Raw genomic sequence first — 72,089 nt, 5'->3', positions numbered from 1 at the left:
GTGTAGTACATAGTATATGAGTGAGTTGCACTGAAAAACTTAGAATATAAGAAACGCACAGTGTAGTACATAGTATATGAGTGAGTTGCACTGAAAAACTTAGAATATAAGAAACGCACAGTGTAGTACATAGTATATGAGTGAGTTGCACTGAAAAACTTAGAATATAAGCAACGCACAGTGTAGTACATAGTATATGAGTGAGTTGCACTGAAAAACTTAGAATATAAGAAACGCAAAGTGTAGTACATAGTATATGAGTGAGTTGCACTGAAAAACTTAGAATATAAGAAACGCACAGTGTAGTACATAGTATATGAGTGAGTTGCACTGAAAAACTTAGAATATAAGAAACGCACAGTGTAGTACATAGTATATGAGTGAGTTGCACTGAAAAACTTAGAATATAAGAAACGCACAGTGTAGTACATAGTATATGAGTGAGTTGCACTGAAAAACTTAGAATATAAGAAACGCACAGTGTAGTACATAGTATATGAGTGAGTTGCACTGAAAAACTTAGAATATAAGAAACGCACAGTGTAGTACATAGTATATGAGTGAGTTGCACTGAAAAACTTAGAATTTACTGAAAAACCCGCATTACACGAAATGCACAGTGTAGTACATAGTATATGAGTGAGTTGCACTGAAAAACTTAGAATATAAGAAACGCACAGTGTAGTACATAGTATATGAGTGAGTTGCACTGAAAAACTTAGAATATAAGAAACGCACAGTGTAGTACATAGTATATGAGTGAGTTGCACTGAAAAACTTAGAATATAAGAAACGCACAGTGTAGTACATAGTATATGAGTGAGTTGCACTGAAAAACTTAGAATATAAGAAACGCACAGTGTAGTACATAGTATATGAGTGAGTTGCACTGAAAAACTTAGAATATAAGAAACGCACAGTGTAGTACATAGTATATGAGTGAGTTGCACTGAAAAACTTAGAATATAAGAAACGCACACTGTAGTACATAGTATATGAGTGAGTTGCACTGAAAAACTTAGAATTTAAGAAACGCACAGTGTAGTACATAGTATATGAGTGAGTTGCACTGAAAAACTTAGAATATAAGAAACGCACAGTGTAGTACATAGTATATGAGTGAATTGCACTGAAAAACTTAGAATTTACTGAAAAACCCGCATTAGACGAAATGCACAGTGTAGTACATTGTATATGAGTGAGTTGCACTGAAAAACTTAGAATTTACTGAAAACCCGCATTAGACGAAATGCACAGTGTAGTACATTGTATATGAGTGAGTTGCCCTGAAAAACTTAGAATTTACTGAAAAACCCGCATTAGACGAAATGCACAGTGTAGTACATTGTATATGAGTGAGTTGCACTGAAAAACTTAGAATTTACTGAAAAACCCGCATTAGACGAAATGCACAGTGTAGTACATAGTATATGAGTTAGTTGCATGAAAAACTTAGAATTTAAGAAACGCACAGTGTAGTACATAGTATATGAGTGAGTTGCACTGAAAAACTTAGAATATAAGAAACGCACAGTGTAGTACATAGTATATGAGTGAGTTGCACTGAAAAACTTAGAATATAAGAAACGAACAGTGTAGTACATAGTATATGAGTGAGTTGCACTCAAAAACTTAGAATATAAGAAACGCACAGTGTAGTACATAGTATATGAGTGAGTTGCACTGAAAAAATTAGAATTTAAGAAAGGCACAGTGTAGTACATAGTATATGAGTGAGTTGCACTGAAAAACTTAGAATATAAGAAACGCACAGTGTAGTACATAGTATATGAGTGAGTTGCACTGAAAAACTTAGAATATAAGAAACGCACAGTGTAGTACATAGTATATGAGTGAGTTGCACTGAAAAACTTAGAATATAAGAAACGCACATATAGTACATAGTATATGAATGAGTTGCACTGAAAAACTTAGAATTTACTGAAAAACCCGCATTACACGAAATGCACAGTGTAGTACATAGTATATGAGTGAGTTGCACTGAAAAACTTAGAATAATAGAAACGCACAGTGTAGTACATAGTATATGAGTGAGTTGCACTGAAAAACTTAGAATTTAAGAAACGCACAGTGTAGTACATAGTATATGAGTGATTTGCACTGAAAAACTTAGAATATAAGAAACGCACAGTGTAGTACATAGTATATGAGCGAGTTGCACTGAAAAACTTAGAATATAAGAAACGCACAGTGTAGTACATAGTATATGAGTGAGTTGCACTGAAAAACTTAGATTATAAGCTACGCACAGTGTAGTACATAGTATATGAGTGAGTTGCACTGAAAAACTTATAATATAAGAAACGCACAGTGTAGTACATAGTATGTGAGTGAGTTGCACTGAAAAACTTAGAATATAAGAAACGCACAGTGTAGTACATAGTATGTGAGTGAGTTGCACTGAAAAACTTAGAATATAAGAAACGCACAGTGTAGTACATAGTATATGAGTGAGTTGCACTGAAAAACTTAGAATATAAGAAACGCACAGTGTAGTACATAGTATATGAGTGAGTTGCACTGAAAAACTTAGAATATAAGAAACGCACAGTGTAGTACATAGTATATGAGTGAGTTGCACTGAAAAACTTAGAATATAAGAAACGCACAGTGTAGTACATAGTATATGAGTGAGTTGCACTGAAAAACTTAGAATTTACTGAAAACCCGCATTACACGAAATGCACAGTGTAGTACATAGTATATGAGTGAGTTGCACTGAAAAACTTAGAATATAAGAAACGCACAGTGTAGTACATAGTATATGAGTGAGTTGCACTGAAAAACTTAGAATATAAGAAACGCACAGTGTAGTACATAGTATATGAGTGAGTTGCACTGAAAAACTTAGAATATAAGAAACGCACAGTGTAGTACATAGTATATGAGTGAGTTGCACTGAAAAACTTAGAATATAAGAAACGCACACTGTAGTACATAGTATATGAGTGAGTTGCACTGAAAAACTTAGAATTTAAGAAACGCACAGTGTAGTACATAGTATATGAGTGAGTTGCACTGAAAATCTTAGAATATAAGAAACGCACAGTGTAGTACATAGTATATGAGTGAATTGCACTGAAAAACTTAGAATTTACTGAAAAACCCGCATTAGACGAAATGCACAGTGTAGTACATTGTATATGAGTGAGTTGCACTGAAAAACTTAGAATTTACTGAAAAACCCGCATTAGACGAAATGCACAGTGTAGTACATTGTATATGAGTGAGTTGCCCTGAAAAACTTAGAATTTACTGAAAAACCCGCATTAGATGAAATGCACAGTGTAGTACATTGTATATGAGTGAGTTGCACTGAAAAACTTAGAATTTACTGAAAAACCCGCATTACACGAAATGCACAGTGTAGTACATAGTATATGAGTGAGTTGCATGAAAAACTTAGAATTTAAGAAACGCACAGTGTAGTACATAGTATATGAGTGAGTTGCACTGAAAAACTTAGAATATAAGAAACGCACAGTGTAGTACATAGTATATGAGTGAGTTGCACTGAAAAACTTAGAATATAAGAAACGCACAGTGTAGTACATAGTATATGAGTGAGTTGCACTGAAAAACTTAGAATATAAGAAACGCACAGTGTAGTACATAGTATATGAGTGAGTTGCACTGAAAAACTTAGAATTTACTGAAAAACCCGCATTACACGAAATGCACAGTGTAGTACATCGTATATGAGTGAGTTGCACTGAAAAACTTAGAATATAAGAAACGCACAGTGTAGTACATAGTATATGAGTGAGTTGCACTGAAAAACTTAGAATATAAGAAACGCACAGTGTAGTACATAGTATATGAGTGAGTTGCACTGAAAAACTTAGAATATAAGAAACGCACAGTGTAGTACATAGTATATGAGTGAGTTGCACTGAAAAACTTAGAATATAAGAAACGCACAGTGTAGTACATAGTATATGAGTGAGTTGCACTGAAAAACTTAGAATATAAGCAACGCACAGTGTAGTACATAGTATATGAGTGAGTTGCACTGAAAAACTTAGAATATAAGAAACGCAAAGTGTAGTACATAGTATATGAGTGAGTTGCACTGAAAAACTTAGAATATAAGAAACGCACAGTGTAGTACATAGTATATGAGTGAGTTGCACTGAAAAACTTAGAATATAAGAAACGCACAGTGTAGTACATAGTATATGAGTGAGTTGCACTGAAAAACTTAGAATATAAGAAACGCACAGTGTAGTACATAGTATATGAGTGAGTTGCACTGAAAAACTTAGAATATAAGAAACGCACAGTGTAGTACATAGTATATGAGTGAGTTGCACTGAAAAACTTAGAATATAAGAAACGCACAGTGTAGTACATAGTATATGAGTGAGTTGCACTGAAAAACTTAGAATTTACTGAAAAACCCGCATTACACGAAATGCACAGTGTAGTACATAGTATATGAGTGAGTTGCACTGAAAAACTTAGAATATAAGAAACGCACAGTGTAGTACATAGTATATGAGTGAGTTGCACTGAAAAACTTAGAATATAAGAAACGCACAGTGTAGTACATAGTATATGAGTGAGTTGCACTGAAAAACTTAGAATATAAGAAACGCACAGTGTAGTACATAGTATATGAGTGAGTTGCACTGAAAAACTTAGAATATAAGAAACGCACAGTGTAGTACATAGTATATGAGTGAGTTGCACTGAAAAACTTAGAATATAAGAAACGCACAGTGTAGTACATAGTATATGAGTGAGTTGCACTGAAAAACTTAGAATATAAGAAACGCACACTGTAGTACATAGTATATGAGTGAGTTGCACTGAAAAACTTAGAATTTAAGAAACGCACAGTGTAGTACATAGTATATGAGTGAGTTGCACTGAAAAACTTAGAATATAAGAAACGCACAGTGTAGTACATAGTATATGAGTGAATTGCACTGAAAAACTTAGAATTTACTGAAAAACCCGCATTAGACGAAATGCACAGTGTAGTACATTGTATATGAGTGAGTTGCACTGAAAAACTTAGAATTTACTGAAAAACCCGCATTAGACGAAATGCACAGTGTAGTACATAGTATATGAGTGAGTTGCATGAAAAACTTAGAATTTAAGAAACGCACAGTGTAGTACATAGTATATGAGTGAGTTGCACTGAAAAACTTAGAATATAAGAAACGCACAGTGTAGTACATAGTATATGAGTGAGTTGCACTGAAAAACTTAGAATATAAGAAACGCACAGTGTAGTACATAGTATATGAGTGAGTTGCACTCAAAAACTTAGAATATAAGAAACGCACAGTGTAGTACATAGTATATGAGTGAGTTGCACTGAAAAAATTAGAATTTAAGAAAGGCACAGTGTAGTACATAGTATATGAGTGAGTTGCACTGAAAAACTTAGAATATAAGAAACGCACAGTGTAGTACATAGTATATGAGTGAGTTGCACTGAAAAACTTAGAATATAAGAAACGCACAGTGTAGTACATAGTATATGAGTGAGTTGCACTGAAAAACTTAGAATATAAGAAACGCACATATAGTACATAGTATATGAATGAGTTGCACTGAAAAACTTAGAATTTACTGAAAAACCCGCATTACACGAAATGCACAGTGTAGTACATAGTATATGAGTGAGTTGCACTGAAAAACTTAGAATAATAGAAACGCACAGTGTAGTACATAGTATATGAGTGAGTTGCACTGAAAAACTTAGAATTTAAGAAACGCACAGTGTAGTACATAGTATATGAGTGATTTGCACTGAAAAACTTAGAATATAAGAAACGCACAGTGTAGTACATAGTATATGAGCGAGTTGCACTGAAAAACTTAGAATATAAGAAACGCACAGTGTAGTACATAGTATATGAGTGAGTTGCACTGAAAAACTTAGAATATAAGAAACGCACAGTGTAGTACCTAGTATATGAGTGAGTTGCACTGAAAAACTTAGAATATAAGAAACGCACATATAGTACATAGTATATGAATGAGTTGCACTGAAAAACTTAAATTTACTGAAAAAATCGCATTACACGAAATGCACAGTGTAGTACATCGTATATGAGTGAGTTGCACTGAAAAACTTAGAATATAAGAAACGCACAGTGTAGTACATAGTATATGAGTGAGTTGCACTGAAAAACTTAGAATATAAGAAACGCACAGTGTAGTACATAGTATATGAGTGAGTTGCACTGAAAAACTTAGAATATAAGAAACGCACAGTGTAGTACATAGTATATGAGTGAGTTGCACTGAAAAACTTAGAATATAAGAAACGCACAGTGTAGTACATAGTATATGAGTGAGTTGCACTGAAAAACTTAGAATATAAGCAACGCACAGTGTAGTACATAATATATGAGTGAGTTGCACTGAAAAACTTAGAATATAAGAAACGCACAGTGTAGTACATAGTATATGAGTGAGTTGCACTGAAAAACTTAGAATATAAGAAACGCACAGTGTAGTACATAGTATATGAGTGAGTTGCACTGAAAAACTTAGAATATAAGAAACGCACAGTGTAGTACATAGTATATGAGTGAGTTGCACTGAAAAACTTAGAATATAAGAAACGCACAGTGTAGTACATAGTATATGAGTGAGTTGCACTGAAAAACTTAGAATATAAGAAACGCACAGTGTAGTACATAGTATATGAGTGAGTTGCACTGAAAAACTTAGAATATAAGAAACGCACAGTGTAGTACATAGTATATGAGTGAGTTGCACTGAAAAACTTAGAATATAAGAAACGCACACTGTAGTACATAGTATATGAGTGAGTTGCACTGAAAAACTTAGAATTTAAGAAACGCACAGTGTAGTACATAGTATATGAGTGAGTTGCACTGAAAATCTTAGAATATAAGAAACGCACAGTGTAGTACATAGTATATGAGTGAATTGCACTGAAAAACTTAGAATTTACTGAAAAACCCGCATTAGACGAAATGCACAGTGTAGTACATTGTATATGAGTGAGTTGCACTGAAAAACTTAGAATTTACTGAAAAACCCGCATTAGACGAAATGCACAGTGTAGTACATTGTATATGAGTGAGTTGCCCTGAAAAACTTAGAATTTACTGAAAAACCCGCATTAGATGAAATGCACAGTGTAGTACATTGTATATGAGTGAGTTGCACTGAAAAACTTAGAATTTACTGAAAAACCCGCATTACACGAAATGCACAGTGTAGTACATAGTATATGAGTGAGTTGCATGAAAAACTTAGAATTTAAGAAACGCACAGTGTAGTACATAGTATATGAGTGAGTTGCACTGAAAAACTTAGAATATAAGAAACGCACAGTGTAGTACATAGTATATGAGTGAGTTGCACTGAAAAACTTAGAATATAAGAAACGCACAGTGTAGTACATAGTATATGAGTGAGTTGCACTGAAAAACTTAGAATATAAGAAACGCACAGTGTAGTACATAGTATATGAGTGAGTTGCACTGAAAAACTTAGAATTTACTGAAAAACCCGCATTACACGAAATGCACAGTGTAGTACATCGTATATGAGTGAGTTGCACTGAAAAACTTAGAATATAAGAAACGCACAGTGTAGTACATAGTATATGAGTGAGTTGCACTGAAAAACTTAGAATATAAGAAACGCACAGTGTAGTACATAGTATATGAGTGAGTTGCACTGAAAAACTTAGAATATAAGAAACGCACAGTGTAGTACATAGTATATGAGTGAGTTGCACTGAAAAACTTAGAATATAAGAAACGCACAGTGTAGTACATAGTATATGAGTGAGTTGCACTGAAAAACTTAGAATATAAGCAACGCACAGTGTAGTACATAGTATATGAGTGAGTTGCACTGAAAAACTTAGAATATAAGAAACGCAAAGTGTAGTACATAGTATATGAGTGAGTTGCACTGAAAAACTTAGAATATAAGAAACGCACAGTGTAGTACATAGTATATGAGTGAGTTGCACTGAAAAACTTAGAATATAAGAAACGCACAGTGTAGTACATAGTATATGAGTGAGTTGCACTGAAAAACTTAGAATATAAGAAACGCACAGTGTAGTACATAGTATATGAGTGAGTTGCACTGAAAAACTTAGAATATAAGAAACGCACAGTGTAGTACATAGTATATGAGTGAGTTGCACTGAAAAACTTAGAATATAAGAAACGCACAGTGTAGTACATAGTATATGAGTGAGTTGCACTGAAAAACTTAGAATTTACTGAAAAACCCGCATTACACGAAATGCACAGTGTAGTACATAGTATATGAGTGAGTTGCACTGAAAAACTTAGAATATAAGAAACGCACAGTGTAGTACATAGTATATGAGTGAGTTGCACTGAAAAACTTAGAATATAAGAAACGCACAGTGTAGTACATAGTATATGAGTGAGTTGCACTGAAAAACTTAGAATATAAGAAACGCACAGTGTAGTACATAGTATATGAGTGAGTTGCACTGAAAAACTTAGAATATAAGAAACGCACAGTGTAGTACATAGTATATGAGTGAGTTGCACTGAAAAACTTAGAATATAAGAAACGCACAGTGTAGTACATAGTATATGAGTGAGTTGCACTGAAAAACTTAGAATATAAGAAACGCACACTGTAGTACATAGTATATGAGTGAGTTGCACTGAAAAACTTAGAATTTAAGAAACGCACAGTGTAGTACATAGTATATGAGTGAGTTGCACTGAAAAACTTAGAATATAAGAAACGCACAGTGTAGTACATAGTATATGAGTGAATTGCACTGAAAAACTTAGAATTTACTGAAAAACCCGCATTAGACGAAATGCACAGTGTAGTACATTGTATATGAGTGAGTTGCACTGAAAAACTTAGAATTTACTGAAAAACCCGCATTAGACGAAATGCACAGTGTAGTACATAGTATATGAGTGAGTTGCATGAAAAACTTAGAATTTAAGAAACGCACAGTGTAGTACATAGTATATGAGTGAGTTGCACTGAAAAACTTAGAATATAAGAAACGCACAGTGTAGTACATAGTATATGAGTGAGTTGCACTGAAAAACTTAGAATATAAGAAACGCACAGTGTAGTACATAGTATATGAGTGAGTTGCACTCAAAAACTTAGAATATAAGAAACGCACAGTGTAGTACATAGTATATGAGTGAGTTGCACTGAAAAAATTAGAATTTAAGAAAGGCACAGTGTAGTACATAGTATATGAGTGAGTTGCACTGAAAAACTTAGAATATAAGAAACGCACAGTGTAGTACATAGTATATGAGTGAGTTGCACTGAAAAACTTAGAATATAAGAAACGCACAGTGTAGTACATAGTATATGAGTGAGTTGCACTGAAAAACTTAGAATATAAGAAACGCACATATAGTACATAGTATATGAATGAGTTGCACTGAAAAACTTAGAATTTACTGAAAAACCCGCATTACACGAAATGCACAGTGTAGTACATAGTATATGAGTGAGTTGCACTGAAAAACTTAGAATAATAGAAACGCACAGTGTAGTACATAGTATATGAGTGAGTTGCACTGAAAAACTTAGAATTTAAGAAACGCACAGTGTAGTACATAGTATATGAGTGATTTGCACTGAAAAACTTAGAATATAAGAAACGCACAGTGTAGTACATAGTATATGAGCGAGTTGCACTGAAAAACTTAGAATATAAGAAACGCACAGTGTAGTACATAGTATATGAGTGAGTTGCACTGAAAAACTTAGAATATAAGAAACGCACAGTGTAGTACCTAGTATATGAGTGAGTTGCACTGAAAAACTTAGAATATAAGAAACGCACATATAGTACATAGTATATGAATGAGTTGCACTGAAAAACTTAAATTTACTGAAAAAATCGCATTACACGAAATGCACAGTGTAGTACATCGTATATGAGTGAGTTGCACTGAAAAACTTAGAATATAAGAAACGCACAGTGTAGTACATAGTATATGAGTGAGTTGCACTGAAAAACTTAGAATATAAGAAACGCACAGTGTAGTACATAGTATATGAGTGAGTTGCACTGAAAAACTTAGAATATAAGAAACGCACAGTGTAGTACATAGTATATGAGTGAGTTGCACTGAAAAACTTAGAATATAAGAAACGCACAGTGTAGTACATAGTATATGAGTGAGTTGCACTGAAAAACTTAGAATATAAGCAACGCACAGTGTAGTACATAATATATGAGTGAGTTGCACTGAAAAACTTAGAATATAAGAAACGCACAGTGTAGTACATAGTATATGAGTGAGTTGCACTGAAAAACTTAGAATATAAGAAACGCACAGTGTAGTACATAGTATATGAGTGAGTTGCACTGAAAAACTTAGAATATAAGAAACGCACAGTGTAGTACATAGTATATGAGTGAGTTGCACTGAAAAACTTAGAATATAAGAAACGCACAGTGTAGTACATAGTATATGAGTGAGTTGCACTGAAAAACTTAGAATATAAGAAACGCACAGTGTAGTACATAGTATATGAGTGAGTTGCACTGAAAAACTTAGAATATAAGCAACGCACAGTGTAGTACATAATATATGAGTGAGTTGCACTGAAAAACTTAGAATATAAGAAACGCACAGTGTAGTACATAGTATATGAGTGAGTTGCACTGAAAAACTTAGAATATAAGAAACGCACAGTGTAGTACATAGTATATGAGTGAGTTGCACTGAAAAACTTAGAATATAAGAAACGCACAGTGTAGTACATAGTATATGAGTGAGTTGCACTGAAAAACTTAGAATATAAGAAACGCACAGTGTAGTACATAGTATATGAGTGAGTTGCACAGAAAAACTTAGAATATAAGAAACGCACAGTGTAGTACATAGTATATGAGTGAGTTGCATTGAAAAACTTAGAATATAAGAAACGCACAGTGTAGTACATAGTATATGAGTGAGTTGCACTGAAAAACTTAGAATTTACTGAAAAACCCGCATTACACGAAATGCACAGTGTAGTACATAGTATATGAGTGAGTTGCACTGAAAAACTTAGAATATAAGAAACGCACAGTGTAGTACATAGTATATGAGTGTGTTGCACTGAAAAACTTAGAATATAAGAAACGCACAGTGTAGTACATAGTATATGAGTGTGTTGCACTGAAAAACTTAGAATATAAGAAACGCACAGTGTAGTACATAGTATATGAGTGAGTTGCACTGAAAAACTTAGAATATAAGAAACGCACAGTGTAGTACATAGTATATGAGTGAGTTGCACTGAAAAACTTAGAATATAAGAAACGCACAGTGTAGTACATAGTATATGAGTGAGTTGCACTGAAAAACTTAGAATATAAGAAACGCACAGTGTAGTACATAGTATATGAGTGAGTTGCACTGAAAAACTTAGAATTTAAGAAACGCACAGTGTAGTACATAGTATATGAGTGAGTTGCACTGAAAAACTTAGAATATAAGAAACGCACAGTGTAGTACATAGTATATGAATGAATTGCACTGAAAAACTTAGAATTTACTGAAAAACCCGCATTAGACGAAATGCACAGTGTAGTACATTGTATATGAGGGAGTTGCACTGAAAAACTTAGAATTTACTGAAAAACCCGCATTAGACGAAATGCACAGTGTAGTACATTGTATATGAGTGAGTTGCACTGAAAAACTTAGAATTTACTGAAAAACCCGCATTAGACGAAATGCACAGTGTAGTACATTGTATATGAGTGAGTTGCACTGAAAAACTTAGAATTTACTGAAAAAGCCGCATTAGACGAAATGCACAGTGTAGTACATAGTATATGAGTGAGTTGCACTGAAAAACTTAGAATATAAGAAACGCACAGTGTAGTACATAGTATATGAGTGAGTTGCACTGAAAAACTTAGAATATAAGAAACGCACAGTGTAGTACATAGTATATGAGTGAGTTGCACTCAAAAACTTAGAATATAAGAAACGCACAGTGTAGTACATAGTATATGAGTGAGTTGCACTGAAAAACTTAGAATTTAAGAAACGCACAGTGTAGTACATAGTATATGAGTGAGTTGCACTGAAAAACTTAGAATATAAGAAACGCACAGTGTAGTACATAGTATATGAGTGAGTTGCACTGAAAAACTTAGAATATAAGAAACGCACAGTGTAGTACATAGTATATGAGTGAGTTGCACTGAAAAACTTAGAATATAAGAAACGCACAGTGTAGTACATAGTATATGAGTGAGTTGCACTGAAAAACTTAGAATATAAGAAACGCACAGTGTAGTACATAGTATATGAGTGAGTTGCACTGAAAAACTTAGAATAATAGAAACGCACAGTGTAGTACATAGTATATGAGTGAGTTGCACTGAAAAACTTAGAATTTACTGAAAAACCCGCATTACACGAAATGCACAGTGTAGTACATAGTATATGAGTGAGTTGCACTGAAAAACTTAGAATATAAGAAACGCACAGTGTAGTACATAGTATATGAGTGAGTTGCACTGAAAAACTTAGAATATAAGAAACGCACAGTGTAGTACATAGTATATGAGTGAGTTGCACTGAAAAACTTAGAATATAAGAAACGCACAGTGTAGTACATAGTATATGAGTGAGTTGCACTGAAAAACTTAGAATATAAGAAACGCACAGTGTAGTACATAGTATATGAGTGAGTTGCACTGAAAAACTTAGAATATAAGAAACGCACAGTGTAGTACATAGTATATGAGTGAGTTGCACTGAAAAACTTAGAATATAAGAAACGCACACTGTAGTACATAGTATATGAGTGAGTTGCACTGAAAAACTTAGAATTTAAGAAACGCACAGTGTAGTACATAGTATATGAGTGAGTTGCACTGAAAAACTTAGAATATAAGAAACGCACAGTGTAGTACATAGTATATGAGTGAATTGCACTGAAAAACTTAGAATTTACTGAAAAACCCGCATTAGACGAAATGCACAGTGTAGTACATTGTATATGAGTGAGTTGCACTGAAAAACTTAGAATTTACTGAAAAACCCGCATTAGACGAAATGCACAGTGTAGTACATTGTATATGAGTGAGTTGCCCTGAAAAACTTAGAATTTACTGAAAAACCCGCATTAGACGAAATGCACAGTGTAGTACATTGTATATGAGTGAGTTGCACTGAAAAACTTAGAATTTACTGAAAAACCCGCATTAGACGAAATGCACAGTGTAGTACATAGTATATGAGTGAGTTGCATGAAAAACTTAGAATTTAAGAAACGCACAGTGTAGTACATAGTATATGAGTGAGTTGCACTGAAAAACTTAGAATATAAGAAACGCACAGTGTAGTACATAGTATATGAGTGAGTTGCACTGAAAAACTTAGAATATAAGAAACGCACAGTGTAGTACATAGTATATGAGTGAGTTGCACTCAAAAACTTAGAATATAAGAAACGCACAGTGTAGTACATAGTATATGAGTGAGTTGCACTGAAAAAATTAGAATTTAAGAAACGCACAGTGTAGTACATAGTATATGAGTGAGTTGCACTGAAAAACTTAGAATATAAGAAACGCACAGTGTAGTACATAGTATATGAGTGAGTTGCACTGAAAAACTTAGAATATAAGAAACGCACAGTGTAGTACATAGTATATGAGTGAGTTGCACTGAAAAACTTAGAATATAAGAAACGCACATATAGTACATAGTATATGAATGAGTTGCACTGAAAAACTTAGAATTTACTGAAAAACCCGCATTACACGAAATGCACAGTGTAGTACATAGTATATGAGTGAGTTGCACTGAAAAACTTAGAATAATAGAAACGCACAGTGTAGTACATAGTATATGAGTGAGTTGCACTGAAAAACTTAGAATTTAAGAAACGCACAGTGTAGTACATAGTATATGAGTGATTTGCACTGAAAAACTTAGAATATAAGAAACGCACAGTGTAGTACATAGTATATGAGCGAGTTGCACTGAAAAACTTAGAATATAAGAAACGCACAGTGTTGTACATAGTATATGAGTGAGTTGCACTGAAAAACTTAGAATATAAGAAACGCACAGTGTAGTACCTAGTATATTAGTGAGTTGCACTGAAAAACTTAGAATATAAGAAACGCACATATAGTACATAGTATATGAATGAGTTGCACTGAAAAACTTAAATTTACTGAAAAAATCGCATTACACGAAATGCACAGTGTAGTACATCGTATATGAGTGAGTTGCACTGAAAAACTTAGAATATAAGAAACGCACAGTGTAGTACATAGTATATGAGTGAGTTGCACTGAAAAACTTAGAATATAAGAAACGCACAGTGTAGTACATAGTATATGAGTGAGTTGCACTGAAAAACTTAGAATATAAGAAACGCACAGTGTAGTACATAGTATATGAGTGAGTTGCACTGAAAAACTTAGAATATAAGAAACGCACAGTGTAGTACATAGTATATGAGTGAGTTGCACTGAAAAACTTAGAATATAAGCAACGCACAGTGTAGTACATAATATATGAGTGAGTTGCACTGAAAAACTTAGAATATAAGAAACGCACAGTGTAGTACATAGTATATGAGTGAGTTGCACTGAAAAACTTAGAATATAAGAAACGCACAGTGTAGTACATAGTATATGAGTGAGTTGCACTGAAAAACTTAGAATATAAGAAACGCACAGTGTAGTACATAGTATATGAGTGAGTTGCACTGAAAAACTTAGAATATAAGAAACGCACAGTGTAGTACATAGTATATGAGTGAGTTGCACAGAAAAATTTAGAATATAAGAAACGCACAGTGTAGTACATAGTATATGAGTGAGTTGCACTGAAAAACTTAGAATATAAGAAACGCACAGTGTAGTACATAGTATATGAGTGAGTTGCACTGAAAAACTTAGAATTTACTGAAAAACCCGCATTACACGAAATGCACAGTGTAGTACATAGTATATGAGTGAGTTGCACTGAAAAACTTAGAATATAAGAAACGCACAGTGTAGTACATAGTATATGAGTGTGTTGCACTGAAAAACTTAGAATATAAGAAACGCACAGTGTAGTACATAGTATATGAGTGTGTTGCACTGAAAAACTTAGAATATAAGAAACGCACAGTGTAGTACATAGTATATGAGTGAGTTGCACTGAAAAACTTAGAATATAAGAAACGCACAGTGTAGTACATAGTATATGAGTGAGTTGCACTGAAAAACTTAGAATATAAGAAACGCACAGTGTAGTACATAGTATATGAGTGAGTTGCACTGAAAAACTTAGAATATAAGAAACGCACAGTGTAGTACATAGTATATGAGTGAGTTGCACTGAAAAACTTAGAATTTAAGAAACGCACAGTGTAGTACATAGTATATGAGTGAGTTGCACTGAAAAACTTAGAATATAAGAAACGCACAGTGTAGTACATAGTATATGAGTGAATTGCACTGAAAAACTTAGAATTTACTGAAAAACCCGCATTAGACGAAATGCACAGTGTAGTACATTGTATATGAGTGAGTTGCACTGAAAAACTTAGAATTTACTGAAAAACCCGCATTAGACGAAATGCACAGTGTAGTACATTGTATATGAGTGAGTTGCACTGAAAAACTTAGAATTTACTGAAAAACCCGCATTAGACGAAATGCACAGTGTAGTACATTGTATATGAGTGTGTTGCACTGAAAAACTTAGAATTTACTGAAAAACCCGCATTAGACGAAATGCACAGTGTAGTACATAGTATATGAGTGAGTTGCATGAAAAACTTAGAATTTAAGAAACGCACAGTGTAGTACATAGTATATGAGTGAGTTGCACTGAAAAACTTAGAATATAAGAAACGCACAGTGTAGTACATAGTATATGAGTGAGTTGCACTGAAAAACTTAGAATATAAGAAACGCACAGTGTAGTACATAGTATATGAGTGAGTTGCACTCAAAAACTTAGAATATAAGAAACGCACAGTGTAGTACATAGTATATGAGTGAGTTGCACTGAAAAACTTAGAATTTAAGAAACGCACAGTGTAGTACATAGTATATGAGTGAGTTGCACTGAAAAACTTAGAATATAAGAAACGCACAGTGTAGTACATAGTATATGAGTGAGTTGCACTGAAAAACTTAGAATATAAGAAACACACAGTGTAGTACATAGTATATGAGTGAGTTGCAATGAAAAACTTAGAATATAAGAAACGCACAGTGTAGTACATAGTATATGAGTGAGTTGCACTCAAAAACTTAGAATATAAGAAACGCACAGTGTAGTACATAGTATATGAGTGAGTTGCACTGAAAAAATTAGAATTTAAGAAACGCACAGTGTAGTACATAGTATATGAGTGAGTTGCACTGAAAAACTTAGAATATAAGAAACGCACAGTGTAGTACATAGTATATGAGTGAGTTGCACTGAAAAACTTAGAATATAAGAAACGCACAGTGTAGTACATAGTATATGAGTGAGTTGCACTCAAAAACTTAGAATATAAGAAACGCACAGTGTAGTACATAGTATATGAGTGAGTTGCACTGAAAAAATTAGAATTTAAGAAACGCACAGTGTAGTACATAGTATATGAGTGAGTTGCACTGAAAAACTTAGAATATAAGAAACGCACAGTGTAGTACATAGTATATGAGTGAGTTGCACTGAAAAACTTAGAATATAAGAAACGCACAGTGTAGTACATAGTATATGAGTGAGTTGCACTGAAAAACTTAGAATATAAGAAACGCACATATAGTACATAGTATATGAATGAGTTGCACTGAAAAACTTAGAATTTACTGAAAAACCCGCATTACACGAAATGCACAGTGTAGTACATAGTATATGAGTGAGTTGCACTGAAAAACTTAGAATAATAGAAACGCACAGTGTAGTACATAGTATATGAGTGAGTTGCACTGAAAAACTTAGAATTTAAGAAACGCACAGTGTAGTACATAGTATATGAGTGATTTGCACTGAAAAACTTAGAATATAAGAAACGCACAGTGTAGTACATAGTATATGAGCGAGTTGCACTGAAAAACTTAGAATATAAGAAACGCACAGTGTAGTACATAGTATATGAGTGAGTTGCACTGAAAAACTTAGAATATAAGAAACGCACAGTGTAGTACCTAGTATATGAGTGAGTTGCACTGAAAAACTTAGAATATAAGAAACGCACATATAGTACATAGTATATGAATGAGTTGCACTGAAAAACTTAAATTTACTGAAAAAATCGCATTACACGAAATGCACAGTGTAGTACATCGTATATGAGTGAGTTGCACTGAAAAACTTAGAATATAAGAAACGCACAGTGTAGTACATAGTATATGAGTGAGTTGCACTGAAAAACTTAGAATATAAGAAACGCACAGTGTAGTACATAGTATATGAGTGAGTTGCACTGAAAAACTTAGAATATAAGAAACGCACAGTGTAGTACATAGTATATGAGTGAGTTGCACTGAAAAACTTAGAATATAAGAAACGCACAGTGTAGTACATAGTATATGAGTGAGTTGCACTGAAAAACTTAGAATATAAGAAACGCACAGTGTAGTACATAGTATATGAGTGAGTTGCACTGAAAAACTTAGAATATAAGCAACGCACAGTGTAGTACATAATATATGAGTGAGTTGCACTGAAAAACTTAGAATATAAGAAACGCACAGTGTAGTACATAGTATATGAGTGAGTTGCACTGAAAAACTTAGAATATAAGAAACGCACAGTGTAGTACATAGTATATGAGTGAGTTGCACTGAAAAACTTAGAATATAAGAAACGCACAGTGTAGTACATAGTATATGAGTGAGTTGCACTGAAAAACTTAGAATATAAGAAACGCACAGTGTAGTACATAGTATATGAGTGAGTTGCACAGAAAAACTTAGAATATAAGAAACGCACAGTGTAGTACATAGTATATGAGTGAGTTGCACTGAAAAACTTAGAATATAAGAAACGCACAGTGAAGTACATAGTATATGAGTGAGTTGCACTGAAAAACTTAGAATTTAGTGAAAAACCCGCATTACACGAAATGCACAGTGTAGTACATAGTATATGAGTGAGTTGCACTGAAAAACTTAGAATATAAGAAACGCACAGTGTAGTACATAGTATATGAGTGTGTTGCACTGAAAAACTTAGAATATAAGAAACGCACAGTGTAGTACATAGTATATGAGTGTGTTGCACTGAAAAACTTAGAATATAAGAAACGCACAGTGTAGTACATAGTATATGAGTGAGTTGCACTGAAAAACTTAGAATATAAGAAACGCACAGTGTAGTACATAGTATATGAGTGAGTTGCACTGAAAAACTTAGAATATAAGAAACGCACAGTGTAGTATATAGTATATGAGTGAGTTGCACTGAAAAACTTAGAATATAAGAAACGCACAGTGTAGTACATAGTATATGAGTGAGTTGCACTGAAAAACTTAGAATTTAAGAAACGCACAGTGTAGTACATAGTATATGAGTGAGTTGCACTGAAAAACTTAGAATATAAGAAACGCACAGTGTAGTACATAGTATATGAGTGAATTGCACTGAAAAACTTAGAATTTACTGAAAAACCCGCATTAGACGAAATGCACAGTGTAGTACATTGTATATGAGTGAGTTGCACTGAAAAACTTAGAATTTACTGAAAAACCCGCATTAGACGAAATGCACAGTGTAGTACATTGTATATGAGTGAGTTGCACTGAAAAACTTAGAATTTACTGAAAAACCCGCATTAGACGAAATGCACAGTGTAGTACATTGTATATGAGTGAGTTGCACTGAAAAACTTAGAATTTACTGAAAAACCCGCATTAGACGAAATGCACAGTGTAGTACATAGTATATGAGTGAGTTGCATGAAAAACTTAGAATTTAAGAAACGCACAGTGTAGTACATAGTATATGAGTGAGTTGCACTGAAAAACTTAGAATATAAGAAACGCACAGTGTAGTACATAGTATATGAGTGAGTTGCACTGAAAAACTTAGAATATAAGAAACGCACAGTGTAGTACATAGTATATGAGTGAGTTGCACTGAAAAACTTAGAATTTAAGAAACGCACAGTGTAGTACATAGTATATGAGTGAGTTGCACTGAAAAACTTAGAATATAAGAAACGCACAGTGTAGTACATAGTATATGAGTGAGTTGCACTGAAAAACTTAGAATATAAGAAACACACAGTGTAGTACATAGTATATGAGTGAGTTGCAATGAAAAACTTAGAATATAAGAAACGCACAGTGTAGTACATAGTATATGAGTGAGTTGCACTCAAAAACTTAGAATATAAGAAACGCACAGTGTAGTACATAGTATATGAGTGAGTTGCACTGAAAAAATTAGAATTTAAGAAACGCACAGTGTAGTACATAGTATATGAGTGAGTTGCACTGAAAAACTTAGAATATAAGAAACGCACAGTGTAGTACATAGTATATGAGTGAGTTGCACTGAAAAACTTAGAATATAAGAAACGCACAGTGTAGTACATAGTATATGAGTGAGTTGCACTCAAAAACTTAGAATATAAGAAACGCACAGTGTAGTACATAGTATATGAGTGAGTTGCACTGAAAAAATTAGAATTTAAGAAACGCACAGTGTAGTACATAGTATATGAGTGAGTTGCACTGAAAAACTTAGAATATAAGAAACGCACAGTGTAGTACATAGTATATGAGTGAGTTGCACTGAAAAACTTAGAATATAAGAAACGCACAGTGTAGTACATAGTATATGAGTGAGTTGCACTGAAAAACTTAGAATATAAGAAACGCACATATAGTACATAGTATATGAATGAGTTGCACTGAAAAACTTAGAATTTACTGAAAAACCCGCATTACACGAAATGCACAGTGTAGTACATAGTATATGAGTGAGTTGCACTGAAAAACTTAGAATAATAGAAACGCACAGTGTAGTACATAGTATATGAGTGAGTTGCACTGAAAAACTTAGAATTTAAGAAACGCACAGTGTAGTACATAGTATATGAGTGATTTGCACTGAAAAACTTAGAATATAAGAAACGCACAGTGTAGTACATAGTATATGAGCGAGTTGCACTGAAAAACTTAGAATATAAGAAACGCACAGTGTAGTACATAGTATATGAGTGAGTTGCACTGAAAAACTTAGAATATAAGAAACGCACAGTGTAGTACCTAGTATATGAGTGAGTTGCACTGAAAAACTTAGAATATAAGAAACGCACATATAGTACATAGTATATGAATGAGTTGCACTGAAAAACTTAAATTTACTGAAAAAATCGCATTACACGAAATGCACAGTGTAGTACATCGTATATGAGTGAGTTGCACTGAAAAACTTAGAATATAAGAAACGCACAGTGTAGTACATAGTATATGAGTGAGTTGCACTGAAAAACTTAGAATATAAGAAACGCACAGTGTAGTACATAGTATATGAGTGAGTTGCACTGAAAAACTTAGAATATAAGAAACGCACAGTGTAGTACATAGTATATGAGTGAGTTGCACTGAAAAACTTAGAATATAAGAAACGCACAGTGTAGTACATAGTATATGAGTGAGTTGCACTGAAAAACTTAGAATATAAGCAACGCACAGTGTAGTACATAATATATGAGTGAGTTGCACTGAAAAACTTAGAATCTAAGAAACGCACAGTGTAGTACATAGTATATGAGTGAGTTGCACTGAAAAACTTAGAATATAAGAAACGCACAGTGTAGTACATAGTATATGAGTGAGTTGCACTGAAAAACTTAGAATATAAGAAACGCACAGTGTAGTACATAGTATATGAGTGAGTTGCACTGAAAAACTTAGAATATAAGAAACGCACAGTGTAGTACATAGTATATGAGTGAGTTGCACAGAAAAACTTAGAATATAAGAAACGCACAGTGTAGTACATAGTATATGAGTGAGTTGCACTGAAAAACTTAGAATATAAGAAACGCACAGTGTAGTACATAGTATATGAGTGAGTTGCACTGAAAAACTTAGAATTTACTGAAAAACCCGCATTACACGAAATGCACAGTGTAGTACATAGTATATGAGTGAGTTGCACTGAAAAACTTAGAATATAAGAAACGCACAGTGTAGTACATAGTATATGAGTGTGTTGCACTGAAAAACTTAGAATATAAGAAACGCACAGTGTAGTACATAGTATATGAGTGTGTTGCACTGAAAAACTTAGAATATAAGAAACGCACAGTGTAGTACATAGTATATGAGTGAGTTGCACTGAAAAACTTAGAATATAAGAAACGCACAGTGTAGTACATAGTATATGAGTGAGTTGCACTGAAAAACTTAGAATATAAGAAACGCACAGTGTAGTACATAGTATATGAGTGAGTTGCACTGAAAAACTTAGAATATAAGAAACGCACAGTGTAGTACATAGTATATGATTGAGTTGCACTGAAAAACTTAGAATTTAAGAAACGCACAGTGTAGTACATAGTATATGAGTGAGTTGCACTGAAAAACTTAGAATATAAGAAACGCACAGTGTAGTACATAGTATATGAGTGAATTGCACTGAAAAACTTAGAATTTACTGAAAAACCCGCATTAGACGAAATGCACAGTGTAGTACATTGTATATGAGTGAGTTGCACTGAAAAACTTAGAATTTACTGAAAAACCCGCATTATACGAAATGCACAGTGTAGTACATTGTATATGAGTGAGTTGCACTGAAAAACTTAGAATTTACTGAAAAACCCGCATTAGACGAAATGCACAGTGTAGTACATTGTATATGAGTGAGTTGCACTGAAAAACTTAGAATTTACTGAAAAACCCGCATTAGACGAAATGCAAAGTGTAGTACATAGTATATGAGTGAGTTGCATGAAAAACTTAGAATTTAAGAAACGCACAGTGTAGTACATAGTATATGAGTGAGTTGCACTGAAAAACTTAGAATATAAGAAACGCACAGTGTAGTACATAGTATATGAGTGAGTTGCACTGAAAAACTTAGAATATAAGAAACGCACAGTGTAGTACATAGTATATGAGTGAGTTGCACTCAAAAACTTAGAATATAAGAAACGCACAGTGTAGTACATAGTATATGAGTGAGTTGCACTGAAAAACTTAGAATTTAAGAAACGCACAGTGTAGTACATAGTATATGAGTGAGTTGCACTGAAAAACTTAGAATATAAGAAACGCACAGTGTAGTACATAGTATATGAGTGAGTTGCACTGAAAAACTTAGAATATAAGAAACACACAGTGTAGTACATAGTATATGAGTGAGTTGCAATGAAAAACTTAGAATATAAGAAACGCACAGTGTAGTACATAGTATATGAGTGAGTTGCACTGAAAAACTTAGAATATAAGAAACGCACATATAGTACATAGTATATGAATGAGTTGCACTGAAAAACTTAGAATTTACTGAAAAACCCGCAATACACGAAATGCACAGTGTAGTACATAGTATATGAGTGAGTTGCACTGAAAAACTTAGAATATAAGAAACGCACAGTGTAGTACATAGTATATGAGTGAGTTGCACTGAAAAACTTAGAATATAAGAAACGCACAGTGTAGTACATAGTATATGAGTGAGTTGCACTGAAAAACTTAGAATATAAGAAACGCACAGTGTAGTACATAGTATATGAGTGAGTTGCACTGAAAAACTTAGAATTTAAGAAACGCACAGTGTAGTACATAGTATATGAGTGAGTTGCACTGAAAAACTTAGAATATAAGAAACGCACAGTGTAGTACATAGTATATGAGTGAGTTGCACTGAAAAACTTAGAATATAAGAAACGCACAGTGTAGTACATAGTATATGAGTGAGTTGCACTGAAAAACTTAGAATATAAGAAACGCACAGTGTAGTACATAATATATGAGTGAGTTGCACTGAAAAACTTAGAATATAAGAAACGCACAGTGTAGTACATAGTATATGAGTGAGTTGCACTGAAAAACTTAGAATTTACTGAAAAACCCGCATTACACGAAATGCACAGTGTAGTACATAGTATATGAGTGAGTTGCACTGAAAAACTTAGAATATAAGCAACGCACAGTGTAGTACATAGTATATGAGTGAGTTGCACTGAAAAACTTAGAATATAAGAAACGCACAGTGTAGTACATAGTATATGAGTGAGTTGCACTGAAAAACTTAGAATATAAGAAACGCACAATGTAGTACATAGTATATGAGTGAATTGCACTGAAAAACATAGAATATAAGAAACGCACAGTGTAGTACATAGTATATGAGTGAGTTGCACTGAAAAACTTAGAATATAAGAAACGCACAGTGTAGTACATAGTATATGAGTGAGTTGCACTGAAAAACTTAGAATATAAGAAACGCACAGTGTAGTACATAGTATATGAGTGAGTTGCACTGAAAAACTTAGAATATAAGAAACGCACAGTGTAGTACATAGTATATGAGTGAGTTGCACAGAAAAACTTAGAATTTAAGAAACGCACAGTGTAGTACATAGTATATGAGTGAGTTGCACTGAAAAACTTAGAATATAAGAAACGCACAGTGTAGTACATAGTATATGAGTGAATTGCACTGAAAAACTTAGAATTTACTGAAAAACCCGCATTAGACGAAATGCACAGTGTAGTACATTGTATATGAGTGAGTTGCACTGAAAAACTTAGAATTTACTGAAAAACCCGCATTAGACGAAATGCACAGTGTAGTACATTGTATATGAGTGAGTTGCACTGAAAAACTTAGAATTTACTGAAAAACCCACATTAGACGAAATGCACAGTGTAGTACATAGTATATGAGTGAGTTGCATGAAAAACTTAGAATTTAAGAAACGAACAGTGTAGTACATAGTATATGAGTGAGTTGCACTGAAAAACTTAGAATATAAGAAACGCACAGTGTAGTACATAGTATATGAGTGAGTTGCACTGAAAAACTTAGAATATAAGAAACGCACAGTGTAGTACATAGTATATGAGTGAGTTGCACTGAAAAACTTAGAATATAAGAAACGCACAGTGTAGTACATAGTATATGAGTGAGTTGCACTGAAAAACTTAGAATATAAGAAACGCACAGTGTAGTACATAGTATATGAGTGAGTTGCAATGAAAAACTTAGAATATAAGAAACGCACAGTGTAGTACATTGTATATGAGTGAGTTGCACTGAAAAACTTAGAATATAAGAAACGCACAGTGTAGTACATAGTATATGAGTGAGTTGCACTGAAAAACTTAGAATATAAGAAACGCACATATAGTACATAGTATATGAATGAGTTGCACTGAAAAACTTAGAATTTACTGAAAAACCAGAATTACACGAAATGCACAGTGTAGTACATAGTATATGAGTGAGTTGCACTGAAAAAACTTAGAATAATAGAAACGCACAGTGTAGTACATAGTATATGAGTGAGTTGCACTGAAAAACTTAGAATTTAAGAAACGCACAGTGTAGTACATAGTATATGAGTTAGTTGCACTGAAAAACTTAGAATATAAGAAACGCACATATAGTACATAGTATATGAATGAGTTGCACTGAAAAACTTAGAATTTACTGAAAAACCCGCAATACAAGAAACGCACAGTGTAGTACATAGTATATGAGTGAGTTGCACTGAAAAACTTAGAATATAAGAAACGCACAGTGTAGTACATAGTATATGAGTGAGTTGCACTGAAAAACTTAGAATATAAGAAACGCACAGTGTAGTACATAGTATATGAGTGAGTTGCACTGAAAAACTTAGAATATAAGAAACGCACAGTGTAGTACATAGTATATGAGTGAGTTGCACAGAAAAACTTAGAATATAAGAAACGCACAGTGTAGTACATAGTATATGAGTGAGTTGCACTGAAAAACTTAGAATATAAGAAACGCACAGTGTAGTACATAGTATATGAGTGAGTTGCACTGAAAAACTTAGAATTTACTGAAAAACCCGCATTACACGAAATGCACAGTGTAGTACATAGTATATGAGTGAGTTGCACTGAAAAACTTAGAATATAAGAAACGCACAGTGTAGTACATAGTATATGAGTGTGTTGCACTGAAAAACTTAGAATATAAGAAACGCACAGTGTAGTACATAGTATATGAGTGTGTTGCACTGAAAAACTTAGAATATAAGAAACGCACAGTGTAGTACATAGTATATGAGTGAGTTGCACTGAAAAACTTAGAATATAAGAAACGCACAGTGTAGTACATAGTATATGAGTGAGTTGCACTGAAAAACTTAGAATATAAGAAACGCACAGTGTAGTACATAGTATATGAGTGAGTTGCACTGAAAAACTTAGAATATAAGAAACGCACAGTGTAGTACATAGTATATGAGTGAGTTGCACTGAAAAACTTAGAATTTAAGAAACGCACAGTGTAGTACATAGTATATGAGTGAGTTGCACTGAAAAACTTAGAATATAAGAAACGCACAGTGTAGTACATAGTATATGAGTGAATTGCACTGAAAAACTTAGAATTTACTGAAAAACCCGCATTAGACGAAATGCACAGTGTAGTACATTGTATATGAGTGAGTTGCACTGAAAAACTTAGAATTTACTGAAAAACCCGCATTAGACGAAATGCACAGTGTAGTACATTGTATATGAGTGAGTTGCACTGAAAAACTTAGAATTTACTGAAAAACCCGCATTAGACGAAATGCACAGTGTAGTACATTGTATATGAGTGAGTTGCACTGAAAAACTTAGAATTTACTGAAAAACCCGCATTAGACGAAATGCACAGTGTAGTACATAGTATATGAGTGAGTTGCATGAAAAACTTAGAATTTAAGAAACGCACAGTGTAGTACATAGTATATGAGTGAGTTGCACTGAAAAACTTAGAATATAAGAAACGCACAGTGTAGTACATAGTATATGAGTGAGTTGCACTGAAAAACTTAGAATATAAGAAACGCACAGTGTAGTACATAGTATATGAGTGAGTTGCACTCAAAAACTTAGAATATAAGAAACGCACAGTGTAGTACATAGTATATGAGTGAGTTGCACTGAAAAACTTAGAATTTAAGAAACGCACAGTGTAGTACATAGTATATGAGTGAGTTGCACTGAAAAACTTAGAATATAAGAAACGCACAGTGTAGTACATAGTATATGAGTGAGTTGCACTGAAAAACTTAGAATATAAGAAACACACAGTGTAGTACATAGTATATGAGTGAGTTGCAATGAAAAACTTAGAATATAAGAAACGCACAGTGTAGTACATAGTATATGAGTGAGTTGCACTGAAAAACTTAGAATATAAGAAACGCACATATAGTACATAGTATATGAAGGAGTTGCACTGAAAAACTTAGAATTTACTGAAAAACCCGCAATACACGAAATGCACAGTGTAGTACATAGTATATGAGTGAGTTGCACTGAAAAACTTAGAATATAAGAAACGCACAGTGTAGTACATAGTATATGAGTGAGTTGCACTGAAAAACTTAGAATATAAGAAACGCACAGTGTAGTACATAGTATATGAGTGAGTTGCACTGAAAAACTTAGAATATAAGAAACGCACAGTGTAGTACATAGTATATGAGTGAGTTGCACTGAAAAACTTAGAATTTAAGAAACGCACAGTGTAGTACATAGTATATGAGTGAGTTGCACTGAAAAACTTAGAATATAAGAAACGCACAGTGTAGTACATAGTATATGAGTGAGTTGCACTGAAAAACTTAGAATATAAGAAACGCACAGTGTAGTACATAGTATATGAGTGAGTTGCACTGAAAAACTTAGAATATAAGAAACGCACAGTGTAGTACATAGTATATGAGTGAGTTGCACTGAAAAACTTAGAATATAAGAAACGCACAGTGTAGTACATAGTATATGAGTGAGTTGCACTGAAAAACTTAGAATTTACTGAAAAACCCGCATTACACGAAATGCACAGTGTAGTACATAGTATATGAGTGAGTTGCACTGAAAAACTTAGAATATAAGAAACGCACAGTGTAGTACATAGTATATGAGTGAGTTGCACTGAAAAACTTAGAATATAAGAAACGCACAGTGTAGTACATAGTATATGAGTGAGTTGCACTGAAAAACTTAGAATATAAGAAACGCACAGTGTAGTACATAGTATATGAGTGAATTGCACTGAAAAACATAGAATATAAGAAACGCACAGTGTAGTACATAGTATATGAGTGAGTTGCACTGAAAAACTTAGAATATAAGAAACGCACAGTGTAGTACATAGTATATGAGTGAGTTGCACTGAAAAACTTAGAATATAAGAAACGCACAGTGTAGTACATAGTATATGAGTGAGTTGCACTGAAAAACTTAGAATATAAGAAACGCACAGTGTAGTACATAGTATATGAGTGAGTTGCACAGAAAAACTTAGAATTTAAGAAACGCACAGTGTAGTACATAGTATATGAGTGAGTTGCACTGAAAAACTTAGAATATAAGAAACGCACAGTGTAGTACATAGTATATGAGTGAATTGCACTGAAAAACTTAGAATTTACTGAAAAACCCGCATTAGACGAAATGCACAGTGTAGTACATTGTATATGAGTGAGTTGCACTGAAAAACTTAGAATTTACTGAAAAACCCGCATTAGACGAAATGCACAGTGTAGTACATTGTATATGAGTGAGTTGCACTGAAAAACTTAGAATTTACTGAAAAACCCACATTAGACGAAATGCACAGTGTAGTACATAGTATATGAGTGAGTTGCATGAAAAACTTAGAATTTAAGAAACGAACAGTGTAGTACATAGTATATGAGTGAGTTGCACTGAAAAACTTAGAATATAAGAAACGCACAGTGTAGTACATAGTATATGAGTGAGTTGCACTGAAAAACTTAGAATATAAGAAACGCACAGTGTAGTACATAGTATATGAGTGAGTTGCACTCAAAAACTTAGAATATAAGAAACGCACAGTGTAGTACATAGTATATGAGTGAGTTGCACTGAAAAACTTAGAATATAAGAAACGCACAGTGTAGTACATAGTATATGAGTGAGTTGCAATGAAAAACTTAGAATATAAGAAACGCACAGTGTAGTACATTGTATATGAGTGAGTTGCACTGAAAAACTTAGAATATAAGAAACGCACAGTGTAGTACATAGTATATGAGTGAGTTGCACTGAAAAACTTAGAATATAAGAAACGCACATATAGTACATAGTATATGAATGAGTTGCACTGAAAAACTTAGAATTTACTGAAAAACCAGAATTACACGAAATGCACAGTGTAGTACATAGTATATGAGTGAGTTGCACTGAAAAAACTTAGAATAATAGAAACGCACAGTGTAGTACATAGTATATGAGTGAGTTGCACTGAAAAACTTAGAATTTAAGAAACGCACAGTGTAGTACATATTATATGAGTTAGTTGCACTGAAAAACTTAGAATATAAGAAACGCACATATAGTACATAGTATATGAATGAGTTGCACTGAAAAACTTAGAATTTACTGAAAAACCCGCAATACACGAAATGCACAGTGTAGTACATAGTATATGAGTGAGTTGCACTGAAAAACTTAGAATATAAGAAACGCACAGTGTAGTACATAGTATATGAGTGAGTTGCACTGAAAAACTTAGAATATAAGAAACGCACAGTGTAGTACATAGTATATGAGTGAGTTGCACTGAAAAACTTAGAATATAAGAAACGCACAGTGTAGTACATAGTATATGAGTGAGTTGCACTGAAAAACTTAGAATATAAGAAACGCACAGTGTAGTACATAGTATATGAATGAGTTGCACTGAAAAACTTAGAATATAAGAAACGCACAGTGTAGTACATAGTATATGAGTGAGTTGCACTGAAAAACTTAGAATATAAGAAACGCACAGTGTAGTACATAGTATATGAGTGAGTTGCACTGAAAAACTTAGAATATAAGAAACGCACAGTGTAGTACATAGTATATGAGTGAGTTGCACTGAAAAACTTAGAATATAAGAAACGCACAGTGTAGTACATAGTATATGAGTGAGTTGCACTGAAAAACTTAGAATTTACTGAAAAACCCGCATTACACGAAATGCACAGTGTAGTACATAGTATATGAGTGAGTTGCACTGAAAAACTTAGAATATAAGAAACGCACAGTGTAGTACATAGTATATGAGTGAGTTGCACTGAAAAACTTAGAATATAAGAAACGCACAGTGTAGTACATAGTATATGAGTGAGTTGCATTGAAAAACTTAGAATATAAGAAACGCACAGTGTAGTACATAGTATATGAGTGAGTTGCACTGAAAAACTTAGAATATAAGAAACGCAGAGTGTAGTACATAGTATATGAGTGAGTTGCACTGAAAAACTTAGAATATAAGAAACGCACAGTGTAGTACATAGTATATGAGTGAGTTGCACTGAAAAACTTAGAATATAAGAAACGCACAGTGTAGTACATAGTATATGAGTGAGTTGCACTGAAAAACTTAGAATATAAGAAACGCACAGTGTAGTACATAGTATATGAGTGAGTTGCACTGAAAAACTTAGAATATAAGAAACGCACAGTGTAGTACATAGTATATGAGTGAGTTGCCCTGAAAAACTTAGAATATAAGAAACACACAGTGTAGTACATAGTATATGAGTGAGTTGCACTGAAAAACTTAGAATTTACTGAAAAACCCGCATTACACGAAATGCACAGTGTAGTACATAGTATATGAGTGAGTTGCACTGAAAAACTTAGAATATAAGAAACGCACAGTGTAGTACATAGTATATGAGTGAGTTGCACTGAAAAACTTAGAATATAAGAAACGCACAGTGTAGTACATAGTATATGAGTGAGTTGCACTGAAAAACTTAGAATATAAGAAACGCACAGTGTAGTACATAGTATATGAGTGAGTTGCACTGAAAAACTTAGAATATAAGAAACGCACAGTGTAGTACATAGTATATGAGTGAGTTGCACTGAAAAAATTAGAATATAAGAAACGCACAGTGTAGTACATAGTATATGAATGAGTTGCACTGAAAAACTTAGAATATAAGAAACGCACAGTGTAGTACATAGTATATGAGTGAGTTGCACTGAAAAACTTAGAATATAAGAAACGCACAGTGTAGTACATAGTATATGAGTGAGTTTCACTGAAAAACTTAGAATTTAAGAAACGCACAGTGTAGTACACAGTATATGAGTGAGTTGCACTGAAAAACGTAGAATATAAGAAACGCACAGTGTAGTACATAGTATATGAGTGAGTTGCACTGAAAAACTTAGAATATAAGAAACGCACAGTGTAGTACATAGTATATGAGTGAGTTGCACTGAAAAACTTAGAATATAAGAAACGCACATATAGTACATAGTATATGAATGAGTTGCACTGAAAAACTTAGAATTTACTGAAAAACCCGCATTACACGAAATGCACAGTGTAGTACATAGTATATGAGTGAGTTGCACTGAAAAACTTAGAATATAAGAAACGCACAGTGTAGTACATAGTATATGAGTGAGTTGCACTGAAAAACTTAGAATTTAAGAAACGCACAGTGTAGTACATAGTATATGAGTGAGTTGCACTGAAAAATTTAGAATATAAGAAACGCACAGTGTAGTACATAGTATATGAGCGAGTTGCACTGAAAAACTTAGAATATAAGAAACGCACAGTGTAGTACATAGTATATGAGTGAGTTGCAATGAAAAACTTAGAATATAAGAAACGCACAGTGTAGTACATAGTATATGAGTGAGTTGCACTGAAAAACTTAGAATATAAGAAACGCACATATAGTACATATTATATGAATGAGTTGCACTGAAAAACTTAGAATTTACTGAAAAACCTGCAATACACGAAATGCACAGTGTAGTACATAGTATATGAGTGAGTTGCACTGAAAAACTTAGAATATAAGAAACGCACAGTGTAGTACATAGTATATGAGTGAGTTGCACTGAAAAACTTAGAATATAAGAAACGCACAGTGTAGTACATAGTATATGAGTGAGTTGCACTGAAAAACTTAGAATATAAGAAACGCACAGTGTAGTACATAGTATATGAGTGAGTTGCACTGAAAAACTTAGAATATAAGAAACGCACAGTGTAGTACATAGTATATGAGTGAGTTGCACTGAAAAACTTAGAATATAAGAAACGCACAGTGTAGTACATAGTATATGAGTGAGTTGCACTGAAAAACTTAGAATATAAGAAACCCACAGTGTAGTACATAGTATATGAGTGAGTTGCACTGAAAAACTTAGAATATAAGAAACGCACAGTGTAGTACATAGTATATGAGTGAGTTGCACTGAAAAACTTAGAATATAAGAAACGCACAGTGTAGTACATAGTATATGAGTGAGTTGCACTGAAAAACTTAGAATATAAGAAACGCACAGTGTAGTACATAGTATATGAGTGAGTTGCACTGAAAAACTTAGAATATAAGAAACGCACAGTGTAGTACATAGTATATGAGTGAGTTGCCCTGAAAAACTTAGAATATAAGAAACGCACAGTGTAGTACATAGTATATGAGTGAGTTGCACTGAAAAACTTAGAATTTACTGAAAAACCCGCATTACACGAAATGCACAGTGTAGTACATAGTATATGAGTGAGTTGCACTGAAAAACTTAGAATATAAGAAACGCACAGTGTAGTACATAGTATATGAGTGAGTTGCAATGAAAAACTTAGAATATAAGAAACGCACAGTGTAGTACATAGTATATGAGTGAGTTGCACTGAAAAACTTAGAATATAAGAAACGCACAGTGTAGTACATAGTATATGAGTGAGTTGCACTGAAAAACTTAGAATATAAGAAACGCACAGTGTAGTACATAGTATATGAGTGAGTTGCACTGAAAAACTTAGAATATAAGAAACGCACAGTGTAGTACATAGTATATGAGTGAGTTGCACTGAAAAACTTAGAATATAAGAAACGCACAGTGTAGTACATAGTATATGAGTGAGTTGCACTGAAAAACTTAGAATATAAGAAACGCACAGTGTAGTACATAGTATATGAGTGAGTTGCACTGAAAAACTTAGAATATAAGAAACGCACAGTGTAGTACATAGTATATGAGTGAGTTGCACTGAAAAACTTAGAATATAAGAAACGCACAGTGTAGTACATAGTATATGAGTGAGTTGCACTGAAAAACTTAGAATATAAGAAACGCACAGTGTAGTACATAGTATATGAGTGAGTTGCACTGAAAAACTTAGAATATAAGAAACGCACAGTGTAGTACATAGTATATGAGTGAGTTGCCCTGAAAAACTTAGAATATAAGAAACGCACAGTGTAGTACATAGTATATGAGTGAGTTGCACTGAAAAACTTAGAATTTACTGAAAAACCCGCATTACACGAAATGCACAGTGTAGTACATAGTATATGAGTGAGTTGCACTGAAAAACTTAGAATATAAGAAACGCACAGTGTAGTACATAGTATATGAGTGAGTTGCAATGAAAAACTTAGAATATAAGAAACGCACAGTGTAGTACATAGTATATGAGTGAGTTGCACTGAAAAACTTAGAATATAAGAAACGCACAGTGTAGTACATAGTATATGAGTGAGTTGCACTGAAAAACTTAGAATATAAGAAACGCACAGTGTAGTACATAGTATATGAGTGAGTTGCACTGAAAAACTTAGAATATAAGAAACGCACAGTGTAGTACATAGTATATGAGTGAGTTGCACTGAAAAACTTAGAATATAAGAAACGCACAGTGTAGTACATAGTATATGAGTGAGTTGCACTGAAAAACTTAGAATATAAGAAACGCACAGTGTAGTACATAGTATATGAGTGAGTTGCACTGAAAAACTTAGAATTTAAGAAACGCACAGTGTAGTACATAGTATATGAGTGAGTTGCACTGAAAAACTTAGAATATAAGAAACGCACAGTGTAGTACATAGTATATGAGTGAGTTGCACTGAAAAACTTAGAATATAAGAAACACACAGTGTAGTACATAGTATATGAGTTGCAATGAAAAACTTAGAATATAAGAAACGCACAGTGTAGTACATAGTATATGAGTGAGTTGCACTGAAAAACTTAGAATATAAGAAACGCACATATAGTACATAGTATATGAATGAGTTGCACTGAAAAACTTAGAATTTACTGAAAAACCCGCAATACACGAAATGCACAGTGTAGTACATAGTATATGAGTGAGTTGCACTGAAAAACTTAGAATATAAGAAACGCACAGTGTAGTACATAGTATATGAGTGAGTTGCACTGAAAAACTTAGAATATAAGAAACGCACAGTGTAGTACATAGTATATGAGTGAGTTGCACTGAAAAACTTAGAATATAAGAAACGCACAGTGTAGTACATAGTATATGAGTGAGTTGCACTGAAAAACTTAGAATATAAGAAACGCACAGTGTAGTACATAGTATATGAATGAGTTGCACTGAAAAACTTAGAATATAAGAAACGCACAGTGTAGTACATAGTATATGAGTGAGTTGCACTGAAAAACTTAGAATATAAGAAACGCACAGTGTAGTACATAGTATATGAGTGAGTTGCACTGAAAAACTTAGAATATAAGAAACGCACAGTGTAGTACATAGTATATGAGTGAGTTGCACTGAAAAACTTAGAATATAAGAAACGCACAGTGTAGTACATAGTATATGAGTGAGTTGCACTGAAAAACTTAGAATTTACTGAAAAACCCGCATTACACGAAATGCACAGTGTAGTACATAGTATATGAGTGAGTTGCACTGAAAAACTTAGAATATAAGCAACGCACAGTGTAGTACATAGTATATGAGTGAGTTGCACTGAAAAACTTAGAATATAAGAAACGCACAGTGTAGTACATAGTATATGAGTGAGTTGCACTGAAAAACTTAGAATATAAGAAACGCACAGTGTAGTACATAGTATATGAGTGAGTTGCACTGAAAAACATAGAATATAAGAAACGCACAGTGTAGTACATAGTATATGAGTGAGTTGCACTGAAAAACTTAGAATATAAGAAACGCACAGTGTAGTACATAGTATATGAGTGAGTTGCACTGAAAAACTTAGAATATAAGAAACGCACAGTGTAGTACATAGTATATGAGTGAGTTGCACTGAAAAACTTAGAATATAAGAAACGCACAGTGTAGTACATAGTATATGAGTGAGTTGCACAGAAAAACTTAGAATTTAAGAAACGCACAGTGTAGTACATAGTATATGAGTGAGTTGCACTGAAAAACTTAGAATATAAGAAACGCACAGTGTAGTACATAGTATATGAGTGAATTGCACTGAAAAACTTAGAATTTACTGAAAAACCCGCATTAGACGAAATGCACAGTGTAGTACATTGTATATGAGTGAGTTGCACTGAAAAACTTAGAATTTACTGAAAAACCCGCATTAGACGAAATGCACAGTGTAGTACATTGTATATGAGTGAGTTGCACTGAAAAACTTAGAATTTACTGAAAAACCCGCATTAGACGAAATGCACAGTGTAGTACATAGTATATGAGTGAGTTGCATGAAAAACTTAGAATTTAAGAAACGAACAGTGTAGTACATAGTATATGAGTGAGTTGCACTGAAAAACTTAGAATATAAGAAACGCACAGTGTAGTACATAGTATATGAGTGAGTTGCACTGAAAAACTTAGAATATAAGAAACGCACAGTGTAGTACATAGTATATGAGTGAGTTGCACTCAAAAACTTAGAATATAAGAAACGCACAGTGTAGTACATAGTATATGAGTGAGTTGCACTGAAAAACTTAGAATATAAGAAACGCACAGTGTAGTACATAGTATATGAGTGAGTTGCAATGAAAAACTTAGAATATAAGAAACGCAGTGTAGTACATTGTATATGAGTGAGTTGCACTGAAAAACTTAGAATATAAGAAACGCACAGTGTAGTACATAGTATATGAGTGAGTTGCACTGAAAAACTTAGAATATAAGAAACGCACATATAGTACATAGTATATGAATGAGTTGCACTGAAAAACTTAGAATTTACTGAAAAACCAGAATTACACGAAATGCACAGTGTAGTACATAGTATATGAGTGAGTTGCACTGAAAAAACTTAGAATAATAGAAACGCACAGTGTAGTACATAGTATATGAGTGAGTTGCACTGAAAAACTTAGAATTTAAGAAACGCACAGTGTAGTACATAGTATATGAGTTAGTTGCACTGAAAAACTTAGAATATAAGAAACGCACATATAGTACATAGTATATGAATGAGTTGCACTGAAAAACTTAGAATTTACTGAAAAACCCGCAATACACGAAATGCACAGTGTAGTACATAGTATATGAGTGAGTTGCACTGAAAAACTTAGAATATAAGAAACGCACAGTGTAGTACATAGTATATGAGTGAGTTGCACTGAAAAACTTAGAATATAAGAAACGCACAGTGTAGTACATAGTATATGAGTGAGTTGCACTGAAAAACTTAGAATATAAGAAACGCACAGTGTAGTACATAGTATATGAGTGAGTTGCACTGAAAAACTTAGAATATAAGAAACGCACAGTGTAGTACATAGTATATGAGTGAGTTGCACTGAAAAACTTAGAATATAAGAAACGCACAGTGTAGTACATAGTATATGAGTGAGTTGCACTGAAAAACTTAGAATATACGAAACGCACAGTGTAGTACATAGTATATGAGTGAGTTGCACTGAAAAACTTAGAATATAAGAAACGCACAGTGTAGTACATAGTATATGAGTGAGTTGCCCTGAAAAACTTAGAATATAAGAAACACACAGTGTAGTACATAGTATATGAGTGAGTTGCACTGAAAAACTTAGAATTTACTGAAAAACCCGCATTACACGAAATGCACAGTGTAGTACATAGTATATGAGTGAGTTGCACTGAAAAACTTAGAATATAAGAAACGCACAGTGTAGTACATAGTATATGAGTGAGTTGCACTGAAAAACTTAGAATATAAGAAACGCACAGTGTAGTACATAGTATATGAGTGAGTTGCACTGAAAAACTTAGAATATACGAAACGCACAGTGTAGTACATAGTATATGAGTGAGTTGCACTGAAAAACTTAGAATATAAGAAACACACAGTGTAGTACATAGTATATGAGTGAGTTGCACTGAAAAACTTAGAATATAAGAAACGCACAGTGTAGTACATAGTATATGAGTGAGTTGCACTGAAAAACTTAGAATATAAGAAACGCACATATAGTACATAGTATATGAATGAGTTGCACTGAAAAACTTAGAATTTACTGAAAAACCCGCAATACACGAAATGCACAGTGTAGTACATAGTATATGAGTGAGTTGCACTGAAAAACTTAGAATATAAGAAACGCACAGTGTAGTACATAGTATATGAGTGAGTTGCACTGAAAAACTTAGAATATAAGAAACGCACAGTGTAGTACATAGTATATGAGTGAGTTGCACTGAAAAACTTAGAATATAAGAAACGCACAGTGTAGTACATAGTATATGAGTGAGTTGCACTGAAAAACTTAGAATATAAGAAACGCACAGTGTAGTACATAGTATATGAGTGAGTTGCACTGAAAAACTTAGAATATAAGAAACGCACAGTGTAGTACATAGTATATGAGTGAGTTGCACTGAAAAACTTAGAATATAAGAAACGCACAGTGTAGTACATAGTATATGAGTGAGTTGCACTGAAAAACTTAGAATATAAGAAACGCACAGTGTAGTACATAGTATATGAGTGAGTTGCCCTGAAAAACTTAGAATATAAGAAACGCACAGTGTAGTACATAGTATATGAGTGAGTTGCACTGAAAAACTTAGAATTTACTGAAAAACCCGCATTACACGAAATGCACAGTGTAGTACATAGTATATGAGTGAGTTGCACTGAAAAACTTAGAATATAAGAAACGCACAGTGTAGTACATAGTATATGAGTGAGTTGCAATGAAAAACTTAGAATATAAGAAACGCACAGTGTAGTACATAGTATATGAGTGAGTTGCACTGAAAAACTTAGAATATAAGAAACGCACAGTGTAGTACATAGTATATGAGTGAGTTGCACTGAAAAACTTAGAATATAAGAAACGCACAGTGTAGTACATAGTATATGAGTGAGTTGCACTGAAAAACTTAGAATATAAGAAACGCACAGTGTAGTACATAGTATATGAGTGAGTTGCACTGAAAAACTTAGAATATAAGAAACGCACAGTGTAGTACATAGTATATGAGTGAGTTGCACTGAAAAACTTAGAATATAAGAAACGCACAGTGTAGTACATAGTATATGAGTGAGTTGCACTGAAAAACTTAGAATTTAAGAAACGCACAGTGTAGTACATAGTATATGAGTGAGTTGCACTGAAAAACTTAGAATATAAGAAACGCACAGTGTAGTACATAGTATATGAGTGAGTTGCACTGAAAAACTTAGAATATAAGAAACACACAGTGTAGTACATAGTATATGAGTGAGTTGCAATGAAAAACTTAGAATATAAGAAACGCACAGTGTAGTACATAGTATATGAGTGAGTTGCACTGAAAAACTTAGAATATAAGAAACGCACATATAGTACATAGTATATGAATGAGTTGCACTGAAAAACTTAGAATTTACTGAAAAACCCGCAATACACGAAATGCACAGTGTAGTACATAGTATATGAGTGAGTTGCACTGAAAAACTTAGAATATAAGAAACGCACAGTGTAGTACATAGTATATGAGTGAGTTGCACTGAAAAACTTAGAATATAAGAAACGCACAGTGTAGTACATAGTATATGAGTGAGTTGCACTGAAAAACTTAGAATATAAGAAACGCACAGTGTAGTACATAGTATATGAATGAGTTGCACTGAAAAACTTAGAATATAAGAAACGCACAGTGTAGTACATAGTATATGAGTGAGTTGCACTGAAAAACTTAGAATATAAGAAACGCACAGTGTAGTACATAGTATATGAGTGAGTTGCACTGAAAAACTTAGAATATAAGAAACGCACAGTGTAGTACATAGTATATGAGTGAGTTGCACTGAAAAACTTAGAATATAAGAAACGCACAGTGTAGTACATAGTATATGAGTGAGTTGCACTGAAAAACTTAGAATTTACTGAAAAACCCGCATTACACGAAATGCACAGTGTAGTACATAGTATATGAGTGAGTTGCACTGAAAAACTTAGAATATAAGAAACGCACAGTGTAGTACATAGTATATGAGTGAGTTGCACTGAAAAACTTAGAATATAAGAAACGCACAGTGTAGTACATAGTATATGAGTGAGTTGCACTGAAAAACATAGAATATAAGAAACGCACAGTGTAGTACATAGTATATGAGTGAGTTGCACTGAAAAACTTAGAATATAAGAAACGCACAGTGTAGTACATAGTATATGAGTGAGTTGCACTGAAAAACTTAGAATATAAGAAACGCACAGTGTAGTACATAGTATATGAGTGAGTTGCACTGAAAAACTTAGAATATAAGAAACGCACAGTGTAGTACATAGTATATGAGTGAGTTGCACAGAAAAACTTAGAATTTAAGAAACGCACAGTGTAGTACATAGTATATGAGTGAGTTGCACTGAAAAACTTAGAATATAAGAAACGCACAGTGTAGTACATAGTATATGAGTGAATTGCACTGAAAAACTTAGAATTTACTGAAAAACCCGCATTAGACGAAATGCACAGTGTAGTACATTGTATATGAGTGAGTTGCACTGAAAAACTTAGAATTTACTGAAAAACCCGCATTAGACGAAATGCACAGTGTAGTACATTGTATATGAGTGAGTTGCACTGAAAAACTTAGAATTTACTGAAAAACCCGCATTAGACGAAATGCACAGTGTAGTACATAGTATATGAGTGAGTTGCATGAAAAACTTAGAATTTAAGAAACGAACAGTGTAGTACATAGTATATGAGTGAGTTGCACTGAAAAACTTAGAATATAAGAAACGCACAGTGTAGTACATAGTATATGAGTGAGTTGCACTGAAAAACTTAGAATATAAGAAACGCACAGTGTAGTACATAGTATATGAGTGAGTTGCACTCAAAAACTTAGAATATAAGAAACGCACAGTGTAGTACATAGTATATGAGTGAGTTGCACTGAAAAACTTAGAATATAAGAAACGCACAGTGTAGTACATAGTATATGAGTGAGTTGCAATGAAAAACTTAGAATATAAGAAACGCAGTGTAGTACATTGTATATGAGTGAGTTGCACTGAAAAACTTAGAATATAAGAAACGCACAGTGTAGTACATAGTATATGAGTGAGTTGCACTGAAAAACTTAGAATATAAGAAACGCACATATAGTACATAGTATATGAATGAGTTGCACTGAAAAACTTAGAATTTACTGAAAAACCAGAATTACACGAAATGCACAGTGTAGTACATAGTATATGAGTGAGTTGCACTGAAAAAACTTAGAATAATAGAAACGCACAGTGTAGTACATAGTATATGAGTGAGTTGCACTGAAAAACTTAGAATTTAAGAAACGCACAGTGTAGTACATAGTATATGAGTTAGTTGCACTGAAAAACTTAGAATATAAGAAACGCACATATAGTACATAGTATATGAATGAGTTGCACTGAAAAACTTAGAATTTACTGAAAAACCCGCAATACACGAAATGCACAGTGTAGTACATAGTATATGAGTGAGTTGCACTGAAAAACTTAGAATATAAGAAACGCACAGTGTAGTACATAGTATATGAGTGAGTTGCACTGAAAAACTTAGAATATAAGAAACGCACAGTGTAGTACATAGTATATGAGTGAGTTGCACTGAAAAACTTAGAATATAAGAAACGCACAGTGTAGTACATAGTATATGAGTGAGTTGCACTGAAAAACTTAGAATATAAGAAACGCACAGTGTAGTACATAGTATATGAGTGAGTTGCACTGAAAAACTTAGAATATAAGAAACGCACAGTGTAGTACATAGTATATGAGTGAGTTGCACTGAAAAACTTAGAATATACGAAACGCACAGTGTAGTACATAGTATATGAGTGAGTTGCACTGAAAAACTTAGAATATAAGAAACGCACAGTGTAGTACATAGTATATGAGTGAGTTGCCCTGAAAAACTTAGAATATAAGAAACACACAGTGTAGTACATAGTATATGAGTGAGTTGCACTGAAAAACTTAGAATTTACTGAAAAACCCGCATTACACGAAATGCACAGTGTAGTACATAGTATATGAGTGAGTTGCACTGAAAAACTTAGAATATAAGAAACGCACAGTGTAGTACATAGTATATGAGTGAGTTGCACTGAAAAACTTAGAATATAAGAAACGCACAGTGTAGTACATAGTATATGAGTGAGTTGCACTGAAAAACTTAGAATATACGAAACGCACAGTGTAGTACATAGTATATGAGTGAGTTGCACTGAAAAACTTAGAATATAAGAAACACACAGTGTAGTACATAGTATATGAGTGAGTTGCAATGAAAAACTTAGAATATAAGAAACGCACAGTGTAGTACATAGTATATGAGTGAGTTGCACTGAAAAACTTAGAATATAAGAAACGCACATATAGTACATAGTATATGAATGAGTTGCACTGAAAAACTTAGAATTTACTGAAAAACCCGCAATACACGAAATGCACAGTGTAGTACATAGTATATGAGTGAGTTGCACTGAAAAACTTAGAATATAAGAAACGCACAGTGTAGTACATAGTATATGAGTGAGTTGCACTGAAAAACTTAGAATATAAGAAACGCACAGTGTAGTACATAGTATATGAGTGAGTTGCACTGAAAAACTTAGAATATAAGAAACGCACAGTGTAGTACATAGTATATGAGTGAGTTGCACTGAAAAACTTAGAATATAAGAAACGCACAGTGTAGTACATAGTATATGAATGAGTTGCACTGAAAAACTTAGAATATAAGAAACGCACAGTGTAGTACATAGTATATGAGTGAGTTGCACTGAAAAACTTAGAATATAAGAAACGCACAGTGTAGTACATAGTATATGAGTGAGTTGCACTGAAAAACTTAGAATATAAGAAACGCACAGTGTAGTACATAGTATATGAGTGAGTTGCACTGAAAAACTTAGAATATAAGAAACGCACAGTGTAGTACATAGTATATGAGTGAGTTGCACAGAAAAACTTAGAATTTAAGAAACGCACAGTGTAGTACATAGTATATGAGTGAGTTGCACTGAAAAACTTAGAATATAAGAAACGCACAGTGTAGTACATAGTATATGAGTGAATTGCACTGAAAAACTTAGAATTTACTGAAAAACCCGCATTAGACGAAATGCACAGTGTAGTACATTGTATATGAGTGAGTTGCACTGAAAAACTTAGAATTTACTGAAAAACCCGCATTAGACGAAATGCACAGTGTAGTACATTGTATATGAGTGAGTTGCACTGAAAAACTTAGAATTTACTGAAAAACCCGCATTAGACGAAATGCACAGTGTAGTACATAGTATATGAGTGAGTTGCATGAAAAACTTAGAATTTAAGAAACGAACAGTGTAGTACATAGTATATGAGTGAGTTGCACTGAAAAACTTAGAATATAAGAAACGCACAGTGTAGTACATAGTATATGAGTGAGTTGCACTGAAAAACTTAGAATATAAGAAACGCACAGTGTAGTACATAGTATATGAGTGAGTTGCACTCAAAAACTTAGAATATAAGAAACGCACAGTGTAGTACATAGTATATGAGTGAGTTGCACTGAAAAACTTAGAATATAAGAAACGCACAGTGTAGTACATAGTATATGAGTGAGTTGCAATGAAAAACTTAGAATATAAGAAACGCACAGTGTAGTACATTGTATATGAGTGAGTTGCACTGAAAAACTTAGAATATAAGAAACGCACAGTGTAGTACATAGTATATGAGTGAGTTGCACTGAAAAACTTAGAATATAAGAAACGCACATATAGTACATAGTATATGAATGAGTTGCACTGAAAAACTTAGAATTTACTGAAAAACCAGAATTACACGAAATGCACAGTGTAGTACATAGTATATGAGTGAGTTGCACTGAAAAAACTTAGAATAATAGAAACGCACAGTGTAGTACATAGTATATGAGTGAGTTGCACTGAAAAACTTAGAATTTAAGAAACGCACAGTGTAGTACATAGTATATGAGTTAGTTGCACTGAAAAACTTAGAATATAAGAAACGCACATATAGTACATAGTATATGAATGAGTTGCACTGAAAAACTTAGAATTTACTGAAAAACCCGCAATACACGAAATGCACAGTGTAGTACATAGTATATGAGTGAGTTGCACTGAAAAACTTAGAATATAAGAAACGCACAGTGTAGTACATAGTATATGAGTGAGTTGCACTGAAAAACTTAGAATATAAGAAACGCACAGTGTAGTACATAGTATATGAGTGAGTTGCACTGAAAAACTTAGAATATAAGAAACGCACAGTGTAGTACATAGTATATGAGTGAGTTGCACTGAAAAACTTAGAATATAAGAAACGCACAGTGTAGTACATAGTATATGAATGAGTTGCACTGAAAAACTTAGAATATAAGAAACGCACAGTGTAGTACATAGTATATGAGTGAGTTGCACTGAAAAACTTAGAATATAAGAAACGCACAGTGTACTACATAGTATATGAGTGAGTTGCACTGAAAAACTTAGAATATAAGAAACGCACAGTGTAGTACATAGTATATGAGTGAGTTGCACTGAAAAACTTAGAATATAAGAAACGCACAGTGTAGTACATAGTATATGAGTGAGTTGCACTGAAAAACTTAGAATTTACTGAAAAACCCGCATTACACGAAATGCACAGTGTAGTACATAGTATATGAGTGAGTTGCACTGAAAAACTTAGAATATAAGAAACGCACAGTGTAGTACATAGTATATGAGTGAGTTGCACTGAAAAACTTAGAATATAAGAAACGCACAGTGTAGTACATAGTATATGAGTGAGTTGCATTGAAAAACTTAGAATATAAGAAACGCACAGTGTAGTACATAGTATATGAGTGAGTTGCACTGAAAAACTTAGAATATAAGAAACGCAGAGTGTAGTACATAGTATATGAGTGAGTTGCACTGAAAAACTTAGAATATAAGAAACGCACAGTGTAGTACATAGTATATGAGTGAGTTGCACTGAAAAACTTAGAATATAAGAAACGCACAGTGTAGTACATAGTATATGAGTGAGTTGCACTGAAAAACTTAGAATATAAGAAACGCACAGTGTAGTACATAGTATATGAGTGAGTTGCACTGAAAAACTTAGAATATAAGAAACGCACAGTGTAGTACATAGTATATGAGTGAGTTGCACTGAAAAACTTAGAATATACGAAACGCACAGTGTAGTACATAGTATATGAGTGAGTTGCACTGAAAAACTTAGAATATAAGAAACGCACAGTGTAGTACATAGTATATGAGTGAGTTGCCCTGAAAAACTTAGAATATAAGAAACACACAGTGTAGTACATAGTATATGAGTGAGTTGCACTGAAAAACTTAGAATTTACTGAAAAACCCGCATTACACGAAATGCACAGTGTAGTACATAGTATATGAGTGAGTTGCACTGAAAAACTTAGAATATAAGAAACGCACAGTGTAGTACATAGTATATGAGTGAGTTGCACTGAAAAACTTAGAATATAAGAAACGCACAGTGTAGTACATAGTATATGAGTGAGTTGCACTGAAAAACTTAGAATATAAGAAACGCACAGTATAGTACATAGTATATGAGTGAGTTGCACTGAAAAACTTAGAATATAAGAAACGCACAGTGTAGTACATAGTATATGAGTGAGTTGCACTGAAAAAATTAGAATATAAGAAACGCACAGTGTAGTACATAGTATATGAGTGAGTTGCACTGAAAAACTTAGAATATAAGAAACGCACAGTGTAGTACATAGTATATGAGTGAGTTGCACTGAAAAACTTAGAATATAAGAAACGCACAGAGTAGTACATAGTATATGAGTGAGTTTCACTGAAAAACTTAGAATTTAAGAAACGCACAGTGTAGTACACAGTATATGAGTGAGTTGCACTGAAAAACGTAGAATATAAGAAACGCACAGTGTAGTACATAGTATATGAGTGAGTTGCACTGAAAAACTTAGAATATAAGAAACGCACAGTGTAGTACATAGTATATGTGTGAGTTGCACTGAAAAACTTAGAATATAAGAAACGCACATATAGTACATAGTATATGAATGAGTTGCACTGAAAAACTTAGAATTTACTGAAAAACCCGCAATACACGAAATGCACAGTGTAGTACATAGTATATGAGTGAGTTGCACTGAAAAACTTAGAATATAAGAAACGCACAGTGTAGTACATAGTATATGAGTGAGTTGCACTGAAAAACTTAGAATATAAGAAACGCACAGTGTAGTACATAGTATATGAGTGAGTTGCACTGAAAAACTTAGAATATAAGAAACGCACAGTGTAGTACATAGTATATGAGTGAGTTGCACTGAAAAACTTAGAATATAAGAAACGCACAGTGTAGTACATAGTATATGAGTGAGTTGCACTGAAAAACTTAGAATATAAGAAACGCACAGTGTAGTACATAGTATATGAGTGAGTTGCACTGAAAAACTTAGAATATAAGAAACGCACAGTGTAGTACATAGTATATGAGTGAGTTGCACTGAAAAACTTAGAATATAAGAAACGCACAGTGTAGTACATAGTATATGAGTGAGTTGCACTGAAAAACTTAGAATATAAGAAACGCACAGTGTAGTACATAGTATATGAGTGAGTTGCACTGAAAAACTTAGAATATAAGAAACGCACAGTGTAGTACATAGTATATGAGTGAGTTGCACTGAAAAACTTAGAATATAAGAAACGCACAGTGTAGTACATAGTATATGAGTGAGTTGCACTGAAAAACTTAGAATATAAGAAACGCACAGTGTAGTACATAGTATATGAGTGAGTTGCCCTGAAAAACTTAGAATATAAGAAACGCACAGTGTAGTACATAGTATATGAGTGAGTTGCACTGAAAAACTTAGAATTTACTGAAAAACCCGCATTACACGAAATGCACAGTGTAGTACATAGTATATGAGTGAGTTGCACTGAAAAACTTAGAATATAAGAAACGCACAGTGTAGTACATAGTATATGAGTGAGTTGCACTGAAAAACTTAGAATATAAGAAACGCACAGTGTAGTACATAGTATATGAGTGAGTTGCACTGAAAAACTTAGAATATAAGAAACGCACAGTGTAGTACATAGTATATGAGTGAGTTGCACTGAAAAACTTAGAATATAAGAAACGCACAGTGTAGTACATAGTATATGAGTGAGTTGCACTGAAAAACTTAGAATTTACTGAAAAACCCGCATTACACGAAATGCACAGTGTAGTACATAGTATATGAGTGAGTTGCACTGAAAAACTTAGAGTATAAGAAACGCACAGTGTAGTACATAGTATATGAGTGAGTTGCACTGAAAAATTTAGAATATAAGAAACGCACAGTGTAGTACATAGTATATGAGTGAGTTGCACTGAAAAACTTAGAATATAAGAAACGCACAGTGTAGTACATAGTATTTGAGTGAGTTGCACTGAAAAACTTAGAATATAAGAAACGCACAGTGTAGTACATAGTATATGAGTGAGTTGCACTGAAAAACTTAGAATATAAGAAACGCACAGTGTAGTACATAGTATATGAGTGAGTTGCACTGAAAAACTTAGAATATAAGAAACGCACAGTGTAGTACATAGTATATGAGTGAGTTGCACTGAAAAACTTAGAATATAAGAAACGCACAGTGTAGTACATAGTATATGAGTGAGTTGCACTGAAAAACTTAGAATATAAGAAACGCACAGTGTAGTACATAGTATATGAGTGAGTTGCACTGAAAAACTTAGAATATAAGAAACGCACAGTGTAGTACATAGTATATGAATGAGTTGCACTGAAAAACTTAGAATATAAGAAACGCACAGTGTAGTACATAGTATATGAGTGAGTTGCACTGAAAAACTTAGAATATAAGAAACGCACAGTGTACTACATAGTATATGAGTGAGTTGCACTGAAAAACTTAGAATATAAGAAACGCACAGTGTAGTACATAGTATATGAGTGAGTTGCACTGAAAAACTTAGAATATAAGAAACGCACAGTGTAGTACATAGTATATGAGTGAGTTGCACTGAAAAACTTAGAATTTACTGAAAAACCCGCATTACACGAAATGCACAGTGTAGTACATAGTATATGAGTGAGTTGCACTGAAAAACTTAGAATATAAGAAACGCACAGTGTAGTACATAGTATATGAGTGAGTTGCACTGAAAAACTTAGAATATAAGAAACGCACAGTGTAGTACATAGTATATGAGTGAGTTGCATTGAAAAACTTAGAATATAAGAAACGCACAGTGTAGTACATAGTATATGAGTGAGTTGCACTGAAAAACTTAGAATATAAGAAACGCAGAGTGTAGTACATAGTATATGAGTGAGTTGCACTGAAAAACTTAGAATATAAGAAACGCACAGTGTAGTACATAGTATATGAGTGAGTTGCACTGAAAAACTTAGAATATAAGAAACGCACAGTGTAGTACATAGTATATGAGTGAGTTGCACTGAAAAACTTAGAATATAAGAAACGCACAGTGTAGTACATAGTATATGAGTGAGTTGCACTGAAAAACTTAGAATATAAGAAACGCACAGTGTAGTACATAGTATATGAGTGAGTTGCACTGAAAAACTTAGAATATACGAAACGCACAGTGTAGTACATAGTATATGAGTGAGTTGCACTGAAAAACTTAGAATATAAGAAACGCACAGTGTAGTACATAGTATATGAGTGAGTTGCCCTGAAAAACTTAGAATATAAGAAACACACAGTGTAGTACATAGTATATGAGTGAGTTGCACTGAAAAACTTAGAATTTACTGAAAAACCCGCATTACACGAAATGCACAGTGTAGTACATAGTATATGAGTGAGTTGCACTGAAAAACTTAGAATATAAGAAACGCACAGTGTAGTACATAGTATATGAGTGAGTTGCACTGAAAAACTTAGAATATAAGAAACGCACAGTGTAGTACATAGTATATGAGTGAGTTGCACTGAAAAACTTAGAATATAAGAAACGCACAGTATAGTACATAGTATATGAGTGAGTTGCACTGAAAAACTTAGAATATAAGAAACGCACAGTGTAGTACATAGTATATGAGTGAGTTGCACTGAAAAAATTAGAATATAAGAAACGCACAGTGTAGTACATAGTATATGAGTGAGTTGCACTGAAAAACTTAGAATATAAGAAACGCACAGTGTAGTACATAGTAAATGAGTGAGTTGCACTGAAAAACTTAGAATATAAGAAACGCACAGTGTAGTACATAGTATATGAGTGAGTTTCACTGAAAAACTTAGAATTTAAGAAACGCACAGTGTAGTACACAGTATATGAGTGAGTTGCACTGAAAAACGTAGAATATAAGAAACGCACAGTGTAGTACATAGTATATGAGTGAGTTGCACTGAAAAACTTAGAATATAAGAAACGCACAGTGTAGTACATAGTATATGTGTGAGTTGCACTGAAAAACTTAGAATATAAGAAACGCACATATAGTACATAGTATATGAATGAGTTGCACTGAAAAACTTAGAATTTACTGAAAAACCCGCAATACACGAAATGCACAGTGTAGTACATAGTATATGAGTGAGTTGCACTGAAAAACTTAGAATATAAGAAACGCACAGTGTAGTACATAGTATATGAGTGAGTTGCACTGAAAAACTTAGAATATAAGAAACGCACAGTGTAGTACATAGTATATGAGTGAGTTGCACTGAAAAACTTAGAATATAAGAAACGCACAGTGTAGTACATAGTATATGAGTGAGTTGCACTGAAAAACTTAGAATATAAGAAACGCACAGTGTAGTACATAGTATATGAATGAGTTGCACTGAAAAACTTAGAATATAAGAAACGCACAGTGTAGTACATAGTATATGAGTGAGTTGCACTGAAAAACTTAGAATATAAGAAACGCACAGTGTAGTACATAGTATATGAGTGAGTTGCACTGAAAAACTTAGAATATAAGAAACGCACAGTGTAGTACATAGTATATGAGTGAGTTGCACTGAAAAACTTAGAATATAAGAAACGCACAGTGTAGTACATAGTATATGAGTGAGTTGCACTGAAAAACTTAGAATTTACTGAAAAACCCGCATTACACGAAATGCACAGTGTAGTACATAGTATATGAGTGAGTTGCACTGAAAAACTTAGAATATAAGAAACGCACAGTGTAGTACATAGTATATGAGTGAGTTGCACTGAAAAACTTAGAATATAAGAAACGCACAGTGTAGTACATAGTATATGAGTGAGTTGCACTGAAAAACATAGAATATAAGAAACGCACAGTGTAGTACATAGTATATGAGTGAGTTGCACTGAAAAACTTAGAATATAAGAAACGCACAGTGTAGTACATAGTATATGAGTGAGTTGCACTGAAAAACTTAGAATATAAGAAACGCACAGTGTAGTACATAGTATATGAGTGAGTTGCACTGAAAAACTTAGAATATAAGAAACGCACAGTGTAGTACATAGTATATGAGTGAGTTGCACAGAAAAACTTAGAATTTAAGAAACGCACAGTGTAGTACATAGTATATGAGTGAGTTGCACTGAAAAACTTAGAATATAAGAAACGCACAGTGTAGTACATAGTATATGAGTGAATTGCACTGAAAAACTTAGAATTTACTGAAAAACCCGCATTAGACGAAATGCACAGTGTAGTACATTGTATATGAGTGAGTTGCACTGAAAAACTTAGAATTTACTGAAAAACCCGCATTAGACGAAATGCACAGTGTAGTACATTGTATATGAGTGAGTTGCACTGAAAAACTTAGAATTTACTGAAAAACCCGCATTAGACGAAATGCACAGTGTAGTACATAGTATATGAGTGAGTTGCATGAAAAACTTAGAATTTAAGAAACGAACAGTGTAGTACATAGTATATGAGTGAGTTGCACTGAAAAACTTAGAATATAAGAAACGCACAGTGTAGTACATAGTATATGAGTGAGTTGCACTGAAAAACTTAGAATATAAGAAACGCACAGTGTAGTACATAGTATATGAGTGAGTTGCACTCAAAAACTTAGAATATAAGAAACGCACAGTGTAGTACATAGTATATGAGTGAGTTGCACTGAAAAACTTAGAATATAAGAAACGCACAGTGTAGTACATAGTATATGAGTGAGTTGCAATGAAAAACTTAGAATATAAGAAACGCAGTGTAGTACATTGTATATGAGTGAGTTGCACTGAAAAACTTAGAATATAAGAAACGCACAGTGTAGTACATAGTATATGAGTGAGTTGCACTGAAAAACTTAGAATATAAGAAACGCACATATAGTACATAGTATATGAATGAGTTGCACTGAAAAACTTAGAATTTACTGAAAAACCAGAATTACACGAAATGCACAGTGTAGTACATAGTATATGAGTGAGTTGCACTGAAAAAACTTAGAATAATAGAAACGCACAGTGTAGTACATAGTATATGAGTGAGTTGCACTGAAAAACTTAGAATTTAAGAAACGCACAGTGTAGTACATAGTATATGAGTTAGTTGCACTGAAAAACTTAGAATATAAGAAACGCACATATAGTACATAGTATATGAATGAGTTGCACTGAAAAACTTAGAATTTACTGAAAAACCCGCAATACACGAAATGCACAGTGTAGTACATAGTATATGAGTGAGTTGCACTGAAAAACTTAGAATATAAGAAACGCACAGTGTAGTACATAGTATATGAGTGAGTTGCACTGAAAAACTTAGAATATAAGAAACGCACAGTGTAGTACATAGTATATGAGTGAGTTGCACTGAAAAACTTAGAATATAAGAAACGCACAGTGTAGTACATAGTATATGAGTGAGTTGCACTGAAAAACTTAGAATATAAGAAACGCACAGTGTAGTACATAGTATATGAGTGAGTTGCACTGAAAAACTTAGAATATAAGAAACGCACAGTGTAGTACATAGTATATGAGTGAGTTGCACTGAAAAACTTAGAATATACGAAACGCACAGTGTAGTACATAGTATATGAGTGAGTTGCACTGAAAAACTTAGAATATAAGAAACGCACAGTGTAGTACATAGTATATGAGTGAGTTGCCCTGAAAAACTTAGAATATAAGAAACACACAGTGTAGTACATAGTATATGAGTGAGTTGCACTGAAAAACTTAGAATTTACTGAAAAACCCGCATTACACGAAATGCACAGTGTAGTACATAGTATATGAGTGAGTTGCACTGAAAAACTTAGAATATAAGAAACGCACAGTGTAGTACATAGTATATGAGTGAGTTGCACTGAAAAACTTAGAATATAAGAAACGCACAGTGTAGTACATAGTATATGAGTGAGTTGCACTGAAAAACTTAGAATATACGAAACGCACAGTGTAGTACATAGTATATGAGTGAGTTGCACTGAAAAACTTAGAATATAAGAAACACACAGTGTAGTACATAGTATATGAGTGAGTTGCAATGAAAAACTTAGAATATAAGAAACGCACAGTGTAGTACATAGTATATGAGTGAGTTGCACTGAAAAACTTAGAATATAAGAAACGCACATATAGTACATAGTATATGAATGAGTTGCACTGAAAAACTTAGAATTTACTGAAAAACCCGCAATACACGAAATGCACAGTGTAGTACATAGTATATGAGTGAGTTGCACTGAAAAACTTAGAATATAAGAAACGCACAGTGTAGTACATAGTATATGAGTGAGTTGCACTGAAAAACTTAGAATATAAGAAACGCACAGTGTAGTACATAGTATATGAGTGAGTTGCACTGAAAAACTTAGAATATAAGAAACGCACAGTGTAGTACATAGTATATGAGTGAGTTGCACTGAAAAACTTAGAATATAAGAAACGCACAGTGTAGTACATAGTATATGAATGAGTTGCACTGAAAAACTTAGAATATAAGAAACGCACAGTGTAGTACATAGTATATGAGTGAGTTGCACTGAAAAACTTAGAATATAAGAAACGCACAGTGTAGTACATAGTATATGAGTGAGTTGCACTGAAAAACTTAGAATATAAGAAACGCACAGTGTAGTACATAGTATATGAGTGAGTTGCACTGAAAAACTTAGAATATAAGAAACGCACAGTGTAGTACATAGTATATGAGTGAGTTGCACAGAAAAACTTAGAATTTAAGAAACGCACAGTGTAGTACATAGTATATGAGTGAGTTGCACTGAAAAACTTAGAATATAAGAAACGCACAGTGTAGTACATAGTATATGAGTGAATTGCACTGAAAAACTTAGAATTTACTGAAAAACCCGCATTAGACGAAATGCACAGTGTAGTACATTGTATATGAGTGAGTTGCACTGAAAAACTTAGAATTTACTGAAAAACCCGCATTAGACGAAATGCACAGTGTAGTACATTGTATATGAGTGAGTTGCACTGAAAAACTTAGAATTTACTGAAAAACCCGCATTAGACGAAATGCACAGTGTAGTACATAGTATATGAGTGAGTTGCATGAAAAACTTAGAATTTAAGAAACGAACAGTGTAGTACATAGTATATGAGTGAGTTGCACTGAAAAACTTAGAATATAAGAAACGCACAGTGTAGTACATAGTATATGAGTGAGTTGCACTGAAAAACTTAGAATATAAGAAACGCACAGTGTAGTACATAGTATATGAGTGAGTTGCACTCAAAAACTTAGAATATAAGAAACGCACAGTGTAGTACATAGTATATGAGTGAGTTGCACTGAAAAACTTAGAATATAAGAAACGCACAGTGTAGTACATAGTATATGAGTGAGTTGCAATGAAAAACTTAGAATATAAGAAACGCACAGTGTAGTACATTGTATATGAGTGAGTTGCACTGAAAAACTTAGAATATAAGAAACGCACAGTGTAGTACATAGTATATGAGTGAGTTGCACTGAAAAACTTAGAATATAAGAAACGCACATATAGTACATAGTATATGAATGAGTTGCACTGAAAAACTTAGAATTTACTGAAAAACCAGAATTACACGAAATGCACAGTGTAGTACATAGTATATGAGTGAGTTGCACTGAAAAAACTTAGAATAATAGAAACGCACAGTGTAGTACATAGTATATGAGTGAGTTGCACTGAAAAACTTAGAATTTAAGAAACGCACAGTGTAGTACATAGTATATGAGTTAGTTGCACTGAAAAACTTAGAATATAAGAAACGCACATATAGTACATAGTATATGAATGAGTTGCACTGAAAAACTTAGAATTTACTGAAAAACCCGCAATACACGAAATGCACAGTGTAGTACATAGTATATGAGTGAGTTGCACTGAAAAACTTAGAATATAAGAAACGCACAGTGTAGTACATAGTATATGAGTGAGTTGCACTGAAAAACTTAGAATATAAGAAACGCACAGTGTAGTACATAGTATATGAGTGAGTTGCACTGAAAAACTTAGAATATAAGAAACGCACAGTGTAGTACATAGTATATGAGTGAGTTGCACTGAAAAACTTAGAATATAAGAAACGCACAGTGTAGTACATAGTATATGAATGAGTTGCACTGAAAAACTTAGAATATAAGAAACGCACAGTGTAGTACATAGTATATGAGTGAGTTGCACTGAAAAACTTAGAATATAAGAAACGCACAGTGTACTACATAGTATATGAGTGAGTTGCACTGAAAAACTTAGAATATAAGAAACGCACAGTGTAGTACATAGTATATGAGTGAGTTGCACTGAAAAACTTAGAATATAAGAAACGCACAGTGTAGTACATAGTATATGAGTGAGTTGCACTGAAAAACTTAGAATTTACTGAAAAACCCGCATTACACGAAATGCACAGTGTAGTACATAGTATATGAGTGAGTTGCACTGAAAAACTTAGAATATAAGAAACGCACAGTGTAGTACATAGTATATGAGTGAGTTGCACTGAAAAACTTAGAATATAAGAAACGCACAGTGTAGTACATAGTATATGAGTGAGTTGCATTGAAAAACTTAGAATATAAGAAACGCACAGTGTAGTACATAGTATATGAGTGAGTTGCACTGAAAAACTTAGAATATAAGAAACGCAGAGTGTAGTACATAGTATATGAGTGAGTTGCACTGAAAAACTTAGAATATAAGAAACGCACAGTGTAGTACATAGTATATGAGTGAGTTGCACTGAAAAACTTAGAATATAAGAAACGCACAGTGTAGTACATAGTATATGAGTGAGTTGCACTGAAAAACTTAGAATATAAGAAACGCACAGTGTAGTACATAGTATATGAGTGAGTTGCACTGAAAAACTTAGAATATAAGAAACGCACAGTGTAGTACATAGTATATGAGTGAGTTGCACTGAAAAACTTAGAATATACGAAACGCACAGTGTAGTACATAGTATATGAGTGAGTTGCACTGAAAAACTTAGAATATAAGAAACGCACAGTGTAGTACATAGTATATGAGTGAGTTGCCCTGAAAAACTTAGAATATAAGAAACACACAGTGTAGTACATAGTATATGAGTGAGTTGCACTGAAAAACTTAGAATTTACTGAAAAACCCGCATTACACGAAATGCACAGTGTAGTACATAGTATATGAGTGAGTTGCACTGAAAAACTTAGAATATAAGAAACGCACAGTGTAGTACATAGTATATGAGTGAGTTGCACTGAAAAACTTAGAATATAAGAAACGCACAGTGTAGTACATAGTATATGAGTGAGTTGCACTGAAAAACTTAGAATATAAGAAACGCACAGTATAGTACATAGTATATGAGTGAGTTGCACTGAAAAACTTAGAATATAAGAAACGCACAGTGTAGTACATAGTATATGAGTGAGTTGCACTGAAAAAATTAGAATATAAGAAACGCACAGTGTAGTACATAGTATATGAGTGAGTTGCACTGAAAAACTTAGAATATAAGAAACGCACAGTGTAGTACATAGTATATGAGTGAGTTGCACTGAAAAACTTAGAATATAAGAAACGCACAGAGTAGTACATAGTATATGAGTGAGTTTCACTGAAAAACTTAGAATTTAAGAAACGCACAGTGTAGTACACAGTATATGAGTGAGTTGCACTGAAAAACGTAGAATATAAGAAACGCACAGTGTAGTACATAGTATATGAGTGAGTTGCACTGAAAAACTTAGAATATAAGAAACGCACAGTGTAGTACATAGTATATGTGTGAGTTGCACTGAAAAACTTAGAATATAAGAAACGCACATATAGTACATAGTATATGAATGAGTTGCACTGAAAAACTTAGAATTTACTGAAAAACCCGCAATACACGAAATGCACAGTGTAGTACATAGTATATGAGTGAGTTGCACTGAAAAACTTAGAATATAAGAAACGCACAGTGTAGTACATAGTATATGAGTGAGTTGCACTGAAAAACTTAGAATATAAGAAACGCACAGTGTAGTACATAGTATATGAGTGAGTTGCACTGAAAAACTTAGAATATAAGAAACGCACAGTGTAGTACATAGTATATGAGTGAGTTGCACTGAAAAACTTAGAATATAAGAAACGCACAGTGTAGTACATAGTATATGAGTGAGTTGCACTGAAAAACTTAGAATATAAGAAACGCACAGTGTAGTACATAGTATATGAGTGAGTTGCACTGAAAAACTTAGAATATAAGAAACGCACAGTGTAGTACATAGTATATGAGTGAGTTGCACTGAAAAACTTAGAATATAAGAAACGCACAGTGTAGTACATAGTATATGAGTGAGTTGCACTGAAAAACTTAGAATATAAGAAACGCACAGTGTAGTACATAGTATATGAGTGAGTTGCACTGAAAAACTTAGAATATAAGAAACGCACAGTGTAGTACATAGTATATGAGTGAGTTGCACTGAAAAACTTAGAATATAAGAAACGCACAGTGTAGTACATAGTATATGAGTGAGTTGCACTGAAAAACTTAGAATATAAGAAACGCACAGTGTAGTACATAGTATATGAGTGAGTTGCCCTGAAAAACTTAGAATATAAGAAACGCACAGTGTAGTACATAGTATATGAGTGAGTTGCACTGAAAAACTTAGAATTTACTGAAAAACCCGCATTACACGAAATGCACAGTGTAGTACATAGTATATGAGTGAGTTGCACTGAAAAACTTAGAATATAAGAAACGCACAGTGTAGTACATAGTATATGAGTGAGTTGCACTGAAAAACTTAGAATATAAGAAACGCACAGTGTAGTACATAGTATATGAGTGAGTTGCACTGAAAAACTTAGAATATAAGAAACGCACAGTGTAGTACATAGTATATGAGTGAGTTGCACTGAAAAACTTAGAATATAAGAAACGCACAGTGTAGTACATAGTATATGAGTGAGTTGCACTGAAAAACTTAGAATTTACTGAAAAACCCGCATTACACGAAATGCACAGTGTAGTACATAGTATATGAGTGAGTTGCACTGAAAAACTTAGAGTATAAGAAACGCACAGTGTAGTACATAGTATATGAGTGAGTTGCACTGAAAAATTTAGAATATAAGAAACGCACAGTGTAGTACATAGTATATGAGTGAGTTGCACTGAAAAACTTAGAATATAAGAAACGCACAGTGTAGTACATAGTATTTGAGTGAGTTGCACTGAAAAACTTAGAATATAAGAAACGCACAGTGTAGTACATAGTATATGAGTGAGTTGCACTGAAAAACTTAGAATATAAGAAACGCACAGTGTAGTACATAGTATATGAGTGAGTTGCACTGAAAAACTTAGAATATAAGAAACGCACAGTGTAGTACATAGTATATGAGTGAGTTGCACTGAAAAACTTAGAATATAAGAAACGCACAGTGTAGTACATAGTATATGAGTGAGTTGCACTGAAAAACTTAGAATATAAGAAACGCACAGTGTAGTACATAGTATATGAGTGAGTTGCACTGAAAAACTTAGAATATAAGAAACGCACAGTGTAGTACATAGTATATGAATGAGTTGCACTGAAAAACTTAGAATATAAGAAACGCACAGTGTAGTACATAGTATATGAGTGAGTTGCACTGAAAAACTTAGAATATAAGAAACGCACAGTGTACTACATAGTATATGAGTGAGTTGCACTGAAAAACTTAGAATATAAGAAACGCACAGTGTAGTACATAGTATATGAGTGAGTTGCACTGAAAAACTTAGAATATAAGAAACGCACAGTGTAGTACATAGTATATGAGTGAGTTGCACTGAAAAACTTAGAATTTACTGAAAAACCCGCATTACACGAAATGCACAGTGTAGTACATAGTATATGAGTGAGTTGCACTGAAAAACTTAGAATATAAGAAACGCACAGTGTAGTACATAGTATATGAGTGAGTTGCACTGAAAAACTTAGAATATAAGAAACGCACAGTGTAGTACATAGTATATGAGTGAGTTGCATTGAAAAACTTAGAATATAAGAAACGCACAGTGTAGTACATAGTATATGAGTGAGTTGCACTGAAAAACTTAGAATATAAGAAACGCAGAGTGTAGTACATAGTATATGAGTGAGTTGCACTGAAAAACTTAGAATATAAGAAACGCACAGTGTAGTACATAGTATATGAGTGAGTTGCACTGAAAAACTTAGAATATAAGAAACGCACAGTGTAGTACATAGTATATGAGTGAGTTGCACTGAAAAACTTAGAATATAAGAAACGCACAGTGTAGTACATAGTATATGAGTGAGTTGCACTGAAAAACTTAGAATATAAGAAACGCACAGTGTAGTACATAGTATATGAGTGAGTTGCACTGAAAAACTTAGAATATACGAAACGCACAGTGTAGTACATAGTATATGAGTGAGTTGCACTGAAAAACTTAGAATATAAGAAACGCACAGTGTAGTACATAGTATATGAGTGAGTTGCCCTGAAAAACTTAGAATATAAGAAACACACAGTGTAGTACATAGTATATGAGTGAGTTGCACTGAAAAACTTAGAATTTACTGAAAAACCCGCATTACACGAAATGCACAGTGTAGTACATAGTATATGAGTGAGTTGCACTGAAAAACTTAGAATATAAGAAACGCACAGTGTAGTACATAGTATATGAGTGAGTTGCACTGAAAAACTTAGAATATAAGAAACGCACAGTGTAGTACATAGTATATGAGTGAGTTGCACTGAAAAACTTAGAATATAAGAAACGCACAGTATAGTACATAGTATATGAGTGAGTTGCACTGAAAAACTTAGAATATAAGAAACGCACAGTGTAGTACATAGTATATGAGTGAGTTGCACTGAAAAAATTAGAATATAAGAAACGCACAGTGTAGTACATAGTATATGAGTGAGTTGCACTGAAAAACTTAGAATATAAGAAACGCACAGTGTAGTACATAGTAAATGAGTGAGTTGCACTGAAAAACTTAGAATATAAGAAACGCACAGTGTAGTACATAGTATATGAGTGAGTTTCACTGAAAAACTTAGAATTTAAGAAACGCACAGTGTAGTACACAGTATATGAGTGAGTTGCACTGAAAAACGTAGAATATAAGAAACGCACAGTGTAGTACATAGTATATGAGTGAGTTGCACTGAAAAACTTAGAATATAAGAAACGCACAGTGTAGTACATAGTATATGTGTGAGTTGCACTGAAAAACTTAGAATATAAGAAACGCACATATAGTACATAGTATATGAATGAGTTGCACTGAAAAACTTAGAATTTACTGAAAAACCCGCAATACACGAAATGCACAGTGTAGTACATAGTATATGAGTGAGTTGCACTGAAAAACTTAGAATATAAGAAACGCACAGTGTAGTACATAGTATATGAGTGAGTTGCACTGAAAAACTTAGAATATAAGAAACGCACAGTGTAGTACATAGTATATGAGTGAGTTGCACTGAAAAACTTAGAATATAAGAAACGCACAGTGTAGTACATAGTATATGAGTGAGTTGCACTGAAAAACTTAGAATATAAGAAACGCACAGTGTAGTACATAGTATATGAGTGAGTTGCACTGAAAAACTTAGAATATAAGAAACGCACAGTGTAGTACATAGTATATGAGTGAGTTGCACTGAAAAACTTAGAATATAAGAAACGCACAGTGTAGTACATAGTATATGAGTGAGTTGCACTGAAAAACTTAGAATATAAGAAACGCACAGTGTAGTACATAGTATATGAGTGAGTTGCACTGAAAAACTTAGAATATAAGAAACGCACAGTGTAGTACATAGTATATGAGTGAGTTGCACTGAAAAACTTAGAATATAAGAAACGCACAGTGTAGTACATAGTATATGAGTGAGTTGCACTGAAAAACTTAGAATATAAGAAACGCACAGTGTAGTACATAGTATATGAGTGAGTTGCACTGAAAAACTTAGAATATAAGAAACGCACAGTGTAGTACATAGTATATGAGTGAGTTGCCCTGAAAAACTTAGAATATAAGAAACGCACAGTGTAGTACATAGTATATGAGTGAGTTGCACTGAAAAACTTAGAATTTACTGAAAAACCCGCATTACACGAAATGCACAGTGTAGTACATAGTATATGAGTGAGTTGCACTGAAAAACTTAGAATATAAGAAACGCACAGTGTAGTACATAGTATATGAGTGAGTTGCACTGAAAAACTTAGAATATAAGAAACGCACAGTGTAGTACATAGTATATGAGTGAGTTGCACTGAAAAACTTAGAATATAAGAAACGCACAGTGTAGTACATAGTATATGAGTGAGTTGCACTGAAAAACTTAGAATATAAGAAACGCACAGTGTAGTACATAGTATATGAGTGAGTTGCACTGAAAAACTTAGAATTTACTGAAAAACCCGCATTACACGAAATGCACAGTGTAGTACATAGTATATGAGTGAGTTGCACTGAAAAACTTAGAGTATAAGAAACGCACAGTGTAGTACATAGTATATGAGTGAGTTGCACTGAAAAATTTAGAATATAAGAAACGCACAGTGTAGTACATAGTATATGAGTGAGTTGCACTGAAAAACTTAGAATATAAGAAACGCACAGTGTAGTACATAGTATTTGAGTGAGTTGCACTGAAAAACTTAGAATATAAGAAACGCACAGTGTAGTACATAGTATATGAGTGAGTTGCACTGAAAAACTTAGAATATAAGAAACGCACAGTGTAGTACATAGTATATGAGTGAGTTGCACTGAAAAACTTAGAATATAAGAAACGAACAGTGTAGTACATAGTATATGAGTGAGTTGCACTGAAAAACTTAGAATATAAGAAACGCACAGTGTAGTACATAGTATATGAGTGAGTTGCACTGAAAAACTTAGAATATAAGAAACGCACAGTGTAGTACATAGTATATGAGTGAGTTGCACTGAAAAACTTAGAATATAAGAAACGCACAGTGTAGTACATAGTATATGAGTGAGTTGCACTGAAAAACTTAGAATATAAGAAACGCACAGTGTAGTACATAGTATATGAGTGAGTTGCACTGAAAAACTTAGAATATAAGAAACCACAGTGTAGTACATAGTATATGAGTGAGTTGCACTGAAAAACTTAGAATATAAGAAACGCACAGTGTAGTACATAGTATATGAGTGAGTTGCACTGAAAAACTTAGAATATAAGAAACGCACAGTGTAGTACATAGTATATGAGTGAGTTGCACTGAAAAACTTAGAATTTAGAGAAACGCACAGTGTAGTACATAGTATATGAGTGAGTTGCACTGAAAAACTTAGAATTTAGAGAAACGCACAGTGTAGTACATAGTATATGAGTGAGTTGCACTGAAAAACTTAGAATATAAGAAACGCACAGTGTAGTACATAGTATATGAGTGAGTTGCACAGAAAAACTTAGAATATAAGAAACGCACAGTGTAGTACATTGTATATGAGTGAGTTGCACTGAAAAACTTAGAATTTAAGAAACGCACAGTGTAGTACATAGTATATGAGTGAGTTGCACTGAAAAACTTAGAATATAAGAAACGCACAGTGTAGTACATAGTATATGAGTGAGTTGCACTGAAAAACTTAGAATATAAGAAACGCACAGTGTAGTACATAGTATATGAGTGAGTTGCACTGAAAAACTTAGAATATAAGAAACGCACAGTGTATAGTATATGAGTGAGTTGCACTGAAAAACTTAGAATATAAGAAACGCACAGTGTAGTACATAGTATATGAGTGAGTTCCACTGAAAAACTTAGAATATAAGAAACGCACAGTGTAGTACATAATATATGAGTGAGTTGCACTGAAAAACTTAGAATTTACTGAAAAACCCACATTACACGAAATGCACAGTGTAGTACATAGTATATGAGTGAGATGCACTGAAAAACTTAGAATATAAGAAACGCACAGTGTAGTACATAGTATATGAGTGAGTTGCACTGAAAAACTTAGAATATAAGAAACGCACAGTGTAATACATAGTATATTAGTGAGTTGCACTGAAAAACTTAGAATATAAGAAACGCACAGTGTAGTACATAGTATATGAGTGAGTTGCACTGAAAAACTTAGAATTTACTGAAAAACCCGCATTACACGAATTGCACAGTGTAGTACATAGTATATGAGTGAGTTGCACTGAAAAACTTAGAATATAAGAAACGCACAGTGTAGTACATAGTATATGAGTGAGTTGCACTGAAAAACTTAGAATATAAGAAACGCACAGTGTAGTACATAGTATATGAGTGAGTTGAACTGAAAAACTTAGAATATAAGAAACGCACAGTGTAGTACATAGTATATGAGTGAGTTGCACTGAAAAACTTAGAATATAAGAAACGCACAGTGTAGTACATAGTATATGAGTGAGTTGCACTGAAAAACTTAGAATATAAGAAACGCACAGTGTAGTACATAGTATATGAGTGAGTTGCACTGAAAAACTTAGAATATAAGAAACGCACAGTGTAGTACATAGTATATGAGTGAGTTGCACTGAAAAACTTAGAATATAAGAAACGCTCAGTGTAGTACATAGTATATGAGTGAGTTGCACTGAAAAACTTAGAATATAAGAAACGCACAGTGTAGTACATAGTATATGAGTGAGTTGCACTGAAAAACTTAGAATATAAGAAACGCACAGTGTAGTACATAGTATATGAGTGAGTTGCACTGAAAAACTAAGAATATAAGAAACGCACAGTGTAGTACATAGTATATGAGTGAGTTGCACTGAAAAACTTAGAATTTAGAGAAACGCACAGTGTAGTACATAGTATATGAGTGAGTTGCACTGAAAAACTTAGAATATAAGAAACGCACAGTGTAGTACATAGTATATGAGTGAGTTGCACTGAAAAACTTAGAATATAAGAAACGCACAGTGTAGTACATTGTATATGAGTGAGTTGCACTGAAAAACTTAGAATTTAAGAAACGCACAGTGTAGTACATAGTATATGAGTGAGTTGCACTGAAAAACTTAGAATATAAGAAACGCACAGTGTAGTACATAGTATATGAGTGAGTTGCACTGAAAAACTTAGAATATAAGAAACGCACAGTGTAGTACATTGTATATGAGTGAGTTGCACTGAAAAACTTAGAATTTAAGAAACGCACAGTGTAGTACATAGTATATGAGTGAGTTGCACTGAAAAACTTAGAATATAAGAAACGCACAGTGTAGTACATAGTATATGAGTGAGTTGCACTGAAAAACTTAGAATATAAGAAACGCACAGTGTAGTACATAGTATATGAGTGAGTTGCACTGAAAAACTTAGAATATAAGAAACGCACAGTGTATAGTATATGAGTGAGTTGCACTGAAAAAACTTAGAATATAAGAAACGCACAGTGTAGTACATAGTATATGAGTGAGTTGCACTGAAAAACTTAGAATATAAGAAACGCACAGTGTAGTACATAGTATATGAGTGAGTTGCACTGAAAAACTTAGAATATAAGAAACGCACAGTGTAGTACATAGTATATGAGTGAGTTGCACTGAAAAACTTAGAATATAAGAAACGCACAGTGTAGTACATAGTATATGAGTGAGTTGCACTGAAAAACTTAGAATATAAGAAACGCACAGTGTAGTACATAGTATATGAGTGAGTTGCACTGAAAAACTTAGAATATAAGAAACGCACAGTGTAGTACATAGTATATGAGTGAGTTGCACTGAAAAACTTAGAATTTAGAGAAACGCACAGTGTAGTACATAGTATATGAGTGAGTTGCACTGAAAAACTTAGAATTTAGAGAAACGCACAGTGTAGTACATAGTATATGAGTGAGTTGCACTGAAAAACTTAGAATATAAGAAACGCACAGTGTAGTACATAGTATATGAGTGAGTTGCACAGAAAAACTTAGAATATAAGAAACGCACAGTGTAGTACATTGTATATGAGTGAGTTGCACTGAAAAACTTAGAATTTAAGAAACGCACAGTGTAGTACATAGTATATGAGTGAGTTGCACTGAAAAACTTAGAATATAAGAAACGCACAGTGTAGTACATAGTATATGAGTGAGTTGCACTGAAAAACTTAGAATATAAGAAACGCACAGTGTAGTACATAGTATATGAGTGAGTTGCACTGAAAAACTTAGAATATAAGAAACGCACAGTGTATAGTATATGAGTGAGTTGCACTGAAAAACTTAGAATATAAGAAACGCACAGTGTAGTACATAGTATATGAGTGAGTTCCACTGAAAAACTTAGAATATAAGAAACGCACAGTGTAGTACATAATATATGAGTGAGTTGCACTGAAAAACTTAGAATTTACTGAAAAACCCACATTACACGAAATGCACAGTGTAGTACATAGTATATGAGTGAGATGCACTGAAAAACTTAGAATATAAGAAACGCACAGTGTAGTACATAGTATATGAGTGAGTTGCACTGAAAAACTTAGAATATAAGAAACGCACAGTGTAATACATAGTATATGAGTGAGTTGCACTGAAAAAAATTAGAATATAAGAAACGCACAGTGTAGTACATAGTATATGAGTGAGTTGCCCTGAAAAACTTAGAATATAAGAAACGCACAGTGTAGTACATAGTATATGAGTGAGTTGCACTGAAAAACTTAGAATTTACTGAAAAACCCCCATTACACGAAATGCACAGTGTAGTACATAGTATATGAGTGAGTTGCACTGAAAAACTTAGAATATAAGAAACGCACAGTGTAGTACATAGTATATGAGTGAGTTGCACTGAAAAACTTAGAATATAAGAAACGCACAGTGTAGTACATAGTATATGAGTGAGTTGCACTGAAAAACTTAGAATATAAGAAACGCACAGTGTAGTACATAGTATATGAGTGAGTTGCACTGAAAAACTTAGAATATAAGAAACGCACAGTGTAGTACATAGTATATGAGTGAGTTGCACTGAAAAACTTAGAATATAAGAAACGCACAGTGTAGTACATAGTATATGAGTGAGTTGCACTGAAAAACTTAGAATATAAGAAACGCACAGTGTAGTACATAGTATATGAGTGAGTTGCACTGAAAAACTTAGAATATAAGAAACGCACAGTGTAGTACATAGTATATGAGTGAGTTGCACTGAAAAACTTAGAATATAAGAAACGCACAGTGTAGTACATAGTATATGAGTGAGTTGCCCTGAAAAACTTAGAATATAAGAAACGCACAGTGTAGTACATAGTATATGAGTGAGTTGCACTGAAAAACTTAGAATTTACTGAAAAACCCGCATTACACGAAATGCACAGTGTAGTACATAGTATATGAGTGAGTTGCACTGAAAAACTTAGAATATAAGAAACGCACAGTGTTGTACATAGTATATGAGTGAGTTGCACTGAAAAACTTAGAATATAAGAAACGCACAGTGTAGTACATAGTATATGAGTGAGTTGCACTGAAAAACTTAGAATATAAGAAACGCACAGTGTAGTACATAGTATATGAGTGAGTTGCACTGAAAAACTTAGAATATAAGAAACGCACAGTGTAGTACATAGTATATGAGTGAGTTGCCCTGAAAAACTTAGAATATAAGAAACGCACAGTGTAGTACATAGTATATGAGTGAGTTGCACTGAAAAACTTAGAATTTACTGAAAAACCCGCATTACACGAAATGCACAGTGTAGTACATAGTATATGAGTGAGTTGCACTGAAAAACTTAGAGTATAAGAAACGCACAGTGTAGTACATAGTATATGAGTGAGTTGCACTGAAAAATTTAGAATATAAGAAACGCACAGTGTAGTACATAGTATATGAGTGAGTTGCACTGAAAAACTTAGAATATAAGAAACGCACAGTGTAGTACATAGTATTTGAGTGAGTTGCACTGAAAAACTTAGAATATAAGAAACGCACAGTGTAGTACATAGTATATGAGTGAGTTGCACTGAAAAACTTAGAATATAAGAAACGCACAGTGTAGTACATAGTATATGAGTGAGTTGCACTGAAAAACTTAGAATATAAGAAACGCACAGTGTAGTACATAGTATATGAGTGAGTTGCACTGAAAAACTTAGAATATAAGAAACGCACAGTGTAGTACATAGTATATGAGTGAGTTGCACTGAAAAACTTAGAATATAAGAAACGCACAGTGTAGTACATAGTATATGAGTGAGTTGCACTGAAAAACTTAGAATATAAGAAACGCACAGTGTAGTACATAGTATATGAGTGAGTTGCACTGAAAAACTTAGAATATAAGAAACGCACAGTGTAGTACATAGTATATGAGTGAGTTGCACTGAAAAACTTAGAATATAAGAAACGCACAGTGTAGTACATAGTATATGAGTGAGTTGCACTGAAAAACTTAGAATATAAGAAACGCACAGTGTAGTACATAGTATATGAGTGAGTTGCACTGAAAAACTTAGAATATAAGAAACGCACAGTGTAGTACATAGTATATGAGTGAGTTGCCCTGAAAAACTTAGAATATAAGAAACGCACAGTGTAGTACATAGTATATGAGTGAGTTGCACTGAAAAACTTAGAATTTACTGAAAAACCCGCATTACACGAAATGCACAGTGTAGTACATAGTATATGAGTGAGTTGCACTGAAAAACTTAGAATATAAGAAACGCACAGTGTAGTACATAGTATATGAGTGAGTTGCACTGAAAAACTTAGAATATAAGAAACGCACAGTGTAGTACATAGTATATGAGTGAGTTGCACTTAAAAACTTAGAATATAAGAAACGCACAGTGTAGTACATAGTATATGATTGAGTTGCACTGAAAAACTTAGAATATAAGAAACGCACAGTGTAGTACATAGTATATGAGTGAGTTGCACTGAAAAACTTAGAATATAAGAAACGCACAGTGTAGTACATAGTATATGAGTGAGTTGCCATGAAAAACTTAGAATATAAGAAACGCACAGTGTAGTACATAGTATATGAGTGAGTTGCACTGAAAAACTTAGAATTTACTGAAAAACCCGCATTACACGAAATGCACAGTGTAGTACATAGTATATGAGTGAGTTGCACTGAAAAACTTAGAGTATAAGAAACGCACAGTGTAGTACATAGTATATGAGTGAGTTGCACTGAAAAATTTAGAATATAAGAAACGCACAGTGTAGTACATAGTATATGAGTGAGTTGCACTGAAAAACTTAGAATATAAGAAACGCACAGTGTAGTACATAGTATATGAGTGAGTTGCACTGAAAAACTTAGAATATAAGAAACGCACAGTGTAGTACATAGTATATGAGTGAGTTGCACTGAAAAACTTAGAATATAAGAAACGCACAGTGTAGTACATAGTATATGAGTGAGTTGCACTGAAAAACTTAGAATTTACTGAAAAACCCGCATTACACGAAATGCACAGTGTAGTACATAGTATATGAGTGAGTTGCACTGAAAAACTTAGAATATAAGAAACGCACAGTGTAGTACATAGTATATGAGTGAGTTGCACTGAAAACCTTAGAATATAAGAAACGCACAGTGTAGTACATAGTATATGAGTGAGTTGCACTGAAAAACTTAGAATATAAGAAACGCACAGTGTAGTACATAGTATATGAGTGAGTTGCACTGAAAAACTTAGAATATAAGAAACGCACAGTGTAGTACATAGTATATGAGTGAGTTGCACTGAAAAACTTAGAATATAAGAAACGCACAGTGTAGTACATAGTATATGAGTGAGTTGCACTGAAAAACTTAGAATATAAGAAACGCACAGTGTAGTACATAGTATATGAGTGAGTTGCACTGAAAAACTTAGAATATAAGAAACGCACAGTGTAGTACATAGTATATGAGTGAGTTGCACTGAAAAACTTAGAATTTAAGAAACGCACAGTGTAGTACACAGTATATGAGTGAGTTGCACTGAAAAACGTAGAATATAAGAAACGCACAGTGTAGTACATAGTATATGAGTGAGTTGCACTGAAAAACTTAGAATATAAGAAACGCACAGTGTAGTACATAGTATATGAGTGAGTTGCACTGAAAAACTTAGAATATAAGAAACGCACATATAGTACATAGTATATGAATGAGTTGCACTGAAAAACTTAGAATTTACTGAAAAACCCGCAATACACGAATAGCACAGTGTAGTACATAGTATATGAGTGAGTTGCACTGAAAAACTTAGAATATAAGAAACGCACAGTGTAGTACATAGTATATGAGTGAGTTGCACTGAAAAACTTAGAATATAAGAAACGCACAGTGTAGTACATAGTATATGAGTGAGTTGCACTGAAAAACTTAGAATATAAGAAACGCACAGTGTAGTACATAGTATATGAGTGAGTTGCACTGAAAAACTTAGAATATAAGAAACGCACAGTGTAGTACATAGTATATGAGTGAGTTGCCCTGAAAAACTTAGAATATAAGAAACGCACAGTGTAGTACATAGTATATGAGTGAGTTGCACTGAAAAACTTAGAATATAAGAAACGCACAGTGTAGTACATAGTATATGAGTGAGTTGCCCTGAAAAACTTAGAATATAAGAAACGCACAGTGTAGTACATAGTATATGAGTGAGTTGCACTGAAAAACTTAGAATTTACTGAAAAACCCGCATTACACGAAATGCACAGTGTAGTACATAGTATATGAGTGAGTTGCACTGAAAAACTTAGAGTATAAGAAACGCACAGTGTAGTACATAGTATATGAGTGAGTTGCACAGAAAAATTTAGAATATAAGAAACGCACAGTGTAGTACATAGTATATGAGTGAGTTGCACTGAAAAACTTAGAATATAAGAAACGCACAGTGTAGTACATAGTATATGAGTGAGTTGCACTGAAAAACTTAGAATATAAGAAACGCACAGTGTAGTACATAGTATATGAGTGAGTTGCACTGAAAAACTTAGAATATAAGAAACGCACAGTGTAGTACATAGTATATGAGTGAGTTGCACTGAAAAACTTAGAATTTACTGAAAAACCCGCATTACACGAAATGCACAGTGTAGTACATAGTATATGAGTGAGTTGCACTGAAAAACTTAGAATATAAGAAACGCACAGTGTAGTACATAGTATATGAGTGAGTTGCACTGAAAAACTTAGAATATAAGAAACGCACATATAGTACATAGTATATGAATGAGTTGCACTGAAAAACTTAGAATTTACTGAAAAACCCGCAATACACGAAATGCACAGTGTAGTACATAGTATATGAGTGAGTTGCACTGAAAAACTTAGAATATAAGAAACGCACAGTGTAGTACATAGTATATGAGTGAGTTGCACTGAAAAACTTAGAATATAAGAAACGCACAGTGTAGTACATAGTATATGAGTGAGTTGCACTGAAAAACTTAGAATATAAGAAACGCACAGTGTAGTACATAGTATATGAGTGAGTTGCACTGAAAAACTTAGAATATAAGAAACGCACAGTGTAGTACATAGTATATGAGTGAGTTGCACTGAAAAACTTAGAATATAAGAAACGCACTGTGTAGTACATAGTATATGAGTGAGTTGCACTGAAAAACTTAGAATATAAGAAACGCACAGTGTAGTATATAGTATATGAGTGAGTTGCACTGAAAAACTTAGAATATAAGAAACGCACAGTGTAGTACATAGTATATGAGTGAGTTGCACTGAAAAACTTAGAATATAAGAAACGCACAGTGTAGTACATAGTATATGAGTGAGTTGCACTGAAAAACTTAGAATATAAGAAACGCACAGTGTAGTACATAGTATATGAGTGAGTTGCACTGAAAAACTTAGAATATAAGAAACGCACAGTGTAGTACATAGTATATGAGTGAGTTGCACTGAAAAACTTAGAATATAAGAAACGCACAGTGTAGTACATAGTATATGAGTGAGTTGCCCTGAAAAACTTAGAATATAAGAAACGCACAGTGTAGTACATAGTATATGAGTGAGTTGCACTGAAAAACTTAGAATTTACTGAAAAACCCGCATTACACGAAATGCACAGTGTAGTACATAGTATATGAGTGAGTTGCACTGAAAAACTTAGAATATAAGAAACGCACAGTGTAGTACATAGTATATGAGTGAGTTGCACTGAAAAACTTAGAATATAAGAAACGCACAGTGTAGTACATAGTATATGAGTGAGTTGCACTGAAAAACTTAGAATATAAGAAACGCACAGTGTAGTACATAGTATATGAGTGAGTTGCACTGAAAAACTTAGAATATAAGAAATGCACAGTGTAGTACATAGTATATGAGTGAGTTGCACTGAAAAACTTAGAATATAAGAAACGCACAGTGTAGTACATAGTATATGATTGAGTTGCACTGAAAAACGTAGAATATAAGAAACGCACAGTGTAGTACATAGTATATGAGTGAGTTGCACTGAAAAACTTAGAATATAAGAAACGCACAGTGTAGTACATAGTATATGAGTGAGTTGCCCTGAAAAACTTAGAATATAAGAAACGCACAGTGTAGTACATAGTATATGAGTGAGTTGCACTGAAAAACTTAGAATATACTGAAAAACCCGCATTACACGAAATGCACAGTGTAGTACATAGTATATGAGTGAGTTGCACTGAAAAACTTAGAGTATAAGAAACGCACAGTGTAGTACATAGTATATGAGTGAGTTGCACTGAAAAATTTAGAATATAAGAAACGCACAGTGTAGTACATAGTATATGAGTGAGTTGCACTGAAAAACTTAGAATATAAGAAACGCACAGTGTAGTACATAGTATATGAGTGAGTTGCACTGAAAAACTTAGAATATAAGAAACGCACAGTGTAGTACATAGTATATGATGAGTTGCACTGAAAAACTTAGAATATAAGAAACGCACAGTGTAGTACATAGTATATGAATGAGTTGCACTGAAAAACTTAGAATATAAGAAACGCACAGTGTAGTACATAGTATATGAGTGAGTTGCACTGAAAAACTTAGAATTTAAGAAACGCACAGTGTAGTACACAGTATATGAGTGAGTTGCACTGAAAAACTTAGAATATAAGAAACGCACAGTGTAGTACATAGTGTATGAGTGAGTTGCACTGAAAAACTTAGAATATAAGAAACGCACAGTGTAGTACATAGTATATGAGTGAGTTGCACTGAAAAACTTAGAATTTAAGAAACGCACAGTGTAGTACACAGTATATGAGTGAGTTGTACTGAAAAACTTAGAATATAAGAAACGCACAGTGTAGTACATAGTATATGAGTGAGTTGCACTGAAAAACTTAGAATATAAGAAACGCACAGTGTAGTACATAGTATATGAGTGAGTTGCACTGAAAAACTTAGAATATAAGAAACGCACAGTGTAGTACATAGTATATGAGCGAGTTGCACTGAAAAACTTAGAATATAAGAAACGCACAGTGTAGTACATAGTATATGAGTGAGTTGCAATGAAAAACTTAGAATATAAGAAACGCACAGTGTAGTACATAGTATATGAGTGAGTTGCACTGAAAAACTTAGAATATGAGAAACGCACATATAGTACATAGTATATGAATGAGTTGCACTGAAAAACTTAGAATTTACTGAAAAACCCGCAATACACGAAAAGCACAGTGTAGTACATAGTATATGAGTGAGTTGCACTGAAAAACTTAGAATATAAGAAACGCACAGTGTAGTACATAGTATATGAGTGAGTTGCACTGAAAAACTTAGAATATAAGAAACGCACAGTGTAGTACATAGTATATGAGTGAGTTGCACTGAAAAACTTAGAATATAAGAAACGCACAGTGTAGTACATAGTATATGAGTGAGTTGCACTGAAAAACTTAGAATATAAGAAACGCACAGTGTAGTACATAGTATATGAGTGAGTTGCACTGAAAAACTTAGAATATAAGAAACGCACAGTGTAGTACATAGTATATGAGTGAGTTGCACTGAAAAACTTAGAATATAAAAACGCACAGTGTAGTACATAGTATATGAGTGAGTTGCACTGAAAAACTTAGAATTTAAGAAACGCACAGTGTAGTACACAGTATATGAGTGAGTTGCACTGAAAAACTTAGAATATAAGAAACGCACAGTGTAGTACATAGTATATGAGTGAGTTGCACTGAAAAACTTAGAATATACGAAACGCACAGTGTAGTACATAGTATATGAGTGAGTTGCACTGAAAAACTTAGAATATAAGAAACGCACAGTGTAGTACATAGTATATGAGTGAGTTGCCCTGAAAAACTTAGAATATAAGAAACGCACAGTGTAGTACATAGTATATGAGTGAGTTGCACTGAAAAACTTAGAATTTACTGAAAAACCCGCATTACACGAAATGCACAGTGTAGTACATAGTATATGAGTGAGTTGCACTGAAAAACTTAGAATATAAGAAACGCACAGTGTAGTACATAGTATATGAGTGAGTTGCACTGAAAAACTTAGAATATAAGAAACGCACAGTGTAGTACATAGTATATGAGTGAGTTGCACTGAAAAACTTAGAATATAAGAAACGCACATATAGTACATAGTATATGAATGAGTTGCACTGAAAAACTTAGAATTTATAGAAAAACCCGCATTACTCGAAATGCACAGTGTAGTACATAGTATATGAGTGAGTTGCACTGAAAAACTTAGAATATAAGAAACGCACAGTGTAGTACATAGTATATGAGTGAGTTGCACTGAAAAATTTAGAATATAAGAACGCACAGTGTAGTACATAGTATATGAGTGAGTTGCACTGAAAAACTTAGAATATAAGAAACGCACAGTGTAGTACATAGTATATGAGTGAGTTGCACTGAAAAACTTAGAATATAAGAAACGCACAGTGTAGTACATAGTATATGAGTGAGTTGCACTGAAAAACTTAGAATATAAGAAACGCACAGTGTAGTACATAGTATATGAGTGAGTTGCCCTGAAAAACTTAGAATATAAGAAACGCACAGTGTAGTACATAGTATATGAGTGAGTTGCACTGAAAAACTTAGAATTTAAGAAACGCACAGTGTAGTACATAGTATATGAGTGAGTTGCACTGAAAAACTTAGAATATAAGAAACGCACAGTGTAGTACATAGTATATGAGTGAGTTGCACTGAAAAACTTAGAATATAAGAAACGCACAGTGTAGTACATAGTATATGAGTGAGT

The sequence above is a fragment of the Mus caroli genome, unplaced genomic scaffold, assembly GCF_978045245.1.
Source record: "Mus caroli unplaced genomic scaffold, Mus_caroli_1 scaffold_25, whole genome shotgun sequence".
Taxonomy (NCBI): domain Eukaryota; kingdom Metazoa; phylum Chordata; class Mammalia; order Rodentia; family Muridae; genus Mus; species Mus caroli.
The sequence above is the reverse complement of the archived record's forward strand: the minus strand, read 5'-3'. Positions refer to the sequence as shown.